This window comes from Rana temporaria, chromosome 10 (genome assembly GCF_905171775.1).
Source record: "Rana temporaria chromosome 10, aRanTem1.1, whole genome shotgun sequence".
Lineage (NCBI taxonomy): Eukaryota > Metazoa > Chordata > Amphibia > Anura > Ranidae > Rana > Rana temporaria.
In genome coordinates this window covers 74,743,349-74,798,973 of record NC_053498.1, presented here as the reverse complement: position 1 = coordinate 74,798,973, position 55,625 = coordinate 74,743,349, and the positions used below count along the sequence as shown (strand labels likewise).

The following is a 55,625-nucleotide window of genomic DNA, read 5'->3' as shown; positions in this document are numbered from 1 at the left end:
CACTTCTGGCAGTGTCGGACTGCGGTGGCCCCCTTTGGGGCGCTGTGCTTCCTTCCACCAGCAGTAGTGACATAGACGGAGGGGACCCCAGCACACATCTAAGGTAGGGTGACCAGACATCCCTGGTTTCCGGATTCCCTGGATTGAGGACACTGTCTCCGGTCCAAGTCTGTCCCCGGGTTGGATTTGAACAGGGGCTGGGGCAATTTCAAAGAGTCAGTGCAGAAAAAAAAAAATTCTATTATCTGTGCCCCTTTCTGATGATCATGTGCTGGTTGGAGGGGAGGGAATATTTCTTCAGTATCGGGTGCATGCCCGTTCTGCTCCCGCTCGCATTTTCTTCTGCCTTGGCTCAAGTCCCGGCCAGCCACCTGTCTACTTAGCTCCTTGCCTTCCCTGGCAGAGTGATGTTCCTCCGCTCCCCACCCATTATTAGCCGGGGCAAGACTTGACAGGCCGTGAGGCGGGTGGTGATGTGCAGAGTCGATGATTGCCGCTAGGCATGAGCTCCGGCGTGTTCGCACACTCCACGTGCAGAGCCCGCCAGGAAGTATGCATGGCGCTGCGCTAACCACAGGCAGGGAGACATTTCCCGATCTCTGCAGCCAAGCATCGGGACAATGTCTCCCTGCCTGTGATTAGTGCAGCACCGTGCAGACTTCCTGGTGGGCTCTGCATGTGAAGTGTGCGAACACGCCGGAGCTCATCCCTAAATTTTAATTTAAAAAATCTGGTCACCTTAATCTAAGGACATGTTATCCGACACATCCAGGACTCTTCAAGAGACCAAAGATTCCTCAATCTACCTGGAAAGGTATGCATGAGTATCTTTTACAGGATTGCTGTTTTTTGTTTTATTTTTTTCATGGTGACAGGAATCTTTTCCTCTCTAGAGACGCCACACCCAGAAGAACTGATCTTTTCTGGCGTCATTTCAGAGAAAGAAGTGAAAACATTGTAAACAGAGTACTGTATTTCCCAGTGCCTTGCAAAAGATTACACGGAACTGATCTCCCCTAGATGTGTTCCGCGGTCACTTTATCGAGTCGCACCGCTACCTTGGTGAGGCGCACATACTTCCTTGTTATTGCTGTGAGAGAGGCGCTGATTGGCCCGTTAGTACAGAAGGATGACGGCTGATATGATTGGTGTCATAGGCGGGGAAGCGGGTTTATGGCGAGGGGGACCGGTGAATGACAGAGCTGTGACCCCCCGTGGATTGTAGGGGGGTCCCCGAGGGGTCACCAGACCAGAAAAGGGCACTGCCATGGCAGGGAAGGGGGTGAAGCGCGCCAACTGCTTGCTTCTTCTTCAGTGTGAATGGGACTCGTGTAGCTATGTGTGTTCCAGGATGGAGGAGCTGTGTTCTCATGTCTCTGATCACCTCCGGCTCCAACAGATGGCTGTACCGGGGAACATAGTCACCTGTGAAGGTGAGGGCTCTTCTTTTCCTCCCCACCATGTCTGTCGTGTCATTTCTCTCCTCCCCATCCAACAATCAATGTTCAGTATGTATTACTTAATAATGTTTTTACATAATATGTAGACACTGTGCTATGGAGGCAGACATGCGGGGGCGCTCCTGAGTCGGGCTGTGCGCGTCCACAGACACACGCAGCGCCAACTCCTCACTGGATTTGAACGACGGCAGTAGACACCAATGGCTCCTGCTGCTGTCAGTGTGTCCTGTCAAGAGAGAGCGCGCTGGATGAGATCGGGCCTCGGCGCTGGATGAGATATCGGGCTCGGGTAAGTATTTGGGGATGAAGCTGAACTTGAAATGTTTTTTTACCTTAAAGGGGTTGTAAAGGTTCGTTTTTTCTTTGACTGAATTACTCACTTCCTGTTCCTCCTCAGTAAGCTGTTCTGGCTGACTAACCCCCATGGATGATGGGGGGGGGGGAAAGCTTACTGAGGAGGAACAGGAAATTCAGACAAAGAAAACAAACATTTAGAAGGGAAATCAAAGGAAAAGGTAAGTGAACCAACAATGCACTAGCTTAGGAACCTGTTTAGAAAATAAAAAACAAACCTTTACAACCCCTTTAATGCAGGGAATGCATTAGACCCGGTTCACACTAGGGCGGCACGGCTTTGGGGGCGACTCGGCAAGGCGACCTGAAGACAACTTCAGAGGCGACTTGCAAAATGACATCTGTATAGAAGTCAATGCAAGTCGCCCCCGAAGTCGTACAAGAACCTTTTTCTAAGTCGAAGCGACTTGCATCGCTCCTATTAGAAGGGTTCTATTGAATAGAACGGGACGCGACTTGTCAGGCGGCTGAGTCGCCCCAGTGTGAACCGGCTCTTAGGGTAAAAAAACATTTTGAGTTTAGAGCCACCTTAAGGTGCAGAGTGGGGAACGTTCCCCCAACTCGCAAGCAGAATGGGATGCTCTTTTTCACAAATGCGGGATCCCATTGATTCTTTAACCACTTCAATACAGGGCATTTTCACCCCCTTCCTGCCCAGAACAATTTTTAGTTTTCAGCGCTGTCGCACTTTGAATGACGATTGCGCGGTCATGCAACACTGTACCCAAGTGGTATTTGATCACCTCTGCGTTTTTTTTTTTTTTTTGCACTATAAACAAAAGAAGAGTGACAATTTTGAAAAAAAAACACTATGTTTTACTTTTTGATTTAATAAAAAAATAACGTTTTTTTCCCCTCAGTTAAGGCCGATACGTATTCTTTTACATATTTTTGGTAAAAAAAAAATCACAATAAGCGTTTATTGATCGGTTTGCGCAAAAGTTATAGCGTCTACAAAATAGGGTATAGATTTATGGCATTTTTATACTAGTAATGGTGGCAATCTATTTTTTTTTTTTTTTTTTTTTTTTGTGACCGTGACATTGCGACGGACACATCGGACACTTTTGACACGTTTTTGGGACCATTCACATTTATACAGCAATTAGTGCTATAAAACTGCACTAATTACTGTGTAAATGTGACTGGCAGGGAAGGGGTTAACACTAGGGGAGCGATCAAGGGGTTAAATATGTTCCCTAGGGAGTGATTCTAACTGTAGGGGGAGGGGACTCACAAGGGGAGATGACCGATGTGTGTTCCTCTGTACTGGGAACACACATCGGTCTCCTCTCCTATGACAGGATGTGGATCTGTGTGTTTACACACACACACACACACACACAGATCCACGGTCCTGCTGTGAAAACGGGAAATCGCAGGTGCCTGGCAGCCATCGCGACTGCCAGGCACGAGCATCGGGTCCCGAGCGATGCAGCGAGCGCACCCCCCTAGCCACCCGGGAAGCTCAAGACGTCATATGACGTCCACCCGTAGGGATGGAGGGTTCCTGCCGATGTCATTTTACAATGACTCGGTAAGGAACAGGTTAATGGCACCTCCAAGCATTGGAAAACATGGCATGAGAGTCATTTAGAGCAGGGGTCCCTAACCCTCAGGCTGTGGACTGGTTCATGGCTTGTTAATAACTGGACCACACAGCAGGAGGTGAGCGGAGACTGCAGTCCTTGACAGTCCTGTCCATATTGTGGCTGTGCCACTTAGCAGCCTGTGTGTCCTCTCCCGGGTCTCTCTCCCCGCCGACAATGTCATCCAATCGGCAGAGCAGGAGAAGCTGGAGATCTGGACAGAGAGCGGGAGTCTTTTCATATTAAGGAGGAGGTCCAGCCTGGGTGAAAAATACCAATACTGTAGCTGCTGACTTTTAATAATAGGGCACTTGCCTGTCCCCACGATGTCGGCAACCCAGGAGAGGGGCCGAACTCCCGGACATGGGAAAGCATATAAGTAGAAGTTTCACTTTTGGGTGGAGCTCAACTTTAACAAGCGGGTAATCGGTAAATTGGGCTGGTCCCACCCCTCTGCCCTGCTGATAGGATGACATCGTCAGCGGGGAGGGAGACCCTGTGTTCTGTCAAGAAGTGTCCAGGACGAACAACGCATGTCAGCTGTTGTGTCGGCGAGACGCTGCTTGCACACAATAGCTGACCTAAGAATTTTTTTCAGTCGGATTGTGCCTCGCTCATTCATGTAGGTGAGGAATTTCACGTGCAGGGGGCAGATGTTTTCATTGATGGCCAGTGCTGCAAAGATGGTGTGGAATTTTTAACAATGCCCAAAAAAAATCTCCACAACAAATCTGCTATAGCATATCAAAAACATTCCGCCCCCAGTTGGGTACTGCTGATTTTGTGTATATATGGTTTGGTGTGAAGAGGGGAAAAATGGGTGTAAAAGGGGGTTGGGTATGTGGCGATGGAGGTTGACACAAGCAGTTCCCTGCCATCCCATTTAGGGTTGGGTTTTGTTGGGTGAGAGGGGGTATGGAAAAGCACCATCTTTTTAGAGTTAAAATACCTCTTTGAGCTCATCTGTGACTTTGCCTAGGTTGAGATGACATCACAAGAAAGCATTTTCTCAGTCTCCTCTTCCCATCCATCAAATCAAAATTTATTTATTTTTTCTTTCACATTTTAAGCCTGTAATAAAGAAATAAAGCCAATCAGGGTTGTCATTGCAGCAGTGTCTCAAATAAAAGCCCATATAGGTTTGTTAAAATACATTAAAATGGCCTTTCAAGAAAGTGTTATGGCATAGTTCATTGCACATCTACCTTCGTCTGCATTCTGCCACACTGCACATTTGTATATTGTTTTTTTTATATATATATATATATATATATATATATATATATATATATATATATATATATATATATATATATATATATATATATATATATATATATATATATATATATATATATTTTTATGCTTACATTTTGGTCAACTGTCTATCTACAAGTTAACACTTGGGCTTCCTATTCATGTATTTTGGGACACAGGCAAAACACATCCCTCATACGAGTGTATGCCTAAAACACGCCCATGTGAACAAGGTCTTATCACTTACTACTGAACAAAATCCAATTTGCTTTATCAAACATATAAACATAACTGTGTTTTTTTTTTTTTCAGATGAGTTTTGTTGTTCATGGCAAGGCTGTGGATTTTTTTCTTTGGATAGCCCAGCAGAGCTGGCCCGTCATGTTTATTTCCACTGTTACCACACCAAGCTGAAGCAAATGGGACTCCAGGCGCTACAGAATCAGCCAGATCTCAGTCCATGCCAGCTAGATACTCAGAGCCGAAACATGATTCCAGAACTCCAAGACAGCTTTGTATGTATGTGGGAACAGTGTGAGGTGAGAAGGAGGAGTCCTAACATTCTCTTTGCACGCTCAAATTTTTAAATATTTTTAATTCAAGCTTATGTGTGGTTGGATACTTTTCATGAGTTGTTCTTCATGTCTCCTTTATTTCTGATCTGGAAGTATACAATATGTTAACATGTCTTTATCAAATGATCTGATTGTACACTAGTAATGCTGTATTGAAAATAACGTCTCTTTAAAACAGTGGTTCTCAACCTGGGGGTCAAATGACGATTTGCCAGGGGTCACCGAATCCTGGGCTGTTCCTAAAGCCCACGCCGCTCTCTCCCAGCCTTTTCACGGCAACTCAGCAGGGCTGGCCCTGGAGCCCACGGCCGCCCACTCAGCCTCTTCGCAGCTGCCCATTCAGTTCACGGCATGGCTGTGGGGCAGAGACTAGAAGTCAGCTGACTGGCGAGGAATGTGAAGTGGGAGGGGCTCGAGGAGACCCCATCTCCTGTTTTTGACATAGGTGTCACTGCTGCGAGATACCACAAAGTCGGAGACATGCATTTTTGTTTGTTTGCTTCTTTCTTTCTGCACTTCTTAACAAACTTTTAGAGGAAGTAATACAAACCTTTCCCTGTGCTTTGACTTTTGGTCTTTATGTTGTGTTTGTTTGTTTTTTGTTGTAGTCCTCCTTTGACAATGCTGAGTGGTATTACAGACATGTTGATGCTCATGGCCTGAGTGCTGAATATGAAATGGCCGGTAAAGAAAACCGAGTCTTGATGTGCAGCTGGAAAGGTGAGCCTTCTCCCATCTTGAATGTGATTTAAAAATCTATTTATTTCAGGGGTCAAAGTAGAACTAAAACCAAACTTTTTTTTTTTTTTTTTTTTTTTTTTCATTTTGGATAGAGTGGGGAGTAACCTCTGTCACTGATTTCTATTTTTCTTATTTTTTACCATCTGTCTCCAATTGGGAAGATTTTTCTTCAGTTTCTGTCCCACAGTCAAAACAGAAAGTGATGCCTCATACACACGGCCAGTTTTCCCGTCGGGAAAACGGCCATGACAGCTTTTGGCTGGGAAAATTGGCCGTGTGTATGCTCCCTGGCAGTTTTCCCGACAGGAAAACCGCCGGGAATCGCGGCAGGAAAAATTAGAACATGTTCTTTTTTTTTTTTTTTTTTTTTTTTTTTTTCGCGATTCCCGGCGGTCTTTTTCTCTGCAGTTTCCCTATGGGAAATACTGCGATGGAGCATACACTTGGCTGGGATTCCTGGCCAAAGCTCTCACCACCGGTGTGGTGTGTACACGGGGAAAGTGACCAAGCAGGTTCTTGGTTTTCCCTCCGGGATTCCCGGCGGACTTTTTACCGCTGGGAATCCCGATCGTGTGAACATGGCATCAGAGGAAATTCCTCCATAATGAGGGACTAGGGTCACCAGAAGTAATGTTCCCATTGGACATCCCCTCCCCCATATTCTGGTGACAATCCAAAATTATCTATTTTCTTTGAATGGATAGAAATTCCGCGCCAAATACAAAAAATGTGTTAAAATATAAAATTACAAAAAGCTGCTCCTTATAAGACAATACATGAATGGTGAAAAATAGAGGGTGCTAAACTAAACACATAAAGTGATTAGCAAATACCAAAAAGGTGTGCAACATAGCAAATAAATACAAATTAATTCAATACATTTGCAAAACGCTCTGTAACATAGGTGAACAAATTCACTGCGTTAAGGAGAAAAAAATCAATAAATATGTAATAGTCCCAAAAATTGTGCATAAATTTGCAGGTTCCTCTGCAGCATATATGGACACAAACACTATAGTTCACTGTGTTAAAGAAAGAAAAATAGTCCCAATATTGTGCATAGAAAACAATCAAATCTTCTTAAATTGCTGTGATCTTCCTAAATGGAGAGAAGTAAAGAGTGCCACCACCACACTTGTATCTTCATTTCCACCAAAGGTGTGTTGTAAATTAAATGCTCTTACCAGAGCTTGTTGACTACTTTAGTTAAAAAGATAGTCACACAAGCATATGCAGGATTGTGCCTGCACACATGAGGATATGGATGAGTGAATATCAGCTCCAGGCGTTCCAAATGGGGTGAATATGCAAGAAAGAGCCAGGAAAAGCCAATAGCATGATAACGTTAAATAAAAAATGGGGGCGTGGCCTAACTCCGGACCAAGATGGACGTCTGACTCTCGTCCTCCGGCACCTAGAGACGGCTAAAATCAGCTTACGAGCCCAGGACAGCAGCACCTACGATGGGTAAGGGAGACCGGAACACCTCTACCTCCCGCGGATCTCAGGAGGCAGCCCAGCCGCAGACGAGCATCATCCCCGCGATGTTCCGGCCCACACATGTGAAAGGCCTCACAACCACGGGCTTGCCTAAACACCACACGCCGCCCGCGAGCCCCCACCCCGCGGCTGGCGGATCGCAAGCCCCATCGCAAGTCCCATCCAGCGGTGCAATGGAAATAGGCCCTAGCATGCTCCCCACACTGCCCAAACAGGGAGAGGGTCACACAGACTCAGCTGTGCTCAAGCCACACATCCCATTAGGAGGCTCCTGCCCCATTATGGATGGCTCACATGGATCACCTCATGGAGCGAAAGGGATGCATTCCCAGCCAGTGCAAGTGAGTCATCCTCATCAGCCCTCACAGCCACTATGCCTAGCTGACCTTCAGGCAGTGGCCCATGATATTAAGTCCGCCATCTCTGATCTGAAAACGGATATACAGCACATAGCAGGCCGTATGGGGGCAGTGGAGCAATCCACAGCAAGACATGCAGACGCCATTAAACAAGTCCAGAAATCCTCAGACCTGCACCTGTCCCACCTAATCGATATTACTCGCCATTTAGAGGACCTGGACAATCGCGGAAGGAGACACAACATTAGAATAAGGGGTGTCCCTGAAAGTACTGACCAGAACCCAGTAGAACAAACTGCGACACAGATATTCAACGATCTCCTGGAAAGGCCCTTGAATCCCCATTGAATTTGAGCGAATCCACAGGGCCCTCAGGCCTAGGGGAAGGGACAATGAACCTCCCAGAGATATTGTCTGCTGCCTAGTGAACTTTCCACTAAAGGAAGCTATTCTTAAGAAGGCAAGGGAGAAAAAATAGGATAGTTTTTAACGGCAATGAATTAACTATATCAAGATCTCTCTAACATCACCTTACAACAGCGAAGAGCCCTAAGACCGCTCTTAGAACAGCTAAGATCAGAAACATCCCATATAGATGGAAGTTCCGTTCTGTCTCTCTGCTACCTGGAGAGGCCACCACAGCATTGCTGCGCACACCAGATGAACTACGCTCCTTCTGTGACGCCTTGAATATCCCACTTGTAGATGTCCCCGATTGGTACAGCTCCTTCATGGTAAATGAAAATTGGATCGAGGTGACCAGTACCTACAACCCAAGAGCCCAAAGGACCGGTGACCGACGTCGCAGACCTTCCTCGTCCCAACGCAACAGAGAAGGAGCAGCCCGAGGAAGCCCCGACTTATCCCCGCCGAGACGCAGAGATCGCTTGGATTGCCCTGATCAGATGGACACTTGACCACTCAACCTTCATGCTCAACCTTCATGCTCATGCCATGATTTGTGTGAAGCCCACGACCATTTTTTGATAAGCTGGAGAACATTCCACCTTATGATCAAAGCTTCATGTGACTATTGAGACCATGCCCAGGCTAAGATGACAAAGATCTTCTTTTTTTTTTTTTTATTATTATTTTTTCTCTCTTGGGGGTCTATGCTTCCCTCTCGCCGCTTGCCCCTCCCCCCTGGGTCTCAGCTATTTTCTGTCCTCCCTTGTTTTTCTCAAACCATACGGGTAAACATGAAGCATCGTGTGGAGAGGAATGAGTGACCTCCTAGGCTACTTGTTCTTTTGCAATACCGGGACTTTTCAGTTGAGTATTATCATCTTATTTGATACCTACCAGACAAGTCGATTATTTAGCTGTAAATAACTTTTTTGATATCTGGGGTCTGTGTCATGAGCCCGCGCAGAGATGGTGTTACGCGTGCCTATTTCTTGAGAGTTTGACTCTGTGTAATCTTACATTACAGCTATTTATGTTTCTACCTCTGGAAACCGGTCTTTTCTGGCTACCTGCGCCTGTCTTACAGTCTCTGTGCGTGCTTTTGAAATACATTCCCTGACCTGGGGGACTGTGGTGGGGGGGGGGGTGGGGAGAGTTGGGAGATGGTTACCCTAACTAAATCTCTGTCAATGATATAAGTACTACATCTTAGACTAATTTTCATGGGATTACATCACTAAGCAGATAAGGTCGCAAAGCTTGCCCATGATATGGATCTTATTGTCACATCCTATTCCTTAAGTGTCGTACATATGGTCGCCTTTATTGCTAAATAGACATAATATATTTTACACCCCTGGAGGCTGTTGTTCTCCTTGGATAGACTGTGGCGAAGCTATATACAGGGCCGTGTGCCATATACGGTATCTATCCCTCTCTGATAAAAAAATTTCTTTTTTTTTTTTTTTTTCTTCTTTTTAAGTAATGGGCGATTTGTGGTACTATCTGCAGAGTGACTTTTCCCTACAGCTATACCAGAAACACTAATCATATGGTCCCTAGTTTTATGGGAAAACTTATCTGGCAAATTTACCAATCAGTTTGAGGCCTAGGTTTTCTCTCAAAATGTTTATGAGACATGAGGTTGGTAGGTTTAGAGAAACACAGAAGATGGGGGAAAATGGTACCTTACCATTGGGTGGATCCGCTATTGTTCTGATTTGCTTGTCCTGAATATGTTGTTAGTTTTCTGTTAACAGAGATCGTTTATCTGTATTTTACTCAGGGATGCCCACCAGTTTCCTTTGATTACAGCTCGTATAGATGTCTGAACTATCAATGTAGTAGTATGTCTGCTAACTGAAGTTTGTCCCTAGGTGGCAGAACGCACCTTGTCACTTTACCAATGTGACTTCTCCTTACATGTCTATTATACCAAGTAACTTGAAGTGAAAGTGGAGCCCCCCCTGTCATTGTTTATCCCATACCCTGAGCTCGATATGTGCCATAATTAGATAGCCGCTTCGTGGTGCCCATACATCTAATACATAGAGGAAGCTCCGAGGGGTAGTGAGACCTCTTCTGTTGGTCTCTATTGTTTTTCACGACTTTTACCAGTAATTTAACTCGTCTACTCTATCTTGGTTCGCCTAGACATCGTACCCACACAAGAGGTGTAACTGGTTACACCCTTTGACCTTTCCGGGCTGTATTATTAGAGTGGGCCTTCAGTTTTAGGTCTACTCCCGGAAATTCCCTGACCCATTTCCCTCCCCCCCCCCCATTCCCAGCTCCCTCCCCTTTTTTTTTTTTTTTTTTTTTTCCCCTTCTCTTTCTCTCTCTCTTTCTTTTTCTTTCTCTCTGCAGAGATTTTTTTGTAGAGTGCAGACATGCCACCTGTTAGCCAACACTCTACCCCCTTGACGCTAAAGTTACTCTCTATAAACGTAAAAGGACTGAATATTCCTGAAAAGAGAACTAAACTCCTTAACGATTGCCATAAACAGAAAGCCGATATTATATGCGCCCAAGAAACCCACTTTAAAAAGGACAAGATCCCGAAATTTAAAGATAAAAGGTTTCCCCTGGCTTTTCATGCATCCAACCCTGACGGGAAAACAAAAGGAGTCTTGATACTAATAGCAAAACACACCCCATTTCAAGTACAAGACACTATGCTAGACCCGGAAGGGAGATACGTATTTCTTAAAGGAAAACTTAGATCACATCCAATCACCATCGCAAACATATATGCTCCAAACACAAAGCAGGTGCCATTCTTTCGTAGGATTACACACCTACTGACCACCTTTGCCTCAGGTATGCTCATACTAGGAGGTGACTTTAATGTCCCCCTCAATCCTATCTTGGATACGTCAAACGGGGCGTCGAGCCTTCCCTATAGGCATTGAAACAAATTAAACTTTCAACCTGCAAAGATTAATGCTGCATGACGCCTGGAGAACTCTAAACCCACAAACCAAAGATTATACATTTTTTTCAACAGTCTGCCAAAGTACTCTAGGATAGACCACTTTTTTATATCTCAAACTGACTTAAGGGTACTGAAAAGTGCCACGATTGAACCTATGTTGATATCAGATCATCACCCAATCACTATGACATTAGTATTCCCTGATCGAATCACTACAACAAAAACATGGAGACTCAATTCATCTATCTTGAAAGATCAGATGCAGGTACATTTATTTAGCGGTATATTAACCGACTACTTCTCACGAAATGAAAATGATGACACTTCCCTTTTGACCCAGTGGGAAGCGCACAAATGTGTCATTAGGGGTGAATTCATCGCCACACTTGCCAGACAGAAAAAGACCAGCAGTCGAGGATTGCATCCCTGATCGCTCGAATACAACATTAGAGGCGCTCATAAACAAACAATTGCAGCAGTACCTTGGAGGAACTAACGAATGCTAGACTATCCCTATCTGAGGAATTAAGCTTAAAGACTAAAAGACAGTACATACTGCGTCATAAAATATTTTACGAACAAGGTAACAAAAGCGGTAAACTATTAGCAAAAGCGGTCCAAGATAAAAAGGTTGCTGCCACAATCCACCAAATTAGAGATAACGGAGGCAAAATACACTCCTCTAATGAAGATATAGCCAAGCAATTCGAATTGTACTATCAAACTTTATATAATCTACCCTCCAACCCGAAATGCCCCCATAATACGGTTAAAAGATCACAACTTATTGAGGATTTCCTGCAAAAATATAGCCCACCAAAAATATCAGAGAATGTAGCACGGGATCTTAATGCACCCATATCGGAGTGCGAATTTGACAAAGCCATTAAGGACATGAAAGTAGGAAAAGCCCCAGGACCGGACGGTCTACCCCTAATGTATTACAAGACCTTCACAGATATACTGAAGCCCAGATTTCTAAAAACCTTCAGGGCCCTCCACTCTGAAAAAAACCCACCAACTCAGCTTTTAGAAGCACATATATCTGTAATCCCCAAGGAAGGAAAAGATCTTACCCAGGTTACGAACTATAGGCCGATATCTCTGATCAACGTGGATGTTAAAATATACGCCAAAATACTAGCAAACAGACTTATCTCACTGCTACCCTCCCTCATTTCCCTTGATCAGGTGGGGTTTATCCCAGGTAGAGAGGGACGCGATAATACAATTAAAGCTTTAAATATTCATCATTGGCTTACCTCTAACAAGTTAAAAGGGTTTTTTTTGTCGCTGGACGCTGAGAAGGCGTTCGACAGAGTGGCCTGGGACTATATGGATGCGGTATTGAACCATGTTGGTATCCCACCCTTAGGCCAGGTTCACACCTATGCGAATTGAGTGCGGTTTAAACCGCATCTAATTCGCAGGACATTTCAAAATACATTGTTTTCAATGAGGCTGGTTCACATATGTGCGATGCATCCGCACTGCGTATTGCCTCCAAACCGCATGCGGTTTTTATGTCTTGCGGTGCGGCTCAGGTGCGAATTCAGTCCCATTATCTTCTATGGGTACGCATCTAATTCGCACATGTGTTCAGTTCTCTGCAGGAGTTTCTCTCATTCAGCTCAATACAATTCTCCCCCACTCTCCTCTCACCCGGAAGTTCTCCCAGGTCTCCAAATTCGCACCTGATCTGCAGCTAAACCGCAGTTGATCTGCAGAACACCCTCTAGAGAAATCTGCAACGACAACGCAGCTCAAAAAAGCAACGCACTAGTGTGATTCCGGCCTCAATGAGATCATATATACGGGCCCTTTATGTCAATCCCGTTGCAAAAGTACGCGTCAATGGCCACCTGTCGGACGCCTTCAAACTTCGTAATGGAACAAGACAAGGTTGTCCCCTCTCCCCTCTATTGTATGTATTAACATTAGAACCCCTGTTGAACAGAATAAGGGAAAACCCAAATATCAAGGGAATCCAAATTAATGAAAAAATGTACAAAATAGCTGCATTTGCAGACGACATGCTTCTCTTCCTCTCAGCTCCCCATATATCCTTACCTAATCTACTACATGACTTAGAACAATTCCAGGCCATATCTAATTTAAAAATTAACCACTCAAAATCAACCGCGCTGAACATTACGCTATCCCCGGGCGAGATTGATCTTTGTAAGAAAAACTTTTCGTTTACCTGGGCAGAAAATTCCTTTACCTATTTGGGCATTGAAATTCCTAAAAACCTATCAGATTTATTCAAACTAAACTTTACCCCAATTCTAAAAGATTCTAAAGAGGATCTCAAGAGATGGAACTCCTTAAATGTCTCTTGGTTTGGCAGGGCCTCACTGATTAAAATGACAATTCTACCCCGTTTCCTCTACGTTATGCAAACGATCCTATTAAACTTCCCCCTGCCTTTTTTGTCTCATTTCGGCAAGCCTGCTCCTATTTTATTTGGAGAGGTAAACCTCCAAGATTGAGATTCACGAAACTAACCTTACCCAAACACAAGGGAGGGATTGCACTTCCTGATCTGCGTAAATACCACCAAGCAGCCCTTTTGGCGAGAATAGTTGATTGGAACAACCACCACTTAGTGAAGGACTGGGTCACGCTAGAACACTCACAATTTATCCTACCGGTCAGGAATCTTCCATGGATTCACCCAAAACATCACCCTCCAGCTGCCAAGCATCACCCTCTCATTGGCCCCACCTTAGAAATATTCCGTACCGCATTCAAGGCATCATGCCCGGCACCATGGCTAGGCCCACTTACCCCGCTAAACAACAATCCAGACTTCCCTCCTGGGCTAGAGCGGAACTTCTTCCCCATAACTTGGCCTCACAGAGACAAATTGTTTTTGCACTTTTTTAAGTCTGGTACCTTATTAACTAGAGATAAACTAAACAGAGAATTGAAATCGAATATTTTTTCACATTGGCAATACCTGCAACTCAAACACTTCTTGAATACTAAGGAGCATCTTAATATTTGGTCAAGACGCCCCACAATTTTGGAATCCTTAGTCTTGCAAAAACAGCCTCAGAGACACATCTCTGTGTTGTACAACTCACTATTTGAAAACGCTGCAGACTTCTCCAGTGCGTCATGTCTGGCATGGGAAAAAGACCTCGACCTGAACCTGTCACAAACAGAATGGGAAACCATTTATATGCATGCCCACAAAGGATCTCTAAATGTTGCCACCCAGGAGTGTGGCTTCAAAATTATAACCAGGTGGTACAGAACTCCCACTTTGCTCCATAAGTTTTCACCCCAAATTTCTAACAAATGTTGGAGATGCGGAGATGGGGAAGGCTCGATGCTCCACATCTGGTGGTCATGCCCGTTAATCCAGTCCTTCTGGGAAATGGTTCATGAGACCATTCACTCAATCACCTCAGTTGATCTCAGATTTGAACCGGCACAATACTTGCTACATCACACTACAATCCCTAGGAAGAAATACATGAAATCCCTCACAATGTTCATGATAAACGCGGCTAGACATTGTATTCCGTGTCATTGGCGATCAACTATCACACCAACAAAGATAGAGTGGTTTCGCAGACTAATCAACATAGAAAGAATTGAAGAACTTATCAGCATTGCTCAGGAACAGATTAGTACTTTCAACGTAACCTGGTACAAATGGCTTGAGTTTAAGAATACCCCAGAGTACAATGCCTATAACTTGTAATTATCAGAACCACAGTCCTGTCTGTACCAAGACAGCTGGCTTTATTGTTTTCTCTACCATACATGCAACATATGCCTTTTTCTAATCATTTTATCCTTTATTTCTTCTTTTTTTTTTTTTTTTTTTCTTTTCTACCCCCCACCCCCCCCCCCCCCTGATATGTCATTCCTTCCCCTTCCTAAATCCTTAACACTTGTACAAAATAAAAGAAAAGCTATGTCCCATATCTTCACTTCAAGCAAGCTTCAATCTGTTCCATGTGCATGATCTCTACACCTTGATTATTGTAATGTTCAGACCTTTAAGAGTTTCAGTACTGCATTGTCTATTATTTTGTTTTGTACACAAAATGTATATTTTCGTGTCTTTCGCACTGTTTCTACTTAATAAAAATTTATGAAAAAAAAAAAAAAAAAAAAATGACGATTAAAAACAGGAAAAGCCAAATGGCCTCTTACCTTAGAAGGTGCCTACCCGGCACTGAGGCTGCAGACTTGTTACTGCCAATCTGCGGTTCAAAAACGGTTCAGGGAGTAGGATGCCACCGCCGTAGCTCCACCAAGACATCCTTTGCTGACAGCTACACAGAGCGGGAGGACGTCACGTGACCAGGACCGCCTCCGACGTAAGATTCGTTGGATGAACGTCTTCAGGGGACGCCCCCTGAAGACGTTCATCCAATGTCATTTTTTATTTAACGTTATCACGCTATTGGCTTTTCCTGGCTCTTTCTTGCATATTCACCCCATTTAGATTCACTCATCCATATCCTCATGTGTGCAGGCACAATCCTGCATATGCTTGTGTGACTATCTTTTTAACTAAAGTAGTCAACAAGCTCTGGTAAGAGCATTTAATTTACAACACACCTTGGGTGGAAATGAAGATACAAGTGTGGTGGTGGCACTCTTTACTTCTCTCCATTTAGGAAGATCACAGCAATTTAAGAAGATTTGATTGTTTTCTATGCACAATATTGGGACTATTTTTCTTTCTTTAACACAGTGAACTATAGTGTTTGTGTCCATATATGCTGCAGAGGAACCTGCAAATTTATGCACAATTTTTGGAACTATTACATATTTATTGATTTTTTTTTTCTCCTTAACACAGTGAATTTGTTCACCTATGTTACAGAGCGTTTTGCAAATGTATTGAATTTATTTTTATTTATTTGCTATGTTGCACACCTTTTTGGTATTTGCATATCTATTTTCTTTCACTCGCAGTGATGACGGTAAACAGGACAAATAGAGAGGGTGAATCTCTCTAACAGGGGGCAGAAACGGCAATAAAAATACTTCACTGGTGTTCTAATCCATCTCCATGCTATCTAAAACGCCAACAAAAGTTTTGTCCTAAGCCTAATTGTTTTTTTTTTTCTACTTTCGCCACCATGTATTGACCTCCCCTAATTTTCCTTTTCAATAATATTATGCCTTTATGGCTTTTCAATCACTTACCACTTTCTCTCCTGTTCAAACCTTTTTAGACTGTGATTGTTCCTGTAAAAGTAGATGCAAGCTCCGGGAACATTTGCGCAGTCACACTCAAGAAAAAGTTGTTTCCTGCCCCAACTGTGGGGGAATGTTTTCCAACAACACAAAGTTCTATGACCATCTTCGGCGACAGACATCTTTAGATCGTAAGTAAGGCGATGTGTAATAGTAAGGCCTCATTCACAGCAGGTGCTTAAATCAATGCCCCATACAAGGCCGTGTTTTACGGGGCACAGGGACGCACAAGTGTTGTGTACATCCCTGTGTCGGAAGTAGCACAGTGGACATTTGGGACACGGCAGCTGCATGGACACAGCTGTTGCTCCTAATGTGAGATCCATGCAGTTGGAGGTGTCATATTGGGAACAGCGGCTGTATCTATGCAGCTGGTGCGTCCCGATTGACAGCTTTGGGTCTGCTGACACGGAGATGCACGCAACACCTGTATGGCCCTGCACGGGGAACTGGTTAAGATGCTCCATGTGAACAAGGCCTAAAGAACAGATTATTTTTTACGAAAAGTGTAGGTGTTGGGTAGTCTGTCTGTCTTTTTGTACCATTCTTTATTCATGGCTGTGTTCTTAGACAAAATTGTGAGTGAGCCCACTCCCTTGGCTGTGAAGCAACCCCACACATGATTGGTCTCAGGATGCTTTACTGTTGGCATGATACGGGACTGATGATAGCACTCATCTCTTCTTCTGCGGACAAGTTTTTTTTTTTTTTTTTTTTTTTTTTTGGATGCCCCAAACATTTGTAAAGGGGACTCATCAGAGAAAATTACTTTTTTCCAGTCCTCAGCAATCCAGTCCCTGTACCTTTTGCAGAATATCAGTCTGTGCCTGATGTTTGTCCTGGAGAGAAGTGGCTTCTTTGCTGCCCTTCTTGATACCAGGCCATCTTCCAAAAGTCTTCTCCTCACTGTGCATGCAGATAGACTCACACCTGCCTGCTGCCATTCCTGAGCAAGCTCTGCACTGGTGATACCCGATCCCGCAGCTGAATCGACTGTAGGAGACGGCCCTGGCACTTGCTGGACTTTCTTCAGCGCCCTAAAGCCTTCTTCACAAATGCAGGGGAAATATTTTTTATTTGAGTAAGTTAATTTTCATGGCAAAGAGGGACTTTGTAATTCATTTGATCACTCTTCATAACATTCTGGAGTATATGCAAATTACCATCATAAATACTGAGGCAGCAGAGTTTGTGAAAATGGATGTTTTTGTCATTCTCAAAACTTTTTTGTGTGTGTAATATATCTATACACACACGCACGCATCTAAAAAAAAATGTGAATACCATCAAAAAGTTAATTTTATTTCAGTAATTCAATTCATAAAGTGAAACTGATATATTTATATAGCATTATTACATACACAGTGATATATTTCAAGCATTTCTTTCTTTTAATTTTGATGAATATGGCTTACAGCTAGTGAAAACCCAAAATTCAGTATCTCAGGAGATTTGAATATTGTGAAAAAGTTCAATATTGTAGACTCATGGTGTCACACTCTAATTGGCTAATTACCTCCAAAATACCTGTAAAGGTTTTCCCTTAAATGGTCTCTGTTTGGTTCAGTAGGTTACACAATCGTGGGGAAGACTACTGACTTAATAGTTGTCCAGGAGACTGTATTGGCACCTGGAGGGTAAGTCACAAAAGGTCATTGCTAAAGAAGCTGGCTGTTCAGAGTGCTGTATCCAAGCATAATAATGGAAGGTTGAGTGGAAGGAAAAAGTGTGGTAGAAAAAGGTGCACAAGCAACAGAGATAACCTCAGCCTTGAGAGGATTGTGAAGCAAAATTCAAGAATTTGGGGGAGATTAACAATGAGTGGACTACAGCTGGTGTCAGTGCATCAAGAGTAGAGGTCGACCGATATATCGGCCGATATTTGGTGTTTTTTAATCGGCATCGGCCGATTTTAACTTCAGCGTGACTTGCTAAAAAGCTTCTGTAATAGAAGTCAATGCAAGTTGCCTGAGAAGTTTCCCCTGGAAGCGACTTCTCTCTCCTGGGCAGCCTTCCAAGTCAAAGAATACAATGTTTCAATGAACTGAACTCAGTGTAGAAGAAGTTCTCAGTTTAACCATTTAAAGACAATCTTTTTTGACACTTGTTGCTTACAAGTAAAAATCCTGTATTTTCTGCTAGAAAATCACTTGGAATCCCCAAATATATATATATATATATATATATATATATATATATAAATATTTATTTATATATATTTTTTTTTAGCAGAGACCCTAGGGAATAAAATAGCGATTGTTGCAATATTTTATGTCACACGGTATTTGCGCAGCGGTCTTTCAAATGCATTTTTTGGGGAAAAAATACACTTTAACAAATTTAAAAAAAACTAAACAGTAAAGTTAGCCCATAACTTTTTTTTTTTTTTTTTTATTTATTTTTTTTAATCCAAAAGTTTTGCTTACTTGTTTTTGTGTATTTAAAGCGGAGCTCCACCCTAAAGTGGAACTCCCACTGATCCGAACCCTCCCCCACCTCCGGTGTCACATTTGACACCTTTCGGGGGGAGAGGGGTGCAGATACCTGTCTAAAGACCACTTCCGGCCACACAGTCTCGGGCAGACTGTGGGAATGACGTCACCTCTCGCCCCCCCCCCCGTTGTGTTCTGGAAACACTCAGCTCCCAGTACACAGCGGGAGCCAATCAGCAGGCGTAGCGCGACTCGCGCATGCGCCGTAGGGAACCGGGCAGTGAAGCCGGAGTGCTTCACTTCCTGGTTCCCTCACCGAGGATGGCGGGGCAGCAGAGTGACGAGCGAACGCTCGTCCTCTGCTGCGGACGGCGCTGGACTCCAGGACAGGTAAGTGTCCTAATATTAAAAGTCAGCAGCTGCAGTATTTGTAGCTGCTTGCTTTTAATATTTTTTTTTCAGCGGGCATCCTCTTTAAGATATATATTTAATCTAAATTATACATACAAGTGCACTGATTGGAGGCTTGTTGTGTTTAAAATAAATGTTTAAATGTAAGAAATTTTCTGTATCACTTATTACTTAGCGGAGTAATAATGGAACTACCGCTTTTTGGAATCCCCCCCCCCCCCTCCAGTGTCACATTTTGGTACCTTTCAGGGGGAGGAGGGAGCAGATATCTGTGTAATCCAGGTATTTGCTCCGTCTTCCGGGCATAGAACACCGTGGTGACCTACGCCACATCTAGAGCCTACTCCGCCCCCCCCCCCCCGCTGTCTTCTGGCAGACACACAGGTCCCAGAAGACAGCAGGGACCAGTGGGATCGCGCAGCGCAACTCGCACATGCACAGTAGGGAACCAGGAAGTGAAGCTGCAAGGCTTCACTTTCTGATTCCCTTACCAAAGATGGTGGCAGCAGCACCTGAGGGAGAGATCGGCTTCGGGTGCCGACATCACGTGCGCCCAGGACAGGTAAGTGTCCATATATTAAAAGTCAACAGCTGCAGTATTTGTAGCTGCTGTCTTCTTTTTATTTTTTTCAGCGGAACTCCGCTGCTTTCACACTGGACTGTCATTCTAGTGGCGCTAATTGGCTGCTAGTGGGGCGCTTATATCCCAGCTAGCGGCAGATGAAGGGGTTAAATGCTCTCCTGTAGCGCCACTGCAGAAGCGCTTTGCAGGCTCTTTGGCAGCAGTGCCATTCATTTCGATGGGCAGGAGTGGTGGAGGAGCGGTATACACCGCTCTAAAGATGCTGCTTGCAGGGCTTTTTTTTTAACATCCTGCCAGCGCACTGCCTCAGTGTGAAAGCACTCGGGCTTTTCGGGCTTTCACACTGAGACTGCAGGGGAGCCGTTTTTGCAGGCACTTTACAGGCGCTATTTTTAGCCCAAAAGCGCCTGAAAAACACCCCAGTGTGAAAGGGGTCTAACTGTTAGATTGTATGAGATGAGAGGGGGGGGGGGAATTAAAAATCGACCTAACATATCGGCCCAAAAAATTGGCATCCTATATCGGCCGCCGCGATTTCTAAATATCGGCATCGGCCAGAGAAAAACCCATATCGGTCGACCTCTAATCAAGAGCCACCACACACAGACGTATCCAGGACATGGGCTACAACTGTCGCATTTCCATGCATGCAAAAGGACCCCCAACCAAGTATTGAGTTCATACTATACCGTACATGGACATACTTTTCAGTTAGCCAACATTTCTGTATTAAAAATCCTTTTTCTTATTGGTCTTGTGTAATCTAATTTTCTGAGATACAGAATTTGTGGTTTCCACTAGCTGTAAGCCATAATCATTAAAATTAAAAGAAAAAAAATATTTGAAATATCACTGTGTGTAATGAATCTACAGTGCATCCGGAAAGTATTCAAAGCGCTTCACTTTTTCCACATTTTGTTATGTTACAGCCTTATTCCAAAATGGATTAAATTCATAATTTTCCTCACAATCCTACAAACAATACCCCATAATGACAACGTGAAAGGAGTTTGTTTGAAATCTTTGCAAATTTATTAAAAATAAAAAAAATCGCATAAGTATTCACAACTATTGTCATGACACTCAAAATTGAGCTCAGGTGTATCCTGTTTCCACTGATCATCCTTAAGATGTTTCTACAACTTGATTGGAGTCCACCTGTGGTAAATTCAGTTGATTGGACATGATTTGGAAAGGCACACACCTGTCTATATAAGGTCCCACAGTTAACGGTGCATGTCAGAGCACAAACCAAGCCATGAAGTCCAAGAAATTGTCTGTAGACCTCCAAGACGGGCACAGATCTGGGGAAGGGTACAGAAAACTTTCTGCAGCATTGAAGGTCCAAAGGTTCCGTAAACGGAAGAAGTTTGGAATCAACTAGAGCGGGTCACCCAGCCAAACTGAGCAATCAGGGGAGAAGGGCATTAGTTAGAGAGGTGACCAAGAACCCAATGGTCACTCTGACAGAGCTCCAACGTTTCTCTGTGGAGAGAGGAGAATCTTCCAGAACAACAACTATCTCTGCTGCACTCCCCCCAATCAGGCCTGTATGGAAAAGGGGCTAGGCAGAAGCCACTCCGAAGTAAAAGGCACATGAGAGCCCACCTGGAGTTTGCCAAAAGGCACCTGAAAAACTCCCACACCATGAAAAACAAAATTCTCTGGTCTGATCTTAAAGCGGTAGTTCACCCTCTCGTACTTGATTTTACCATCGAGACAGGCATTGTAGCGCGAGCTACAGTATGCCTGTCCCGATTTTTTTAACCCCGTACTCACCTCGTAGTCGTCCATCGTAGATTTCGGCTCCCGCGGGGAATGGGCGTGCCTATGGAGAGGGAGGATGATTGACGGCCGGCCCTGGCACGTCACTCTCCCCGAAGAACAGCCGGAGTAGGTCTCGGCTCTTCACGGCGGCGGTGCGCACAGGCTATGCGCACGCGTCGTGAAGACCAAGCCTATTTCGGCTATTTCCGGAGAAGCGTGACGCGCCAGAGCCGGCCGTCAATCATCCTCCGTCTCCAGAGGCACGCCCATTCCCCGGTATCTTCGATGGACGACTACAAGGTGAGTATGGGGGGAAAAAATTCGGGACAGGCATACTGTAGCTCGCGCTACAATGCCTGATTTAAAGGTAAAAGAAAAAAAATTATTTTTTTTTCCCGTCGATAGGGTGAACCCCCGCTTTAACAACCAGGCCAATTCTGACACTTCTCTCCTACATGTAAAAATCATCATTTTTTTTTTTTTTTGCTAGAAAATTACATAGAACCCCCAAACATTATATATGTTTTTTAGCAGAGACCCTAGAGAATACAATGGCGGTCATTGCAACTTTTTATCTTGCAGGGTATTTGCGCAGCAATTTTTTAAACATGTTTTTTTTTTTTGAGGAAAAAAAACTTTAATGCTTTAAAAAAAATAAAAACCCAGCAATGTGAATACTGGCCCTTAAAACCCAGCAATGTGAATACTGGCCCTTAAAACCCAGCAATGTGAATACTTTCTGGATGCACTGTAAATAATATGAGTTTCACTTTTTTTTGGAATTGAATTACTGAAATTAACTTTTCTATGATATTCAAATTTTTTGAGATGTATGTGTGTATATTATATAATAATATATACACATTCAGTCATGGCCAAAAATATGGACACCCCTGCATTTCTGTCAGATAATGCACCACTTTGCCCAGAAAATTGCAATTACAAATGTTTCGGCATTCTCCATGTTTATTTATTTTGTTTGTATTGGTATGGTACACAAAAAAGCGGAGAAACAAAAAGCCACATTTGACACATTCCATGCATGATTCAAGTAGCATTTATTTCCTGGAATCCATCTGCCCTTAGCTCAGGCATGTAGACAGGACGGTATGAAACCCGTCCTGCCTATGAAAACTCCTGAGATGTATGACAACATTTTGACCTAGGCCAGAAACCAGGAAGCAACTAAAAAAATATATTATGTTTTTTGTTTTAAACTTTCAATCTATTTAATAATACTAGCAGCGTAAGGATTAAAAATAGTTTGTTGATTGAGAGAGTTCAGTTTTTAAAAAGTAACTTCCTTCTGTGTGTTTTTTGTGTGACCTGTGCAGAACATAGATTCCAGTGTACACATTGTTCAAAGAGATTTGCAACAGAAAGGCTGCTGCGAGATCACATGCGGAATCATGGTAAGTTTCGACAAGCGTCTTTGTAACTCCTCTGTCCTTTTTACATTGTGTGCTGATTATTGCACTTCGATATGTCTGGACTAAATTTAGCAGCATCGGGCGATAATAACTGACTGACTTTCCTACCAAAATAATTTTTGCATTCTGTTATTTGGTACTGTATACTGTTTAATAAATATATACTCATATTTATCTATTAGACCAAATATTTCACTGTACTGTGTTTTTTTTTTTTTTTTTTTTTAATGGTTTTTATTCAATTTTGTTTTCAAACCTTTGAAATATATTTCCTTACCTGCTGCATTGTTATGTTAAATACCTCATTATTTGGTTCATATGTTAATACATATATTGTAATCCTGCAGTTGTTTATTATGTATATATGCATTCATTATTGCAAGGTTTTATGATATTTTCCCTGTGTTGCAGTAAATCATTATAAGTGCCCTCTGTGTGATATGACATGCCCACTGCCATCCACCTTACGGACTCACATTCGCTTCAGGCACAGTGATGAGCGGCCATTTAAATGTGAGCATTGTGACTACAGGTGAATTAAGACATTTTCTTCTTATTTATGCTTTATCCTAACTTAGTCATATATTCTTAAAGTGGAGGTTCACCCGAAAAGTTAATTTTTAACATTAGATTGAGGCTCATTTTGTCAAGGGGAATCGGGTAGTTTTTTTTAAAATCAAAGCCGTACTTACCGTTTTAGAGAGCGATCTTCTCCACCGCTTCCGGGTATGGGCTGCGGGACTGGGCATTCCTATTTGATTGACAGGCTTCCGACGGTCGCATCTATCGCGTCACGATTTTCCGAAAGTAGCCGAACGTCGGTGTGCAGGCGCCGTATAGAGCCGCACCGACGTTCGGCTTCTTTCGGCTACTCGTGACGCGATGTATGTGACCGTCGGAAGCCTGTCAATCAAATGGGAACGCCCAGTCCCGAAGACCATACCCGGAAACGGCGGAGAAGATCGCTCTCTAAAATGGTAAGTACGGCTTCGATTTTAAAAAAAACTACCCAATTCCCCTTGACAAAATGAGCATCAATCTAAGGTTAAAACATTTTTTTCGGGTGAACTCCCGCTTTAATGGGATACTCAACATAAACTGCTGATTAGATGCCACCCCCACCCAAGAATAAACTGTTCTGTTTTGGGGCAAACAAACCAAGGAGTCATATTTTACTTGTCTTGATTTTTATTTTTATTTTTTTATTTTTTGATCAGTTTGCATTAAAATAATATATTCTTAGATTTAATGAGTTCTATGTTCAATCCTTTTTGTGTGACCTTTGATATCTTAGACCCCTTTGACACTGGAGTGGTTTGCAGGCACTATTACGCGCCTGCAAACCGACCTGAAACAGCGGCTGCTGTTTCTCCAGTGTGAAAGCCCGACACAGTGATCGCAGAGCGTGCCACAGCAGGTGGGCGCGATCACGGTAATACGTTGTATGGCTAGTCGCTCTGTAGTCATTATTCGGCTATTACGTCGTCAGCAAGTGGTTATTGTGAAACAACACTGCATCTGAGTGCCACAAACCAAAAATGCCATTTCATTTGATTGCTTTTAATATGGAGAAAAAAAAAAACTTCCCCATCCATCCATCCCATACATCCATCTATATCTCTCTGCTTTATTTTGCTTTGAAAAACACCCCCTAACATGTTTGGCCGTGGCCATCTTGAGGGCAGATTATTCATGTAGCATTTACTTCTGGAATACATCTGCCCTTAGCTGAGGCATGCAGGCAGGATCGTGTGCTTAGCTGAGAAAACCCCCTCCTGAAGGCTCATGGGAAGTAACTGAAGAAATGTAAAAAAGAGTGTTGACTAAGTAAATTATGATATTGCTTCCTATCCATTTACTAAAACTAGTAACATAAGGATTAAAATTTGTCAATGTTGACTTTTCGCTGCATGAGGACTAAGGGCCCTTTCACACTATCTGATCCCGTGAGGATCTGTTCCTTGAATATCTGCTTGCTCAGCGGGGATCGATCCGTTGATCCCCGCTGAGCCGGAAGATGACAGGGCGGTCCCTGCACTCTGTACACTCACTACTTTACATTGTAACAAAGTGTAATTTCTTCAGTGTTGTTACATGAAAAGATATAATAAAATTTCACAAAAATGTGATGGGTGTACTCACTTATATATAATATTCCCACAAATGCGGGCCATTGATTACAGACATTAATTTGCACACACAAAGTATTTTTCCTAACAAATTAATTCAAGACCATGTCTTAAGCCTCGTACACATGATCGGATTTTCCGACAATTGTGTGATGGTAGGGTTTTGTCTGATAATCGCACAATTGTTGTTGGAATTTTTTTTTTTTTTTTTTTTTTTTTTAAATCAGAAATGTTTATTGAAAAAAAAAAAAAAAGTTGTTGGAATTTTCAATAACAAATGTTTTATAGCATGCTCTCAAATTTTCCAACAACAAATGTGTGCCATCGGATTGTCCGATCGTGTGTACTCAAGTCCATCTGAATAAAATCCAAAGTACAAACACGCATGCTCCGAACCAATGCTAACCATCAGACAACATTAGCAGAAGTTGCCGAAAGGGTGGCGCTAAGGAGCTGAAAAAACACGTAATTTTGTGTATGTTGTCTAAAAAATATCTGCCGTCTGTATGCAGAACAAGTTCACGGCCAACGCCCTTCGCACAAAATTCCACGGATTTGTCCGATGGAAATCCAATCGTGTGTATGAGGCAAAATTTTAGACAACATCCTAATTAACAAGAATTCAACTACAGGTAAGTCTAATTATTCATTAAACAAGTGTGCGGCAAACAGTTCATTATAAAATGGGGTTACTTAACAAAAAAAAAAATATTGGAATTGATGGCTTCAAAATTGTATGGTGTTGCTAAGATGAGAGGAGTACAAAGAAAAATGCATGGTGCCTACAGTGAAACATGGTGGTGGCAGTGTCCTCCTGTGGGGCTGCATGAGTGCTGCTGGTGTCAGGGAGCTGCATTTCATTGATGGTATCATGAATTCACAAATATACTGCTCTATATTGAAAGAGAAGATGCTACTATCACTCTGGGTCATCATGCACTTTTCCAACATGATTGGTCCAAAACGCACATCTAAGGCCACGGTTGTATTTCTGAAGAAGAACAGGGTGAAAGTGATTCAGTGGCCAAGTATGTCTCCTGATCAGAACCCAATGGAACACCTATGGGGAATTCTGAAGAGACAAGCATCACTCTCCATCCAGCATCCAGGCTCTAAAAGAGGTTGGGCTAGATTCAGGTAGGGGCGCGCATAGTTACGGCGGCGCAGCGTATCGTATTTACGCTACGCCGCCGTAACTTACAGGATCAAGTGCAGTATTCACAAAGCACTTGCTCCGTAATTTGCGGCGGCGTAGCGTAAATGGGGCCGGCGTAAGCGCGCGTAATTAAAATGTGGAAGGGGGGGCGTGTTTTATGTAAATCTATGATGACCTAATATGTACATATCCCAGTGTGCATTGCTCCCAAGTACGCCGCAACGGCGTATTGGTTTCGACGTGAACGTAAATTACGTCCAGCCCTATTCGCGAACGACTTACGCAAACAACGTAAAAAATAAAAATTTCGAAGCGGGAACGACGTCCATACTTTGGCTGCGCCTCCTAATAGCAGGAGCAACCTTACGCAGAAAAAGCCTAACGTAAACGGCGTAAATAAATTGCGCCGGCCGTACGTACGTTTGTGAATCGGCGTATCTAGGTAATTTGCATATTCTACGCCGAAAACAACGAAAGCGCCCCTAGCGGCCAGCGTAATATTGCACACCATTATACGCCGACGCATTCAAGTTAAGTCGGCGGAGGAAGCCTATTTTTTGGACGTATCTGCCTTGGAGAATCGGCGTAAAGATACGCCGACGCAGATTTGAAATTACGGCGGCGTATCTGGAGATACGCCGCCGTAAATGCTACCTGAATCTAGCCCGTTGTTCTTGAAGAATGGAAAAAGATTGATGTTACAATGTGTCGTCAACTTGTTCATTTCATGCCTAGAAGTTTTGGTGCTGTCCTTTCAAATCATGGAGGTCATAAAAAGTAATAGATGTAGTTTTCGTTGTGGGGTGTATTCATTTTGAGTAAACTAAAGATTTTGTCATCCAAGTTCTATTATTAACCTTACTTTCATGTAATGAGCTAATAAACAAATGTTCTATGGAACTCCGTTTTGTAAAATTTCGGAAATTGTTCTTGTGCTCATTTGAGATATTGATTTAAAATCGTACTTTTCAGAAGGGGCGTACTCATTTATGCTGAGCAGTGTGTGTGTGTATTTTAGGAAAGAGTTCGGCTTTTATATCTAAATGCAGATTACTTTTTAATGTTTATGGGTAGTGTGTCTGACCATTTTATTTATAATTTATTTTTTATTTTTTTAGCTGTAAGAACCTGGTAGACCTAAGAAAACACTTGGACACACACAGCAAGCTACCAGCATATTGTTGTGAATATGAAGACTGTAGCTTCACTGCTCGTTCTCTGTGTTCTGTCAAAGCTCACTACAGAAAGGTCCATGAGGTAAGAGTAATGCTGGATCTGCTGTATGTACATGTACACTGTAATTTGTTACTATATGCATATTTTCATCCCAATTATACATGATATTAACCCTTTTCGCTGCCATGCCCTGCGTTCCACATTTTTGCACTTTTTTTCCATTGCTTTTTTTTTTTTTCCCCTTACAGCTTTGAGTTTGTAAAAGACCCCCAAACCATATGCAGTCGTATGCAAAAGTTTAGGAACCCCTGACAATTTCCAAGATTATCATTTTATAAATATTTGGGTGTTTGGATCAGGAATTTAATTTTGATCCATCAAATAACTGAAGGACACAATAATATTTAAGTAGTGAAATGAGGTTCATTGGATTAACAGAAAATGGCCAATATGTATCAAAACTAAATTAGACAGGTGCATAAATTTGGGCACCCTTGTCATTTTGTTGATTTGAATACCTGTAAGTACTTAGCACTGATTAATTGGAACACACAATTGGTTTGGTGGGCTCATTAAGCCTTGAACTTCATAGACAGGTGCATCCAATCATGAGAAAAGGTATTTAAGGTGGCCAATTGCAAGTTGTTGTTCTCTTTGACTCTCCTCTGAAGAGTGGCAACATGGGGGCCTCAAAACAACTCTCAAATGACCTGAAATCAAAGATTGTTCTACATTATGGTTTAGGGGAAGGCTACAAAATGTTATCGCAGAGATATAAGCTGTCCGTGTCCACTGTGAGGAAATGGAAGACCACAGGCACAGTTCTTGTTAAGGCCAGAAGTGGCAGGCCACATAAAATTTTGGAGAGGCAAAGGATGGTGAGAACAGTCAAAAACAGCCCACAGACCTCCTCCAAAGACCTACAACCTCAACTTGCTGCAGATGGTGTCACTGTGTATCCTTCAACAATTCAGCGCACTTTGCACAGGGAGAAGCTGTATGGGAGAGTGATGCGAAAGAAGCCTTTTCTGCACACACGCCACAAACGGAGTCGCTTGAGGTATGCAAACGCACATTTGGACAAGTCAGCTTTATTTTGGAATAAGGTGCCGTGGAATGATGAAACAAAGATTGAGTTATTTGGTCATAACAAGGGGCGTTATGCATGACGGCAAAAGAACACAGCATTCCAAGAAAAACACTTGCTACCCACAGTCAAATTTGGTGGAGGCTCCATCATGCTGTGTGGCTGTGTGGCCAGTGCCGGTACTATTAATCTGGTTAAAGTTGAGGGTCGCATGGATCCATCAATATCGCAGGTTCTTGAGAATAATGTTGAGGAATCGGTCACAAAGTTGAAGTTACGCCAGGGCTGGATATTTCAACAAAACAACCATCAAACCTAACTGAACTGGAGATGTTTTGTAAGGAGGAACGGTCCAAAATACATTCATCCAGAATCCAGACACTCATTACAGGCTACAAGAAGCGTCTAGAGCAGTGGTTCTCAACCTCCCTAGTGCCGTGACCCCTTGATAAAATTTCCCAAGTTGTGGGGACCCCTAACAGTAAAATAATTTTCGTAGCGTGGGTTGTCGGCACCCAAGGCAAGGCAAGTTATTTGTGCCCCTAACTTACAGCAATTTAGAGCTCCCCGAGTCCCTTCCACTCGCACAGTATTAAAACCCTGTATGGTACATTTTAGGATGTACCTCTTTCTCTTTGTTCTCCTTTCTTTCCATTTTATCTCTCTATCCTAATATCTTTGTTTTTTTCCCCATCCATCTCTCTAGCCATCTTTCTTGTTCTTTCTCTTATTCTTTCTCTCACTTCTTTTTTTTTTCCTCCCCTTCTTTTCCTCTCACTTCCATGTATTCTCTATTTATTTATTTTTTTTAAGATCAGATGCTGTGACTGCACATACAAGATTTGGGGGTGGGGAGAGAATGGGGGTTTACAGTCATCAGCTGAAAAAGGGTTCAAAAGTCATCACAGGAATACAGAGATTCCGGAGAAAGTGTCATCATCTGACGTATTCTCTATTTTTATTCCTTCTCTTACACCTTGGTGAGGGGGGTGAGTTGCAGTGCTGGAGGGGAGTTGGGATCAGTGGCAGTGCTGGGGGGAGTTCTGATCAGCCAGCTTTGGTGCTCTTGATCAAGGTCGTGTGCTGATCTGTAGAACTGTAGTGGGAACTTTTGATGGCAAATATAATCCCAGGTAGTGTTACTCACTGTGTCTCCAGCTCTGAGGTGTCTCCCAGCAGTGACACTTATGCTGAAGTCAGAAGAAAGGGTCTCCTCCAGCCCCTCCCACTTCACATTCCTCACCAGTCAGCTGACCTCAAGTCTCTGCCCCCCAGACATGCCATGACCTGAATGGGCGGCTGCCAAAAGCCTGAGTGGGCAGCCACAGGCTCCAGGGACAGTCATGCTGGGCGGCCGCAAAAAGGCTGGGAGAGCGGTGCGGGCTTCAGGAACAGCTCAGGATTTGGTGACCCCTGGCAAATCATCATTCGACCCCCAAGGGGGTCCCGACCCCCAGGTTGAGAGCCACTGGTCTAGAGGCAGTTGTTTCTGCTAAAGGAGGCTCTACTAAATATTGATGTGATTTTTCTGTTGGGGTGCCCAAATTTATGCACCTGTCTAATTTTCATTTTGATGCATATTGCGCATTTTCTGTTAATCCAATGAACCTCATTTCACTACTGAAATATTACTGTGTCCTTCAGTTATTTCATAGATCAAAATTAAATTGCTGATCCACACACCCAAATATTTATAAATGACAATCATGGAAATTGTCAGGGGTTCCTAAACTTTTGCATACGACTGTATTTTCTGAAAGCACATGACCAGTAGAACAAAAAGGTGCTACTGATTTTTAAGGCCCCCCCCCCCCCCCCACAATATTTGCGCAAATATTTTTCAAAACAATATTTTCGCTAAACGTACACTAGAATTATTACTGGATACAAACACAGCCCACTAAATAAAGAAGCTTAAAAGGGTTGTAAATGTACAATTTTTTTCCCCCTAAATAGCTTCCATTACCTTAGCGCAGTCCTCCTTCACTTACCTCATCCTTCCATTTTGCTTTTAAATGTCCTTCTTTCTTCTGAGAAATCCTCACTTCCTGTTCTTCTGTCTGTAACTCCACACAGTAATGCAAGGCTCTCCATGGTGTGGAGTGTCGTGCTCGCCCCCTCCCTTGGACTACAGGAGAGTCAGGACGCTGTCTACGTTGCAGATAGAAAAAGGAGCTGTGTGTTAGTGGGCGTCCGGACTCTCCTGTAGTCCAAGGGAGGGGGCGAGCGCGACACTCTACACCAGGGAGAAAGCCTTGCATTACTGTGTGGAGTTACAGACAGAAGAACAGGAAGTGAGGATTTCTCAGAAGAAAGAAGGACATTTAAAAGCAAAATGGAAGGATGAGGTAAGTGAAGGAGGACTGCGCTAAGGTAATGGAAGCTATTTAGGGGGGAGAAAATTGTACCTTTACAACCCTTTTAACCTGTATTGAGTTTAATAAATAACAAAACTTTGTAAATTTTAAAATTGCTCCTTTTTGTGAAATAGTGAAAATTGTAAATAACCCAAATTTCTAGAGGTTTTAATTTTTCACTTACAGCTTTCTGAAAGCACATGACCAGTAGAATAAAGGCCCTGCAATATTTAATCAAATGTTAATCAAATTTGCTATTCTCACACAAAAAAAACCCCCCCACTAAAAATCATTATCTGCATACAAACACAATATAACTTACAAAATTCCTACTAAGCCCTCGTTTTAAAGTGGTTGTATATTCCTTTTTTGTACGTCTACCTACAGGTAAGCCTATAATGAGGCTTATCTGTAGGTAAAAAAAAATATCTCCTAAACCTTTACGGTTTAGTAGATATATTCCCCTTGCAATGAGCCGCTGACTGCAGTGGCGCATGCACACAGGGGATTCTCGGCTTAAGGCTCGGAAGACGCCGGACCTTGCCGGAAAGAAAGAAAAGTCGGGAGTGACGATATCGCGGCTCCAGCCACTCACAGCGCTGGAGTCGCGATACCTGGAAGACCCGCCAAGGCAACATGTCATCTCCCTCGGCGTGGACCAGGTAAGTTACCGATGCCTCGTTCTACGGTAAGTATTTCATAATGATCTAGTATGTGGTGCATACTAGCTCATTATGCCTTTTGCCTTTTACAGGTGACTAAAAAAAAAAAAAAAAAAACTTTTGGGACTATACAACTGCTTTAATGGGGTGTGCTAAAATGTACACCCATTGAGGGCCGTATTTACCTGCATGGGGATACACAAGAAAACTTGGAAAAGGCAGTCACACACTGCAAAGGGATACCAATAAAAATGTATTTTATTGTAATGTAGACAGATGCAGTCACCAAAATGAACGGAAGGTTAACATGTTTCACATATCTTGTGCTTGGTCATAACCAGGGGTCAAACTGTGTAGTCGGTGTTGAAATAGGTGAAAATGCACCCATTCACTGGCAAATCCAATCAACACAATTGTCCCAAGCATGATAGTTGTTAAAATGTCTTGTCACATTGGTAGAGTGGCACTTCTCGATACATTAAAGGTGTTCCTGAAGTCAGTCCCTAAGGAGCCTGATCGTTCATTCTTCCTACATATTAATTATAGCAGTCTGCAAGTGATTAAATAAATAAAATAATGAGTATTGCAATTGAAAAAGCTTATCCTGAATGATTTTTCCCTAGTTGTGGAGTGGTACGTATTCACCCCCGAAACCTTTCCTCCTGAGGATGAAAGGGCAACAACAGCAATTGGGGCGTCCACAATAGTTATTGTCCTTTAAAATGTAGCCAAGTTGTAAACTGTGTTGTCCTGGGGTCAAAAAAACAATGAGAAACAATAGTTTTGCACAAACGGAATCCCCAAGCAAAATATCATATAATAGCAAATATCTACTGATGATACCTTTTTAATCCGGCTGAAATCTAAACTAAAGGGGGTGTTCTGTGCATCCCTATGCAGGCAGTCCTATTCTTGTCTTTTGGGACGCTGTAGCTGCAAGGAAAATCCTGACATCCGTGCAGGTGAAGGTTCATTGCCCAAAACGCAGACAGTATGATGTCGGGGACATGCACCCAAATGTGTGTCCATGCAGCCGCTGTGACCCAACTGACCTTAATTGGATTGTCTGCACAGGAGTGCATGGAACTCCTGTGCAGTCGCTGTGTCCTAATTGAAAGCAATAGGTCTGCTTGCATGGGGATGCACCAAACACTTGTGTAGCTAAACACGGCTTGGCTGTAGTATGTCGCATGTGAAGGAGGCCTTAGGCCAAGTTTACTCTTAAGCTGCAGCGGACAGCAGTGTTTTTATGCTGCGGCCACGCTGCTTCGCTTCACGCCTACGGCAAAGTTGACCCGACTTATACTTATGTTCAAGTCAATAAGGAAGTGCTGCAAACGCCCTGCAACTGCGTGAAATGGGTGCGGTTGCAGCGCATTTGTTGGAAAAAATGGGGATAAAACAAGTTGTGAGGAAGTGTCGCATTGCTACCTCACTGCCTGTCAGTAGCCTCTGGAGACTAATCTGAATGCGGATCCAGCTTCAGAGACAAGGGAGATAATTTTTTTTTCTCAGTGTTTTTACTGCATTTGCTGACAGAGGCAGCAGGGGGAAGATGGCAATTACATTGGTAACTGGTGCTGGGGGGGAGTGGTGGTGGAGGAAGGGGACAGTCTTTGCGGCTGTTGGTATGTAGTCCTCGATTAACTACCAAAGCAATGTTGATCACTCTAGGTAGTTAATTGAGCTTCCTATCAGTGTAACTACCTCCCGTATCAGAGGTGCAGACAGACGGCTACACAGACAATTTGCAGGAATGTGGCAGGTCTCTGACAAAAAAAGGGTGCATTTTTTTTTTTTTTTTTTTTTTTTTTACCTATTAAAAATGTATTATTGTTTTTATAATCTTAAATAATATTAATAATACGATTTTGTAAAAGTGAACTTCTCCTTTTAACCACCTCAATACTGCACATTCACCCCCTTCCTGCCCAAGCCATTTTTTCAGCTTTCAGCGTTGTTTGACAATTACGCGGTCATGCAACACTGTACCCATATGACATTTTTATAAAAAAAAAATCCCCACAAATAGAGATTTCTTTTGGTGGTATTTGATCACTGCGGTTTTTATTTCTTGCGCTATAAACAAAAAAGACAAGTTTGAAAAAACACAACATTTTTTACTTTTTGCTGTAATAAATATACAATTTTTTTTTTTTTTTTTTTAACAGTTTTTTTCCTCAGTTTAGGCCGATACGTATTCTACATCTGCGATTTTTTATTTTTTCTATCGTGACTGCGATATTGCGTTGGACACTTTTGACACATTTTTGGGACCATTCACATTTATAGTGCTATAAAAATGCATTGATTACTGTATAAATGTGACAAGCAGGTAAGGGGGTTAACACTAGGGGCGGTCAAGGGGTTAAATATGTTCCCTAGGGAGTGATTCTAACTGTGGGGGGAGGGGACTGACTGGGGTAGGTGACCGATTAGTGTCCCTATGTACAAGGGACACACCATCGGTCTCCTCTCCCTGACAGGACTTGGATCTCTGTGTTTACACACAGAGATCCACGGTCTTGCTCAGTTACTGGGCAATTGTGGGTGTCCTGTGGAGATCGCGGCCGCCAGGCTCGCGCATCGGGCCCCCAGTGACGCAGCGGGTGCGGCCTGTGAAGGAGAAGACGTCATATGACGTCCACCCAGAACGAAAGCCTCATCGTCCCTGTTTTGTTCTAGGAGCAGAATGGGAAGTTCCTGTCCTACTGACGGAACGCAGCGCTGTATACTGTATGCAGCTGATGCTACATATAGTTTATACAGCTTGGGCCAAACAAAAAGATTTAAAACATCTGATTTAATGACATTTTGTGTGTGTTTAGTCATGAGCCAACTCCTTTTTGTATTGGACAGTTGCTTTGCTACAGTTTTTTTTTCAATCACACTTCATTTTTGATTATGTAGTTCATTGTAAGCTGTAAAATGACTCATGTGTCTTTATTTCACCATTAGGGAGACTCGGCTCCAAGGTACAAATGTCATGTTTGTGAGAAGTGCTTCACTCGGGGAAACAACCTCACTGTACACCTACGAAAAAAACATCAGTTCAAATGGCCATCTGGACACCCAAGATTTAGGTATTTTTTATTATTTCTGGAATGCATTGCTTTGCTTCGTAGGCCCTAATAAAATAAAAAACAATGCAGACTTCCTTTAAGAAAGACACGTTGCCAATCTAACATATAGTCTTTTTATATTCAGAAAACACAATATACCATTTTAGAACTTTCTTAACCACTTGCTGACAACTCTACACATTTTTCTCTTGAAAAGCCAATGGCGTGCAAAATGCACCCAAAAACTCCACCCAGTGCAGAAAAAAATGTGCACACACATAAAGAGTGTTCACAAAAACATGCAGACGGGTGCAATGTCAAGTGATCCTCCTGTGAAAAAGGACCCAAACCCTGATCCCCCGGGGGGGGGGGTTGGACTCCAGACGGGGACTGAGGTACTGTGGTCCGAGCAACCGAAGCTGACACGGACGCAACTTCCATGGAGGGTCTGGCGAAACAGAACCCTCCCAGTACTAGGTGGGGCTCCCCCGAAGGGAGGCCCCATGAGAGCAGGCGAACTAAGCCAGAAGGCCATTTCCACCCACTCCCAAGATGTTCAGGGCTGGCCCGAGGACTGGCACCCTACTAATCACACAGTGAACAAATAACGTGCACAAACAAAAAAAAAGACAAAAACGTGACAAAACATAGGCAATAAATTAAATAGTGGGGGAAAGGGATAGTGGAGAGGAGAGTGAAGAAGTGGCCATTGTGCAGTACAATGGCCAGGCCCTCCGGCCAGGAATAAAAAGTTCCTCCGGTCCCAGCCAAAAGGCCTGGCCCAGGTGGCAGGTGCTAAAAAAAAGTGTGTTATTGGTGCAGTGACCGTGGTACCAGTCAAATCAAAGTGACCCTCACTCACCCCTGCCAGATAGAGAGCCCCTCAACGTTTTCTTAGGGAGAACTGCCGCTCCAGTTAGCAGCCTCCACCAATACTAGCCCTTCCAGACCCCCCGTCAATCCGGCAGATTTGCATGGCCCTACCCCGACTCGTCACAGGGCAGTACCAGATCGCTGACAGGGATAGCACTTACACTGGCCAGCCAGAAGGCTGGACTAGAACTCGGCAAAAAGACCAGACCCAGTGCAGCCACCCATCTTCACCAGGAGCACCCTTCCAGATGGCTCAGACGCAACCATTGGCCGGACCCCAGTATCTATCGGGCAGCTCGGCGTAGCTGAAACTATCCATCCAGGTGCAATGACGTCATTGGATTGCATCCACCCTCCCCATGTAGGAGGTGCTTCAGCGCTCCTCTGACAACTGATAAGAACAGATACTACGCTTGATCTTAGCCAAAAGGCAGAGAAGCTGACAACTCTACACATTTTTTTTTCTATTGAAAAGCCTGTGGCGTGCATAACACAACCCACAAACTTCACCCGGTGCAGGAAAAAATGTGCACACACATAAAGAGTGAAACACAAAAAACTGTGACGGGTGCATCGTCAAATGGTTCTCCGAAGAGTACCCAACCCTGATTTCCCCCTGGGCGTTAGGCTCCTGGCAGGGACTGAGGTAATTTGTGGTCCGTGCAGCCGAAGCCGACACGGACCCAACTTCCCTGGAGGGTCTGCCGAAACAGAACCCTCCTCGGTAAGGCTCCCCCGAAGGGAGACCCCATGAGAGCAGGCGAACTAAGCCAGAAGGCCATGTCCACCCACTCCCAAGACGTTCAGGGCTGGCCCGAGGACCAGCATCCTACTAATCGCTCACAAAGGTGTACAAAAGGTGCACCAACAGAAAATGACAAAGTGACAAACAAGGGGTTAAAATAAAAAAGAAAGTGGGGGAGAATGAAGGTGGCAGAGGTGAGTGGAAAGTGACCATCGTGCAATACGATGGCCGGCCCTGACAACTCTACACATTTTTTTTTTTTGAAAAGCCTATGGCGTGTGAACACACCCAAAAAACTCCACCCGGTGCAGAAAAAATGTGCACACACATAAAGAGTGTTCACAAAAACGTGCAGACGGGTGCAACGTCAAGTGGTCCTCCTGTGAAGAAGGGACCCAAAAACCCTGATCCCCCGGGCGTTAGGCTCCAGACGGGGACTGAGGTACTGTGGTCCGAGCAACTGAAGCCGACACGGAACCCAACTTCCTTGGAGGGTCTGCCGAAACAGAACCCTCCCAGTACTAGGTGGGGCTCCCTCAAAGGGAGACCCCATGAGAGCAGGTGAACTAAGCCAGAAGGCCATGTCCACCCACTCTCAAGACGTTCAGGGCTGGCCCGAGGACCGGCACCCTATTAGTCACATAGTGAACAAAACGTGCACAAACCAAAAAAGACAAAAAGGTGACAAACCTAGGCATAAATAAAATAAAGTGGGGGAAAGGGATAGTGGAAAAGAGAGTGAAAGAAGTGGTCATTGTGTTCTACAATGACCAGGCCCTCCAGCCAGGAATAAAAAATTCCTCTGGTCCTAGCCAAAAGGCCCGGCCCAGGAGGCAGGTGCTAAAAAAAGCGTGTATCTGGTGCAGTGACCGTGGTATCTTTTTAAATCAAAGTGACCCTCACTCACAGTGATTCTCACATACCTCTGGACTGCCACTCCAGGGGCACATGCACCATAGGCTTTCCGTTCCAAATCCAACCCCCCGACCGACCAGTGCAGCCCTCCACCCCTACCCGCTAGAGAGCCCTTCAAGGTTTTCTTAGGGAGAACTGCCACTCCAGATAGCAGCCTCCACCAATACTAGCCCCTCCAGACCCTCCGTCAACCTGGCGGATTTGCATGGTCCTACCCCGATCACAGGGCAGGACCAGCTCCTCCTACCGGATCGCCAACAGGGATAGCACTTACACCAGCCAGCCAGAAGGCTGGACTAGAACTCGGCAAAAAGACCAGACCAAGCGCAGCCACCCATCCTCACCAGGAGCACCCTTCCAGATGGTTTAGACGCAACCATTGTCCGGCCCCCAGTATCTATCGGGAAGCTCGGCGTAGTCCCTGCTGAAACCATCCTTCCAGGTGCTATGACGTCATTGGATTGCATCCACCCTCCCAATGGAGGTGCTTCAGCGCTCCTCTGACAACTGATAAGAACAGATACTACACTTGATCTTAGCCAAAAGGCAGAGAACTCTATACATACTTTATATAAACAACCTCACTGAATTGGGCCATCTTCTATGCATCCATATACAGTATAAGCATGAGAGCTCTCGCTCGCTGAGTGAGAGACCCGGGTCTTGAATTAACTATTGGGAACCAGGGGGGCTGAACACTGTTTAGCCTGCCCCTGTTTGTTTGTTTTTTTTTTCTCCTCAATGGAGAAAAAGATGCAGTGCATCTTTCTCTTTGCTAGAGAAGAAAATTGTAAACAAACAAAAAAATAAATGGCTAGATCAGGGTTTCATCTTAGCCAGTGACAGGGTTGGAGTTAGGCCCATTAGAATGTTGTGTGTGGGAATGTTCCCGCACCATATTCCAATCGCACTGCCCTTGCAGCGAAAAGTCAATAGAACACCAAACGTAAGTTTCAAATGCAGTGCACCACACTTACACGCACTCGAAATTGGGTTAACATGCACGCACTTTGACCACGCGGTCTCTAAAAAGAGAGGCGAAGGACTAACGGGGCTGGTTGAGCAGGCTAGATCATCTCACTCCCTTATAGGGAGTCCCTCTGCCCCGTTGGGCTTCAAAGCGGAGCAGGTAGGGCGGGCTGTGTGGGAGGACCCCCTCACACACCCACCATTGCCACCCGGGGCATGGAGAAAGGTGGCAGATTGCCTCTGGGGGAGGCCTGCCTACTCCCAACTCCTGCAGTCCGGCTCCTCTCTCGAGTACACGCACAAAATACACTTTAAAGAAAAAAAAAAAAATGCAGTGCGATTGCCCGCACCTAATTGCACGGTACAAAAATATCTAACGATGTAGTTGCAGAGCATGACCTATGAAAAATGTACCATAAGCAAGTTCAAATGCTGAAAACCCTATTTTTGGCTGATGGTTTTTAGCGGGCAACGTTTTTGGTGCATCACTAGTATCCGGCAATGACCTCTGCCACATACCTTAACCTGCAGTTCTCCTTTATATCACTAGTACTGAACTGCATATCATACAACATAGCTGTGTTCTCACCAGTGACCACAGCCAAATACAGCTTCCTGTGAATCTCTAGTCATTCGAAAAGAGTTGTTCCTATGGTGGTTGTAGATTGAGTCTCATAGTCTGTTCCAGAGATCATGTACTACACTAAATTGTGCTCATACCAGATGCATGCATATGTCACACATTGGCGTATCTCAAATGAAATGTAAATCGTCTTTAACTAATTTTACATGTTTTGTTTAATTTTAGACTAGATCTGTCTTTTGATATCCCACTAAAAATCTGAGCAAAGAACCGTTTAATTGGCGTGTATGTGTTTTGTTTTTTTCATTTTGTTTTTCTAGTACTGCTGTTAAAGTACATTAGTCAGTTGAGACCCTTAGGACTTACTAAGTTTGCCCTCTTTACATGTTTTATTCTGTTCTCATTTGGACTCATCGATCTAGGTGACACACAATTTTAATGTATTTTAGACTTCTGCATAACTAAGCATGGAAGTATATGTCAGTGTTTCTCAACCATGGTTCCGTTCGGATCGGCACACCACGCGATCCACGGAGCGCTCCGGAGCCTCGGCCGTAGGAAAGTCCCCGGCTTCGGCCTAGCTCCGGAGCGGCGGCCATCTTGCTCCACCCTGTGTGCTTGCCAGAGCCCAGTGCACAGCGTGACACGCCTCCCCGCCCTCACTACAGACCCGGGACTGCAGACATGTGGAGACAGCATCTGTGAGCTCTGCACCTGCAGGTAGGAGATCCGTTGCACCTGAAAATAGCAAGGCAGAGGGAGATGAGGGGCCAGAGGTATTTGTGGAGAGGCCCCCTAACAGCTGCATCTGTAATGGGAGGACATGCAACATTTAAAACAAGAGCAGAGCTGGTATGTAATATTCAAAAAATACTGAATTTGCTGTCTGTACTCCAGAGGAGGGGGTGACACCAGAGTGGAGGGGGGTGACACCAGAGTAATGATAGTGAATGTGATTAGGGGGCAAGTGGACATCTTTCATTACACCCAACAGAGTTTTAGATTCAGTTATTTTCATCACAAAACGGAGCTTATACGCTTAAATACAGTATTTGTAAATCCGACGGACTGTTTAAATGTTACATTTAATGTGAAAATCAGAGGTGTTCTGTCACATTAGCAATAAACAGTCTGTCGGATTTTCAAACACTGTTTTTAAGCACATAAGCTCCGTTTTGTGTTAAGAATAACTGTGAAATCTAAAACTCTGGTGGGTGTAACAAGATTTGTCTCTTTTTTTTTTTTTTTTTTTTTTTTTTTTGCTGATCCGAAAATGATCCAATCCGTGACTCCTGATCCGAGGATCGATCCGATCCGTGAGTTTTTTCATCCGTTGCACCCCTAGAGCAGACCAGATCCTCCTTTTATTGGATCCCTCGCTGGCACTCCTGGCCCCTCACTCCTGCCTAGTACCCCTATAGCAAGCAGCTTGCTATGGGGGTAGCCTAACCACTGCTCTGTGTGTCCATTCAGATATGGAGCCATGGCTGGGCCCTGTCCCCCTCTCCCCATTGGCTCACTGACTGAGTGACAGCAGTGGGCGCCAAAGCAAATCGGGAGGGAGAGTCCCAGGCAACCGATGGGCTCAGGAAAGTATTGGGGGGGCTGCTGCACACAGATTTTTTTTTTTTTTTTATTATCTTAAAGCGTTTGTTAACCCCCCCCCAAAAAAACAGATCCTTTTCCTTTAAAGCATGCTATACAGCAAAGTGCTTGTGCTGTGTCATTTGGCCCCCTGTAACACCTAAAAACCTGGCTGATCCTGCATGGCTGTACCCTCCCCCCTTTAAGCTGACCACAGTGTATCATTGTTGCTGAGCCCTGACACTGTCGGCGTATGTGCCTCTGTCATCCGCAGCCCTGGTCTGTCCTTTTCTCCATATTCCTCCCTGCTGGCGTCAGCGCCTGCCCCCTCCACTCCTGCTGCTCTCATAATTAATATAATATGCTCCCATCCCCTCTATAATATAACAATAAGTGCCCTCTCTCTATCCTCTTCCCCTCCTCCTCGGCATTGCTCGACCCCGCCCCCTGGAGCTGTCACCAGGGCAGAGGAGAGAGCAGAGGAGTCACCTAATCGCCAGGGGCCGCTGTGATATAGGTACAGATGAGCATATTTTTTTTTTTTTAACACAGGCACAAGGGCACTTCCTATTATTTTACAGGTGCATTTTTTATTTTTTTTCATTTTGAATAGAGCAGGGGAGGGTTATAATCCTTGACATGTTTTTTTCCGCCATCCGTGTCCCATTGCAGAGATATTTCTTCACTTCCTGTCCCATAGCCAAACAGGAAGTGAGAAGAAACGCACTACAAATGAAGGAAATTCCTTGGGGACCCCCAGGTCACCAGAACTAGTTTAGAGTGCAGTAATGTGTAGGGTGAATTGGTGCTGCTAATGTGCTCTCATATGTCAAATAAGTTCTTTTATCATACGTGCAAAAAACAAAAAGGCATAAGCAACCTACACAGGCAACAATACCTTGATTCAAAAAGTGTTAAATGCAAGTGTAAATAAACCATAAAATAAAGTGCAGGTGTGCAAAAAAATAAAATAATCAAAGTATTACAGTGATAAATGAGTAAACATGATAACCTTATAAAAAGTCCATTAGTTCAAATAAAGGTCCATAAGCAAATAACAGAAATATTAATGCATTCCTGTGACCCGTTTTCAGCAGAGACTGGGCTGAAGTCCGCTCTCTGCTGACGTCACAGATGTCAGTCCAGGCACCGCGTCATTGTGACAATAAAGTCTGGATTCGCCAGGTGCCTGGACTGACACCTGCCCCCGCCCCCTCCATAGCTCAGCGCTCCAGTGAGTGAGAAGGGAGAACAGCAGAGAGCTGTGACTGACAGTCTGCAGCTCTCTGCTGGGGGAGCTCTGAAAACTGAGCAATCAGCGGTGTTCGATCACTCGGTTCTAAGTGTAGAGGCGCCGGGGGATAGATGCAGCATCAAACCGAGGTAAGTATAATTCTAAATAAAAAGAACTATCATTTACTTCTTTTAAGTATCCTGTAAGTTGCATGGTGGGAACTTCATGGATAGGACTGTTTTTTTCCAGCACGTCCCACAGATTCTCGATTGGATTGAGATCTGGAGATTTTAGAGGCCCTGTCAACACCTCAAACTTATTCTTGAATTCATCAGACCAGGCCACTTCTTCCATAGCTCCTGTGGTACAGTTCTGATGCTCATGTGCCTATTGCACTTTTGGCTGTGGACGCGGGTCAGCATGTGGGCATTCTGACCGTTCTGCAGATACGCACCACCATACACAATAAACGCATGAGGCTTGGCCACCCATGACCCTGTTGCCAGTTTTCTTTGCATGGACCACTTTGGTAGGTCTTGACTACTGCAGACTGGGAACATCCGACAAGAGCTGCAGTTTTTGGAGTTGCTCTGACCCAGTCGTCTAGCCATTTACAGTTTGGCCCTTGTTAAAGTTGCTTATTTTTTTTTTTTCTGCTTTTCAAAACATCAACTGTAGGGACAATGTGCTCACTTGCTGCCTAAAATATCCCACCCACTTTCAGATGCCATTCTAAAGAGATAATGAATGTTATTCACTTTTACCTGTCAGTGGTCATAATGTTTTGGCTGAGTGGAGCGTATATTCATATAAGCAGAAGCCAAAATCTATAACTTTTTGTTTTTATCCCCCCCCACAGGTATAAGGAGCACGATGATGGGTTTTTGCGCTTGCAGTTGGTGAGATATGAAAGCGTGGAACTGACAGAACAACTGATGAAAGAGCGGGAGAAGCAGGGTGCTGCATTGGATGAAACCTCTGCATGTCTGGTGCTAAACCAAGGGGGCAGCACTGGTTCTGAATCAGCAGATATGGAGAGGACTGGGATGCAGAAGGACTACAGATACCTGTCACAATGACACGTTTACAGACTACCCCTCGATGGGGGAAAACCTACAGTCATTGTGGCCTCTGCCAGGTCATTAGGGGAACATTGTGAAAATTTCGCACATTCAGGCATTTTCTGCTCTTTACAACAGACTTGCAGAATGGTCCTCGTTTCCCTTCACACCTAAGCCATGTGCTCCAGGTACTGTGCGGAATCCACCGTAATACAGAGAATGACTCTGTATGTTACAGACATGATTTTATTTAACATACCTTTCCTATAAAAACAATTTTACTTTTTATTTATATTTCAAAAAGTGCACCATTGTGGACTGTACAAATAATAAGCACTTTATCTGCAGAGTCACGATATCTGCTCAGTTTCTCTCCTGCATTTGTTTTTAATATAAACTATGGCTGGTAAATGTTCAGCCTCAGCTTTGATTGTTAAGTGCTGTCACCAATTCCTCAACCGACAGTTGTATCCTTATGGTAAGTTGACTCGGCTAAAAGGTCCAGAATACTTTATCTTGAATAAAATGTTCAGAAAGCAGCCTGGAGTGGAAAGCCATATTGCTGTGTATTGATTTGTATTATAGTTTAAATCAGATTGTGGTCACATCATAACAGGTAGTGCCTGAACAAGCGCATTCATGGCAATTTGCGTACACCATTATCATCCCCCCGCCATTACCTCTTATTGGCGTCCACATGTGTTTTAGGAGGAGTGCTTTAGTTCGCCATATAGAGGAGTGTATTTCTCCCATGGCTAAGAGAAGCAGGATCTTTGATTCTATGGATAGTGTAGGACCCACTGATAATGGGATACTTTGACGCTGTAAGTGGGCTGAGGCACATATGGTGTGACCAAATCCTCATTTTTTTGTTGAATATGTTTAGGTGTTTAACATAGCCTTGCAGGATTTAAATTACATTTTTGCATGTGTAAGCTGTAATCTTATGTTCTGTTTTATGGTCTTATAGCAGCACTATCCCCAGGTTACAGTAATCGTTACTAAAAAAATAAAATAAAAATGCACTGATCACTGTATAAAAGACACTGGCAGTAAAAGGGGTTAACACTAGGTAGCGATCAAGGGGTTAACTGTGATCCCTGGGTGTGTTCTAACTGTGTGGGGGATGGGCGCACTGGGACAACACAGAGATCGCTTTTCATGATCACTAGGAACAGCAGATCTCAGTGTTGTCTCCTGTCAGAATGGGGATGCGACTTGTTTACATCGGTAGTTTGCCGTTCTGCCCCTGTGGAGCGATTGGGTTGACTCTCGGGCTCACGCCCACAGTATCTATTACACAAAATGACATATAGGTACAGCACGTCGTTTTGCGCAATAGAGCTGATCTGCCACAGTATGTACGGCAAGTGGTTATTGAAAGCTGCAGATTTAAATGGAGTGAATTACTTTTGAAATTACATTAACATGAGAGATGCTTTTTGTTGGGTTTTGATCTAACAGAGCTTAAAAAAGAAGTTCGGTTTTTTAACCACTTCCCGACCTCCTCATGTACATTTACGTCGGCAGAATGGCACATCAACGTACCTGTACGTCCCTGCCTAGACGTGGGTGGGGGGTCCAAACGGGACCTCCCCCACCCCCCCCCCCCCCCGGTACATGCGGAGGTCGAGTCGGGACGACTGCGCAGTTATTTGTTTTTAGCCGCTCCGTCGAGATCGGTCCCCGGAGCTGAAGAACGGGGAGAGCCATGTGTAAACACGGCTTCCCCGTGCTTCACTGTGGCGGCGCATCGATCGAGTCATCCCTTTTATAGGGGAGACTCGATCGATGATGTCAATCCTACAGCCACACCCCCCTACACTAGTAAACACATACACAGTGATCCCTAAATGTTACAGCGCCCCCTGTGTTTAACTCCCAAACTGCAACTGTCATTTTCACAATAAACAATGCAATTTAAATGCATTTTTTGCTGTGAAAATGACAATGGTCCCAAAAATGTGTCAAAATTGTCCGAAGTGTCCGCCATAATGTCGCAGTCACGAAAAAAAAAATCGCTGATCGCCGCCATTACTAGTAAAAAAAAAATGCAAAAAAACTATCCCCTATTTTGTAAACGCTATAAATTTTGCGCAAACCAACCGATAAACGATTAGTGATTTTTTTTTTTACCAAAAATAGGTAGAAGAATACGTATCGGCCTAAACTGAGGAAAATTTTTTTTTTTATATATATGTTTTTGGGGGATATTTATTACAGCAAAAAGTAAAAAATATTGAATTTTTTTCAAAATTGTCGCTCTATTTTTGTTTATAGCGCAAAAAATAAAAACCGCAGAGGTGATCAAATACCACCAAAAGAAAGCTCTATTTGTGGGGAAAAAAGGACGCCAATTTTGTTTGGGAGCCACGTCGCACGACCGCGCAATTGTCTGTTAAAGCGACGCAGTCCCGAACTGTAAAAACCCCTTGGGTCTTTAGCCAGCATATTGGCCCGGGGCTTAAGTGGTTAAGAATCCATACTTACCTGAGTGGATGCAGCATCAGTCCTTTGCCGGCTCTAAGGCCCTATACACACCATTAGATTTTCTGCAGATTTACCAAAACCATGTAGTGCAAGACCCTACCTGATTGCATACAAATTGAAACTCTTATTATATGGTTTTGGTAAATATGAAGAAAATCTAATCATGTGTATGGGGTCTAAGACTGAGAACCGAGCAATCAAACACTGCTGATCGCTCAGTGCTCCCTGAGCAGAGAGCTGGAGCGCCAGCCCGGGGGTGGTTGTGAGCGGCTGGCTCAGGCTCTCATTGGCTGAGCCAGGTGCTGGTCAGATCCCAACCATATTGTCGCAATCCTTCCTCAGCCTGGACTGGCTCTGTGATGTCAGCTGACAGCTAGCTTTAGCCTGTTGCCGGGTGAAACCAGGTCACAGGAGTGCAGAACGAACTGCACTCCTGTGATCCACAGAAGTACAGGCAAAATAGCTTTTGCTGTACTTTTAACCATTTCCTGTCTGCGTTGTAGCCAAATGACAGCTACAGTGAGGACCTACATTGCCGGGAGGCCATCAAGACATCCTCTTTGTGCGCCCTGAGTCAATGAGCCTCAGGTGATCGCAGATTGGAGGAAGGGGCTGATCCCGGGCCCCTTACCACGTGATCAGCTGTCAGCCAATAATAGCTGATCACACGATGTAAACAGAAGATCGGTAATCCTTTTTTTCTCTTCACGCTGACAGCGCGAGGAGAAAAAGTCGATCACCGGCTTCTGTGTAAGGAAAAACAGTCCCGAAGAGGCACAGCCACTTCATCAGTGCCATCCGCCAGTGCATATCAGTGCCACCTATCAATGTTCCCTTACAGAGAAATTACTGTATTTATTGGCGTACAACACTCACTTTTTTTACCTTGAAAATAGAGGGTAAACTGTGTCTGCGTAAAGTTTTTTTTTTTCCTGAAAGTTCCTTTTTAAAGTTAGGGTGCGTGTTATATGCCAATAAATATGGTATCTGCAAAATTTTATAACAAAATATAAAACAGTTTTTGTATTTTTTTTTTTTACCCAAATGATTTCATTTGGGTAGTGGTTGTAATTCAAAGAGTGAGCGCTGAAAATTGGTCTGGGCAGGGAGGGAGGGGTTTAAGTGCCCATAAGCAAGTGGTTAAAGCTGAACTCCAGGCAGAAATGTTAGAGAGATAGATATCTATCTATCTCTCTCTCTAGATATGTATTTTATAGGGTTGTCCCGATACCACTTTTTTAGGACCGAGTACAAGTACTGATACTTTGAGTGCCCATCAATGCTGCCTATGAGTGCCGCATACCAGTGCCACCATATCAGTGCCCGTAATTTAAGAAAACGTACTTATTTAAAAAAAAAAATTGTCATTCAAAGTGCTACAGCGCTAAAAGCTGAAAATTGGCTTGGGCAGGAAGGTGTGTAAGTGCCTGGTATGGAAGTGGTTAAAGAAAAAGGTGGTTCAACAAAATACTGACATGGGGGTGATCTTTTTTCCAACTCTGTGATTCTGTTTTTTTTTTTTTTTAAATTCTGACATGGTGTAATATTTTTCACTTGGATGTTAGAAGTAAATACAGCTGGATAAATCAAACTGGCTGTGTCCGTATTCATTTCAGACGGCAGAGGAACAAAATGTGATTATTTTAAAGGAGGGTGATTCTTTTCTATACCCACTGTACAAATAAACACACAGGTGATGTCATACCTTTAAATAATTGATGTGTGTTTTAGTGCATAGTCCCCTTGAAAGTCAGAAATCCAGCCTTCTTTATTCTGTTCCCCTCATATCCTGATTTATAAGACCGGTGGCCTCTGTGCCCTCTATCCCCTGGTCACCAGTCTTGTACATTCCCACTAAAGCAAGCTTTGATGCGATTACATCACCTCTTGCTGTAGTGGGCAAACACTAGAGACTCAGACTCCCGGTCTGATCCACCCACTGTACAGCATTGCAGGATGGACAGACCAGGATTCTGATTCAGCTTATACACACCCACCTTGCCTCCTATTCACACCGTGGTGGATCGGACTGGGAGTCTGAGACTATCTGGTCTGCTCACTATACTGGAGGACTACAGTGTGAATGAGCGGGACTGTGGGCATGTATGGGATGAATCAGACTTCTGTCTTGTTCATCCAACTATGCTATATACAGTGGGCAGATCAGACCGAGTGTCTGAGACTCTCAGGTCTGACCACTGTACAGCACAGTTAGATGGACAAGCCAGGAGTCCGATTCATCCCATACATGCCCACAGTCCTGCTCATTCAGACTCTAAGGCTGCATTCACACCTTAGCGTTTCGTTTTCAGGCAGAAAGTAGGACGTTTTTTGCTGCGTTTTTGTACAGGTCAAAAGTTCATCAATGTAAAAAGCAGAAAAATGCCTGTAATCCGCCCCAAAAAGAAGCTCATGTACTTTTTTGAGCTTCAGGCGACAAAACGCTCAAATGTGAACAGGTGCCGTTGAAATGAATGTGATTTTGCTTGTTGGTTGGTGTTTTCTTGCATTTTACGAGCTGAAAACGCTCAGATGGGAATGTAGCCCAATGCTGCATTTCCGCCTGAGCGTTTTTAGCTCGTAAAATGCAATAACAACAAAACATTGGTGACCTTTTGACCTGTGCAAAAATGCGTGACTTTCTGCCTGTGTTCCGTCAGATTGGGTGACCCGTTAGAATTGGTAACCGAAGTGACGTTCCATCGCCCCCATCTTGCTACACTCCTCCTTAGTAATGGTACACCGAGAAGGGGGCAAGCGGACATCTTGTTACACCCACCGGAGTTTAGCATTTCACAGTTATTTTAAAACACAAAATGGAGCTTATATACAGTATTTGGAAATCCGACGGACTGTTTACATGTTGAATTTTAAAATCGGCTCTGTTCTGTCACATTAACAAACCTGTGCCGCTGCTTTTAAAATTTAAGATCTAAACAGTCCGTCAAATTTCCAAATGGAGCTTATGTGCTTAAATACAGTATTTGGAAATTTGACGGACTGTTTAGATCTTAAATTTTAAAAGCAGCGGCAAACCTGCTGACAGTCTGTCGGATTTCCAAATACTGTATATAAGCTCCATTTTGTGTTTTAAAATAACTGAAATGCTAAACTCGGATGGGTGTAACAAGATGTCCGCTTGCCCGCTTCTCTGTGTATCGTTACTGTGGAGGAGTGCGATGTGTAGCAAGATGGTGGCGATGGAAAGTCACTTCTGTTACCAATTATGACGGTTCGCCATATCGGACGGAACACCTGAAAACAAAATGCTCGGGTGTGAATGCAGCCTTAATCAGATGGCATGATGGCATTTGTAGTCTTAGTATGTGGGGACAAACACTAACAGGAAGTGATGTCACTGCTTCAGAGATCCCTCATACTGGAATAGGGGAAGATTCCATGTAAAGAGATTGTTTTTTTAAAACCATGAGTTTTGTACAGTGTGCGATTCTAATCCAAATCACAGTAGCAGTTTTGCTTAACTGCACAGGGCCAATATGCAAATTGTATCACTATCCCGGAGTTCTTCTTTAACCACTTGCCGACCGCTGCCCGTCGTATGACATCCTCGGCTTTGTGGTGATGGATCTGAATGATGCCTGCAGCTACAGGCATCATTCAGAAATCAACATTTTCAGCCGGCGATTCCCTACACCATAAGAACGATCATAGCGACTGTTCCGCCGCTTTATCGTTCTTACGGGCAGCGAGAGGGGACGTCCGTCCCCCCCCCCCCCTGCTTCCACGACTCACCTCTGCGATCGGTGAGTCCAGGGGTTGACAAATTTGCTTGGAATCTAGGAGCCAGCTAAAAATGTTAGGAGCCAGAAAACGCACCCCCTCCCGACGAGTTTGCGCGCAGAAGCGAACACATACGTGAGCAGCGCCCGCATATGTAAACGGTGTTCAAACGCAATTTTGAAGCGTGACATGTTGGGTATGAGTTTACTCGGCGTAACATTATCTTTCATAATATTAAAAAAAATGGGGATAACTACTGTTGTCTTATTTTAATTTAACAAAGTGTAATTTTTTCCCAAAAAAGTGCGCTTGTAAGACCGCTGCACAAATACGGCGTGACAGAAAGTATTGCAACGATCGCCATTTTATTTTCTAGGGTGTTAGGATAAAAAAATATATATAATGTTTGGGGGTTCTAATTAGAGGGAAGAAGATGGCAGTGAAAATAGTGAAAAATTACATTAGAATTGCTGTTTAACTTGTAATGCTTAACTTGAAATACCAACGGCTCACCAGCTCACAAAAAAAAAATATATTTTTTTTGCCCACCTTCCAAGCCAAGTCGCCAGGACACTATTTCTAGTCGCCCTGGCACCCGGGATTTGTCGATCCCTGGGTGAGTCAGTGAGAGGATCCGCCGGCCCCGGATGTTGATCATAGAGATTTCCGGCAGACCAGATGGTCGCCGGAGTCAATATGATCGTCGGAGGTCGGGCGCAATGTTATGATGTCACGCCCGGCCTCTGCATTAAAAAAAAAACGGGGCCACTTCAGCTGTGATCGTATTTTTTTTAGGCTTCCCAGCCTAGTGGTGAGATGTGGGGTCTCATTGACCCCACTGTAAAGGAGGTCCTGTCATGCCATATTCCTAATACAAGGGATGTTTACATTCCTTGTAATAGGAATAAAAGTGATTAATTTTTTAAAGTGTAAAAAAAAAAAAAATGTAAGTGTCCCTCTCCCCGTGCGCTCGCACGCAGAAGCAAGCGCATACGCAAGTCCCACCCACATATGAAAATGGTGTTCAAAATACACATGTGAGGTGTTGCAGCAAACGTTAGAGCGAGAGCCATAATTCTAGCCCTAGACAACCTCTAACTCAAATCATGTAACCAGCAAAAAATGTTTAAAGCGTCACCTATGGGGATTTTTAAGTACCGCAGTTTGGCACCATTCTACGAGCGTGTGCAATTTAAGCGTGACATGTTAGGTATCTATTTACTTGGCGTAACTTAATCTTTCACATTATGCAAAAAATTGGGCTAACTTCACTGTTTTTTTTTTTAAAACCATGAAACACGTTTGAAAAATTGCTGTGCAAATACCGTGCAAGATAAAAAGTTGCAATCACCGCCATTGTCGTCTCCGATAAAAAAAAAAAAAAAAAGCATATAACACGTTTGGGGGATCTATGTAATTTTCTAGCAAAAAAATTGTGATTTTTACATGTAGCAGAGAAGCGTCAGAATTGGCCTGGTTGTTAAGTGGTTAACCCTCCTCTTATGTTAGCTTTCTGTTACTATCCATTAGGGTTGTCCCGATACTAGTATCGGTATCGGGACCGATTCCGAGTATTTGCGGGAGTACTTGTACTCCCACAAATGCCCCCGATGCCTGGCCGAATACTCGCCCCCCCCCCCCCCCGCTTAGTTAATACGGGCGGGGAACATTACAGCTTTCATTTGAATAGCTGTAGTGTTTCCCGCCGTGCCGCGTATAGACACTCCCCCTTGCTCGGGTGAACTGTCCAATCCCGAGCAAGGGGGAGTGTCTAAACGCAGCGCGGCGCGAAACACTACAGCTATTCAAATGAAAGCTGTAATGTTCCCCGCCCGTATTAACCAAGCGGCGGCGCGGCAGCATGTAGGTAAGGGGGACATGGCTGCATATATGGGGGGGGGGGGGGCATGGCTGGATATATGGGGGGGGGGACATGGCTGGATATATGGGGGGGGGGACATGGCTGGATATATGGGGGGGGGGGGGGGGGGGGGGGGGGGGACATGGCTGCATCTGTGGGGGGACATGGCTGTATCTGTGGGGGGACATGGCTGCATTTGGGGACACATTTAAAAAAAAGTATCGGTAATCGGTATTGGCGAGTACTTGAAAAAAAAGTATCGGTACTTGTACTCAGTCCTAAAAAAGTGGTATCGGGAAAACCCTACTATCCATGATGTTAACGGGTCGGTTTTGACCCGTGTCTTAAATCAGCCATAAAATACCCTCTGAACAATTATTTATCATCCAATTTGTTTCTTACCTCTTGGTTACCTTGTTAGGCTTCTTTATCCTTGAAAAAATTGGTTTTAATATTTTTGGTGTGACCCCTTAGACCTTTCTTTTGATAGCATACCTCTCATTTTCAAATTAAAAAAATTGTAAAATAAACCTCAATAGAATATTATAAATTGGTCCTATGTTTCTTTACTTTATTTAGAGAAGCAGACAAGCAGGCAAAGAGATAGGCCCCTCCCTAACTACAGCTCACAGGGTTGAGAGGTGATTGGCTGTCAGTGTTACTAAGCAGAGAGAGTGTTTATGATTTCAGTTTTGGCACTTTAGTGTCCTATAATCCTATATTATAACTGGGTCAGAATTGACCCTAACACCATAAACGTCTTCATTTTCACCACAGTATTTTATAATTTAGTGAAAAGGATTCTTTTTCTATTACATTGTTTAAATAGAGGTTCCTGACAAAGTAAAAAAATCTTGATGCAATAAACAAATTTATGTGATACTTAGACATTCAAAACCTGAAAACGGGTCGGTTCTGACCCTAACACAAGAGGAGGGTTAAACATAGACCTGTTTGAATACAAATATAAAGACTGACCACTTTGTCATTGTAAAAAATCATCTTTTATTCATGCTATTGCTTCTCATTAACTTAAACACACTTTGTTTCCTTCAAAAGATAACCTTTTTTGTACTAAACATTGTATATTGCTGCCTGGTCTGTAGCATTTACGCGCTCATCTGACCAGGGCCTTGTGATACACATTGCACTTTATTTAGAGGAAAATTTAATTTTTACTAACAAAATTGAAATATGTTACACAGGCCAATTTGCACTTTATACTGAATTAAGTGACCTTTCTAATTCAATCCGCACCCAAAGTGGCAAAAATGATAACATTGCTTTCTTGTGATATGGCAATTTTGGGGCTTTCTATACAACGTTAGCAGGCACCAGCCCCAGAAAGGTCATATCTTGATTTGTTTGGTGAATTGCTTTCCAGAAGTCTTCGCTTGAAATTAAATAAATGCTTCCTACGTGCTTCTTTTCCTTCTCATGTGGTAATAATGGAAGCAAACTCTCCATTCAGTTAGTCCAAAAAGAATAGGGGTAAGGCAAACTTTTTTCAATGAACGGAGAGCGGTAAGATTTTTGTCCCAAAATCTTTGCCATGTATAGCAATTCACCAGATGTGGATTGCTTTTCTTTTCAACAAAACTGGAGGTTTTAAGCCATATGCATTTAAAATGGTTCATACATACATGAGGACTGGATGAAAAAAAAATAATAATGACAGCTTGTCAGCTATGCAGGGACATGCAGTACTGAGCCAGAGGTAGAAGTGTTCTAAAATGCGACAGCTATTCACTCACTTATCTCCACCCTGAGCACTCCCATTAACACTGGGCTTAGACTTTGTCTTTAGAGAAAAGTGCTTTAACAGACGCCGTGGAAGACTGCCAATCTTCTTATGAGAGTTAGCAGCGGCAGCATCAGACAGGTCATCATGTGACTGACTCAGACCTGCATTCTGACGACGCCGACTGAAGGGAAGCTTAGTGCCACTGCGGAGAAATCCAACTGCAAAAGATGAATAAAACACAAAGACAGAAAAGATCACACAGCGATTCAAGTGGGACATGCAAACAAGATACAAGTGCAATAAATGTTAAAACTACTTACAGACTGCAATATGTATATTTATGTCGGCAGTTTCAAGTGTTCAACCAGGATGATGCCTGCAGCTACAGGCCTCGTCCCAGTATTGTTTCTTTCAGCTGGAAATTCGCTTTCTTGTAAAAGCCATCCTAGCGGCCAATTATCCACTGGATTGTCCTTAACCACTTCCATACAGGGCACTTATACACCTTCCCGCCCAGACCAATTTTTAGCTTTCTGTGCTGTTGCACTTTGAATGACAATTGCGTGGTCATGCTACACTATACCCAAACTAAATTTTTATCATTTTGTACCCACAAATAGAGCTTTCTTTTGGTGGTATTTGATCACCTCTGGGATATTTATTTTCTGCAAAAAAGTTTTTTTTGTTTCGGTTATAAAACATTGTAAATAAGTACGTTTTCTCCTTCACTGATGGGCACTGATAAGGCGGCACTGATGTGGTGGCATTGATGGGCGGCACGGATGGGCACTGATAGGCGGCATGGATGGGCTTGGATAGGCGGCACAGATAGGCGGCATGGATGGGCACTGATAGGCAGCACAGCTGGGCACTATCGTATGTGTTGTACGAATGGATGCCAATCAGTGATGCCCATTGTGGGCACTGATTGGCATCCATTTTTTGTGTCCTCCTCATCCCTGGTGGTCTAGGGTGGCATACTTTTTTTTTTTTAATCCCTGGTGGTCTAGTGGCCATCCCTGGTGGTCCAGTGGGCATCCTCGGGGGGGGGGCTGTGCTGATAATCGATCAGCACAAACCCCCCCCGTCATAGGAGCAGCCGATCGGCTTTCCTCTACTCGCGTCTGACAGACGCGAGTGAGGAAAAGCCGATTACCGGCTTTTCCTATTTACATCGTGATCAGCCGTGATTGGACACGGCTGATCACGTGGTAAAGAGTCTCCGTGAGAGACTATTTACCTTGATCGGTGTTGCGGGGTGTCAGACTGACACCCTGCAACAACGATCACCGCGATGCGTGCCCCCGGGGGCACGCATCGGCTCAGAATCCTGAGGACGTCATATGACGTTCAGTCAGGATTCTACAACCACTTTGCCAACGTCAATCTGTCATTGGCGGGCGGCAAGTGGTTAAAGGCAGCGGGAGAGGTCATCCTGCTGCCCTTTGGTGCCTCTCCGGCTCTTCCGTCCCACCGGTGCGCCTAGGACTGAGGCCCACAGTTCCCCCGACTTACCATAGAGCTTATTGGGGACCGGAATGCCCCCGATCATCTCTTTGGTATTAGAAACTGGAAGTGTCACTTCCGGTTTCTGAAAAATGTAAACAAGCCCTAGGGGAAAAAAAAAAAGCATCTGCTCAAACAGATCTTGGTGTGATCAGATGCTTTTCAGGGCAGAGGAGAGACCTGGGGTCTAATACACCCCAGATTACCCCAGTATTGTCTTGAGGTCTACCTACAGCGGATCTCTTCCCCAATACTTGGGGAAGATTTATGCTGCTTCCTCATGTCAGAGCCTCCAGCAAGGGTATGAGTTAGCAGCACAGTAGTGACCAACAGTCACAGGCAGCATTGCGTTAAATGATCTCACAAAGCTATGAAGCGCTAAGCACCCTCACATACCAGACGTGTGCTGCAATTTTTCAAGAATTCCAGAAAAGAAAAAATTATTTTAATACTGTTTAGGCACAATTACCATTAACCAAAAATCTTCACTTTTTCAGTTGAGGACACTGCTGATCACAGATTTAGGTTAAGAGCCAATCAGCAGCTCGTGATGAGCTGTGTCCAATCACAGCTGTATACAGAGGTTGGTTATCTGCACTCCTTTCCTCTTGCTGACAGCATGGAGTGCCGATAACCACCTTCTCTAAAAAACAAAACAAACACTACACAACAATCTACACTGATAGTCAGGGCACAGATTATCAGTGTCCCGATTGGCAGCACTGGTGCAACCGCACTGATAATCAGGTGACACCGATGAGGAGGCACTATCAGTGCTGCCTCATCAGCGCACATAAGTGAAAGAGAAAAATTAACTGGTTGCAAAATTTTATAAAACACTATGAAAAAGTTATTTGCTGTTTTTCAAAAATGTTCCGTCTTTTTGTTTAGCAAGGAATAAAAAACCCAGTGGTGATTAAAGACCACCAAAAGAAAGCTCTATTTGTGTGAAAAAAATTATAAAACTTTAGTTTGGGTACAGTGTTGCATTACAGTGTTGTCTAGCAGGCAAGTGGTTAAAATAAAAGATGTTATACATGCCGGTTATGGGCAAATGTTATTAGACAAAGTGGCCCCTTACCTTCTTTTTGGGAGTCCCCTGCTGGCACTGTCGACTCCTTCCCTGCAGGTACCCCCTCACAAAGCCATGCACCCAGGGGGCACCCATGTGGATGCACTCTCAAGCCGGGCTGTGCATGTCCATAGAGACACGCGCGCCGCTCAGCCATACCCCCTCCTCAAAAGATTTGACTGACAGCAGTGTAGCCTGCAAATCCAGGAAGAGAGCAGCGCTGCTGCAAATGGGATCGGTGGAGGAGTCAGGTAAGTGTTTACGGAACGAGGGGGAGAAAGGAATAGGTATTGGAAGTTTTTTTTTTTTTTTACCCCAAAGAAATTCCAGCCCAAGCTTGTTCCGCTAGGCTTCTCCTAAGGGTCACAGAAGTGCAATTCGTTTTGCACTTTTGTGATCTGTTTTCAGCAAAGAGCGGGCTGAAGTCTTCTCTCTGCTGACATCACACAGATCAGTCCAGGCACCATGTCATCCCGAGTCTGGATCCACCAGGTGCCTGGACCGATAGCTGTCTCAGCCTCTCAGCAAGCCGCTGCGTGGAGGAGCAGAGCAGGAGAGCTGCTGATTGACAGGCAGCAGCTCTCTGCTTGG

At 43.9% G+C, this 55,625-nt stretch overlaps 2 protein-coding genes, 1 non-coding gene and 2 pseudogenes across 3 annotated transcripts in view; 1 reads left to right on the top strand and 4 right to left on the bottom strand.

Moving 5' to 3' along the window:
* The first annotated feature begins 1,057 nt into the window (after positions 1-1,057).
* On the top strand, positions 1,058-43,159 carry LOC120915199 (histone H4 transcription factor). Its single transcript, XM_040325503.1, has 9 exons — positions 1,058-1,433; positions 4,973-5,199; positions 5,844-5,955; positions 16,383-16,535; positions 22,932-23,009; positions 23,439-23,559; positions 27,431-27,569; positions 34,553-34,677; positions 42,419-43,159. The coding sequence occupies exons 1-9, from the start codon at positions 1,268-1,270 to the stop codon at positions 42,636-42,638; spliced, it is 1,341 nt and encodes a 446-aa protein (XP_040181437.1). The 5' UTR covers positions 1,058-1,267; the 3' UTR covers positions 42,639-43,159.
* On the bottom strand, positions 29,434-29,514 carry LOC120916671. The gene has a single exon (XR_005744081.1). It is a non-coding gene; the product is annotated as a small nucleolar RNA MBII-202 (small nucleolar RNA).
* Positions 35,866-35,972, bottom strand: LOC120916705 (annotated as a pseudogene).
* On the bottom strand, positions 37,645-37,749 carry LOC120916701 (annotated as a pseudogene).
* An 8,538-nt stretch (positions 43,160-51,697) lies between the features above and the next one.
* C2CD2L (C2CD2 like) overlaps positions 51,698-55,625 on the bottom strand; it is a 53,891-nt gene continuing 49,963 nt past the window's right edge. The window contains exon 14 of the mRNA XM_040325501.1: positions 51,698-52,674. Coding sequence (XP_040181435.1) covers positions 52,463-52,674 — 212 coding nt within the window. The 3' untranslated portion in view covers positions 51,698-52,462. The remainder of the gene's footprint in view (positions 52,675-55,625) is intronic.

What these genes read in the sequence shown, in the direction of transcription:
- LOC120915199 (XM_040325503.1), top strand. Translation starts at nt 1,268, where the DNA reads ATGGCAGGGAAGGGGGTGAAGCGCGCCAACTGCTTGCTTCTTCTTCAG. An exon ending in GCGACAGACATCTTTAGATC is followed by an intron (nt 16,536 to 22,931) that starts GTAAGTAAGGCG and finishes TGACCTGTGCAG; the next exon opens with AACATAGATTCCAGTGTACA. An exon ending in AGATCACATGCGGAATCATG is followed by an intron (nt 23,010 to 23,438) that starts GTAAGTTTCGAC and finishes CCTGTGTTGCAG; the next exon opens with TAAATCATTATAAGTGCCCT.